Source organism: Heptranchias perlo, chromosome 14, assembly GCF_035084215.1.
Source record: "Heptranchias perlo isolate sHepPer1 chromosome 14, sHepPer1.hap1, whole genome shotgun sequence".
NCBI lineage: Eukaryota > Metazoa > Chordata > Chondrichthyes > Hexanchiformes > Hexanchidae > Heptranchias > Heptranchias perlo.
In genome coordinates, this window is record NC_090338.1 from 64,309,687 (window position 1) to 64,370,634 (window position 60,948).

The 60,948-nt window shown below is 45.3% G+C and overlaps 1 protein-coding gene across 1 annotated transcript; it reads right to left on the bottom strand.

Annotated features, from left to right (window-relative positions):
• Positions 1 to 17,114: 17,114 nt before the first annotated feature.
• LOC137332227 (B-cell receptor CD22-like) lies at positions 17,115 to 45,469 on the bottom strand. Its single transcript, XM_067995920.1, has 7 exons — positions 45,413 to 45,469; positions 44,846 to 44,912; positions 42,560 to 42,922; positions 39,680 to 39,988; positions 22,815 to 23,093; positions 18,885 to 19,139; positions 17,115 to 17,317 (listed from the first exon to the last, which is right to left on the bottom strand). Exons 1-7 carry the CDS (start codon positions 45,467 to 45,469, stop codon positions 17,115 to 17,117), a joined length of 1,533 nt encoding a protein of 510 aa, XP_067852021.1.
• Positions 45,470 to 60,948: the final 15,479 nt, after the last annotated feature.

A 60,948-nucleotide genomic window follows, 5' to 3' on the forward strand; every position in this document is an offset into this window, starting at 1 on the left:
GTATTGTAATCATTAAAATTATTGGTGCCACTGTATTGGTTATCTTGTTGAGCTGAACTACACAACCTTCTTTTCCAGAAGCCATGTTGGGTGTCCCTGATAAGGCTTTCTCTATCTAAGTGGTCACACAGGGCATCCTTCATGATTCCCTCAAGCATCTTACTTATTACTGAAATCAAGCTAATGGCCTATAGCTACCCGGTTCTGCCTAATCCCCCTTTTTAAAAATTGGAACTACATTAGTCTCCTTCCAGTCTGAGGGGACACTTCTTGACTCTAGTGAGCTATTAAAAATCTGGGCGAGGGATTTGCAGAGCACTTGTCCCATTTCTCTAAAGGACCCCCCGGTGAACATTATCTGGGGTGGCATCCTGATTTATTTTAAGGTTCCTTATTCTATCCAAGGTGATGTCCTCATCTATTTTAATATTGGCAAGTTTACTGTTAACAGCACCACTCAATATTGCCAGTTGAGCATTGTGTTCAAGAGTAAAGACCGATGCAAAGTACTCATTTAGTATCTCTGAGTCCTTTCTAACCTGACCAATTCCCAGTGTCTCCTGTGGAAAAGTGTGCTTGCGTGAATATTAGGTGAGCAGAGATTTGATCTCCATCCATAGGCAAAATATTCTAATCTCCACACGTTGGGGCTGTCTGGAGCGGGGCTCAAACCCTTCGCATTCTGACTCTGAGGCGGGAAATTCCACCACTGAGCCAGTGGTCACTCCATCCAGATGAAAGTACCCCACTGGATGTCAACCCAATATTTAGAGACCATATTCTGGCCTCCACTCACCAGTTGGCTGATCCGTTAGGAAATTACATTTTCAGAATGTATTGCGGAGACAATTGCAACCTAAAGTGGCCTAACCTAACAGAGGGGTCGAGCCCAGACAACTTAGAGCCACGTCATCGCATTAGATTCATTTTATTTATTTTTGTGTATGTATGCGTGTGAATACTGGACTCATTAAGGCTATTCGATGGAACATTTTCCATTCTGGAAACCCAGTGTCAGCTTGAAGTATGCCCAGCTCGGGTACAGTGCCGATAGATGATGAGTGTCCTGACAATCTCCTCCGCCTCAACATCACACGAGTGCCCCGACTCCGCCAGTGAGATACTCTCCATCTCCCACACAGGTCGTCCTGTGTGAGTAAGACTTTAGAATCATAGAATCATAGAAGTTACAACATGGAAACAGGCCCTTCGGCCCAACATGTCCATGTCGCCCAGTTTATACCACTAAGCTAGTCCCAATTGCCTGCACTTGGCCCATATCCCTCTATACCCATCTTACCCATGTAACTGTCCAAATGCTTTTTAAAAGACAAAATTGTACCCGCCTCTACTACTGCCTCTGGCAGCTCGTTCCAGACACTCACCACCCTTTGAGTGAAAAAATTGCCCCTCTGGACCCTTTTGTATCTCTCCCCTCTCACCTTAAATCTATGTCCCCTCGTTATAGACTCCCCTACCTTTGGGAAAAGATTTTGACTATCGATAGACTTTCTTTAATGTTGAGAAGCCAGTGTGAAGAACCAAGGCCCATAGCCCTGGACTTTATGTAGGAGACTCGATCTTCTCAGTTTAGTGGTGCAAACTCCACTCGATGCCACGTCAGATAGTCCAAGAAATTCAAACCCTTCTTAGGCACTGATGGGAAGTTCTGCTGAAAATGCTTTTCTTCTCATCTGGTCACTTACAATGCACCCAGCTACATGCATACACCCACACAGGTACACACCCACACAGGTACACACCCAGACCCACACAGGTACACACCCACACAGGTACACACCCAGACCCACACAGGTACACACCTACACAGGTACACACCCAGACCCACACAGGTACACACCCACACAGGTACACACCCACACAGTTACACACCCACACCCACACAGGTATACACCCACACAGGTACACACCCACACAGTTACACACCCAGACCCACACAGGTACACACCCACACAGGTACACACCCAGACCCACACAGGTACACACCTACACAGGTACACACCCAGACCCACACAGGTATACACCCACACAGGTATACACCCACACAGGTACACACCCACACAGTTACACACCCAGACCCACACAGGTATACACCCAGACAGGTACACACCCACACCAGTACCCACACAGATGCACACCCACACCGGTACCCACACAGGTGCATACCCAGACCCACACCGGTACCCACACAGGTGCATACCCAGACCCACACCGGTACCCACACAGGTACACACCCACACCGGTACCCACACAGGTACCCACACAGGTGCAGACCCACACCCACACAGGTGCAGACCCACACCCACACCGGTACCCACACAGGTGCATACCCAGACCCACACCGGTACCCACACAGGTACACACCCACACCGGTACCCACACAGGTGCATACCCAGACCCACACCGGTACCCACACAGGTACACACCCACACCGGTACCCACACAGGTGCATACCCAGACCCACACCGGTACCCACACAGGTACACACCCACACCGGTACCCACACAGGTGCAGACCCACACCCACACCGGTACCCACACAGGTACACACCCACACCGGTACCCACACAGGTGCAGACCCACACCCACACCGGTACCCACACAGGTACACACCCACACCGGTACCCACACAGGTGCAGACCCACACCCACACAGGTGCAGACCCACACCCACACAGGTACCCACACAGGTGCAGACCCACACCCACACAGGTACCCACACAGGTGCAGACCCACACCCACACAGGTACCCACACAGGTGCACACCCACACCCACACAGGTACTCACACAGGTGCACATGCACACATACACACACGTGTGCACGTATGTGTATGTGCACACCTTCACATGCATACATCCATACACACAGATACACTCGCACACACCCATTCATGTGTGTGCGCGTGCGTGAGCACAGTCTGTGCCAACGTAGGCCGGGAAATTCCTTGGTGCTGCTCCGGTTGCACTGGAAGTGCAGCGGAAATACTGTTTACTCTGAGGAATTTCCCGGCCCTAGATTATTTTTCATTGGTTTCCCACTCGTCCTGCGTTCTTGCTGGAATAAGTTCAGTTTAGGCTTGATGCCAGATCCCTACGTGCCCACACATGATCCAGCAGGGATCAATGGATAACCATCAGGAGTTGACTGTTGGATGACAGCTGTGGCTCAGTTGGTAGTACTCTCACCTCTGAATCAGAAGGTTGTGGGTCCAAGTCCCACTTCAGAGACTTGAGCATGCAAACTAGGCTGATAGTCCCAGTGCAGTGCTGAGGGAGTGCTGCACTGTCAGAGGTTCGGTCTTTCAGATGAGACGTAAAACTGAGGCCTTGTCAGCCCACTCAAAGAGCAGAGGAGTGTCCTGGCCAATATTTATCTCTCAACCAACATCACTAAAAACAGAAACTGCTGGAAACACCTTTCATCGATGAAGGCATGTTCTGATGAAAGGTCATCAACCTAAAACGTTAACTCTGTTTCTCTCTCTACGGATGCTGAGTGTTTCCAGCACTTCCTGGTTTTATTTCAGATTTCCGGCATCCACAGTTTTGCTTTTGTACCACGAGAAAAACAGATTATCTGGTCATTTATCTCGTTGCTGTTTGTGGGACAAATTGGCTGCTGCGTTTCCCTACATTACAGCAATGTACTTCAAAACTTCAAAAAAGTACTCCCTTGGCTGTAAAACGCTTGGGGACATGCTGTGAAAGACACTATATAAATGCAAGCTTCTGACTGATCTTCCCCCCCCGATCTAATCTTAGGAGCCTAGCGTATTGCCCCAGTGCTGCTGCAGGAAATCAAACCTGGAACCAAACGGTCCATGTAGTTCAGCTCCTCACGAGCTTCAGCTGGCGAACCCTCAGGGAGCCTGAGCTCCAACACTTTTTATTGACTCATGAACAGTCACGCCAAGCGGCAACACAACCTGTCATTTTGAACAGACCACATTTTGAACTCAGCAACTCCTAATAATCCATTTGTTTTATTTATTTCTCAGGGCGGAATATTCTGGTTAGTAGTTAATCCACAATTACTCGATTTGCACATTTTTTACAACATTTTGATGAACACGATGAAATTGATAGACAAAGCCCACAGTCATAAACGTGTTTTCACGAAATATATATATTAAAAAAAAGACACTGTAACATACCATACATCCCCAGCTCCCTATCAATCAATGGCAGGTCGTGCAAGGAACAAAGGGGGATCATTGCAACTTTGAGCGATGGTGATATTGGCCGTCCATTATACGCCCTGTCTGATTGTCTCTTCCATTGACTTCAATGGAAAGGAGGATCGGGCGGAGTGTATAACAGGCAGCCAATTCGATATCTCCCATTTTATACCATCGTCCAACTTTAAAATTACCCCCAAGAGTTGCACTTTATATTCTATAGCTTGACACTGCCACAGAGCCACAGCTGTCCTGTATTTCATTGTATTACACTCTAGCCAGGCACAGTTGGAGGGAAGTACTGCTTCCTTTCTGCAGATCGGTTAATGATTATAATCATTGTATCATTATTCAAATTCAGAATATTAAAACAATGTTTTGTGAAATGCAAATCTCTTTTCCACAGAAGTGGTGGTATGTTTCATTCCTGAGATTCAGTGCCTGGAGACTCTGAACACTTCTAATAACTGAAATCAGCTTTTGTACCTAGACAATAGCAAAAAATAATTTAAGACGATTAATATTGATTTGATAAAATTCTTACTAATTATTGAAACATTATTTGCTAATTTAGGTTCCTATATTTTCGACGTTAGTTTTTTTTTAAATTCTAGATTTCTCACTACATTTTTATTGGCAGGTCTTATTTTAATTGAAATTATTCGAATGGATACTGAGTTTAGTTTTATATGAGTTCTACTATGGAATGTTACATTAACCTCTTAATAAATGTTAATGAGAACATAGAAAATCAGAGAGAGTAAGAGCGAGAGAGAGATATATATAGATAGAGAAATAGCAAAAGACAAATACAGAGAGAGAGACTGAGGTAGAGAGATAGATAGGGAGAAAGGTAGATAGAAATAGAAACAAACGGATATATACATAAAATACGGAGATTGTGAGAGATAGGAGAAAGCAAGAGTAACAGAGGGCTAGACAGTGAGAAAGATAGATGTGAGGAAGAGATAAAGTGAGAAATAGAGGTAGAGATAGAGATAGAGATAGACAGAGACATGCACAAGGATATAACGATAAATAGATATATAGAGAGAGCGAGAGTGAAGCAGAGATAGATAAAGAGATACAGAGATATAGATAAAGAGATAGAGATACAGAAATAGAGATACAGAGGTAGAGAAAGCGATAGATAGAGACACAGACAGACATAAATATGGATATAGATAGACCAACACGCTAGCGTTGCCAACCCTCCCGGATTGTCCTGCAGTCTCCAGGAATTAAATATTAATTTCCTGGACACTGCTGCGAGCAACCCAGGGGAAAAATCACAGGGCCATAAAAACAAATACTGGAGAATGGAAAAAAGGCTGTTTGACTGACAGTCAAGAACCATCCGATCAGGTAAAGAAGAGTCTGTTACTTTGAAATCAGTGTGAGAAGGCGGTGCCAAGCAAGGATGGACGTATCGGGTGACGAATGGTGGAAGCATGGGGCCGGTTGGAGGTCATGTGATAAAACCTCCCAGAGTGCGTCCAACCAGAGCTGGCAACCCGACGACACACACACATCAGTCGACTGAGTTGGAGAGAGACAGTGGAAGGGGAAAAGCACAATAGTAAATGCCAGAAAAGAAAACGTCAGATTGAGTGGAGTGACAGACAGGAGAACCTTACAACTGTCTGTCTGACAATGTTCGCATGTGCACATGATAAAGAGAGGCACCTCTGAGAAGGGCAAGTCCCAGGCCATTGAGTCCCTGCCTAATATACGAGGGTGTTACATTTGGGAGAAACATTGACCGCTCATAGCTTCACAAGTGCGTGAAGCTGTGTATGTGAGTTGTAAATAGCAAAAGAAATTGTAGGCAAAAACCCCTTCTGTGAACTCTTCGTGTATGTAAGTAATGAGGCAGATGGCATATAATTCATCTGCCCTGTACCAGCCACTTTCAGATGTAAAGGCTTGTTATGCTTCTCTTTAAACCTGCTTTTGATCATTAAATGACGTTTACATGTGTTTTTCACCATTCATTTGTTAATTTTGTGCTCGTTAAAGTCGAGGGAAGTTATCGCTGGGCAGGGAAGACTTCAAGCGCCAAAGAGTTGATTTTTCTGAACAAATCTTGCAGATCGGAGAGGCGCCCGCTGGGAGCAGGTATCGAGGAATCGCAGGCCCGCTCCCCTTACTTTTCTGCCCGTACACCCATTGATTTCCTGCTGCGTGTTCCTGGTGGGTGGGCATTTCTGGAACATCAGCCCTCAAGTGTCGGCATCAAGTACTCACGGGTCAGATATAACATGGTTAGACACAGAGTAAAGCTCCCTCTACTCAGCCCCAAACTCAGAAGACTCTCGACTGCACCCCGTCCCACACCAAGCAACTCAGCCTCTTTGAGCGAAACCGCCAATTAGTGCAAATTAGTGTCGGTATTGTGCTGCGGGCCCACAGTAAACAGAAACTGGAATAAGACTGTCCAAACTCACTTCACATTGTACCTTTACAGTCAGCAGACAGAGGAGATTTCTATCCCATCAGGTATGGGCTGGATTTCTGCTCAGAATCCTGGAGGTGAAAGGTCAATGCCTCACCCACTGCACTATCCAGTCCCGTATCTTTTATACATATTCAATTCTTTTTTTTTAATGATCATTTACAAAAGCAGGGTAGACCCAGCTTACATTTAAACGTACAATTGGTTTATAAGAATTTACAGTGTTCTGGCTTACAATAAGATTTATTCATCCTTTCATGGAATATCAGCTGATCTCCTGTGGTGTTGCTCACAGTGAGTCGGAGCAGACATTGCTTTAAAACAATAGGGTTGAAAACAACAAAGCCTGACGAGGAGAGTGTGACGAGGAGAGTGTGACGAGGAGAGTGTGACGAGGACAACGTGACGAGGAGAGTGTGACGAGGAGAGTGTGACGAGGAGAGTGTGACGAGGACAACGTGACGAGGAGAGTGTGACGAGGAGAGTGTGACGAGGAAAGTGTGACGAGGAGAGTGTGACGAGGAAAGTGTGACGAGGAGAGTGTGACGAGGAAAGTGTGACGAGAAGAGTGTGACGAGGAGAGTGTGATGAGGAGAGTGTGACGAGGAGAGAGTGACGAGGAGAGTGTGATGAGGAAAGTGTGACGAGGAGACTGTGACGAGGAGAGAGTGACGAGGAAAGCGTGACGAGGAGAGCGTGACGAGGAGAGCGTGACGAGGAGGGTGTGACGAGGAGGGTGTGACGAGGAGGGTGTGACGAGGAGACTGTGACGAGGAGAGTGTGACGAGGAAAGTGTGATGGACAAAGTATGATGATCAATGTGTGACAGAGAAAGTGTGATGGGAAAAAGTGATGGTAAAAGTATGACAGAGAAAGTGTGACAGGAAGTAAATGACAGCAGTGCACACTGTGCAAGGGGAAACGTCTGATGGGGAACTACATGACAGGAAAAAGTGGGACAAGAAAAATGTGATGGGAAAATCTGAGTGACAGAGAAAGTGTGAGGGAAAGTATGGCAGGAAGTAAATTACAGGAGTGCACACTATGTGCAAGGGTTTTGATATATTATACGTATAACGAACGGCCTGTAACTAATTTACTTCCATTGCACAAGAAAATGGTCAGGGTTCATTTCCAAATTAGTTTACCCGTAAATTATCACACAGAAATTCGATCGGTGTCATTTACAGTTTTGCCGCTTTTCTGTCATCATCCGTATTATTGAACTGATTGCAGGCATTAATTCCACGTTCTTTCACACAGTCCCTAAGAACTCCACTCTGTCACTCTGGCCCTTTGCCTGCTGTTGGCCGTGTGATTCGTGCTGCAAGTTGGCGTAGGCAAACTCATTTTCTCGTCTGCCGCTGGCCTCAGATGGAGTTGCCTGGGTCTGCCGAGAGAAGAACAGTTCGAGATGCAACATGTGTAAAATTAAATGATGAAAGGCTCGGATCCTAACTCGCACCAAGTCCTGTTCACCCATCACCCCTGTGCTTGCTGACCTACACTGGCTCCCAGTCTGGGAGCATCTCGATTTTAAAATTCTCATCTTTGTTTTCAAATCCCTCCATGACCTCGTCCCTCCCTATCACTGTAACCTCCTCCAGCCTTACAACCCTCTAATTTTGGCCTCTTGGGCATCCCCGATTTTTATTGCTCCTCCATTAGCGGCCGTGCCTTCAGCTGCCTAAGCCCTAATCTCTGGAATTTTCTCCCGAAACCTTTTTGCCTCTTTACCTCTCTCTCATCCTGTAAGACGCTCCTTCAAAACTACCTCTTTGACCTCACCTCTCCTAACATCTCCTTATATGGCTCGTTTTCAATTTTTGTTTGCTAACATTCCTGTGAAGTGTCTCGGAATGTTTTACTACGTTAAAGGCGCTATATAAATGCAAGTCATTGTTGTTGTAAGTGTACACTTGTGAGTTCAGGATCCCGGTATTAGAGAATCATGGTCGACCAGAGTGCAGATCTGGGTGTGAAGGTCATTAAAATGAATTACCTCAACCCTTGATTCTCTACTCCCGTTGACTGAGACTCAGCACTGTGATCCTAGCCTTGCAAAATTTGCCCTATATTGTTCTCATTGAATTCCAAAAGTTGTTGACAGCTCAAAAATCCTATTCCTGCCTCAGTTTCGGAACTGTAAATTTATTATTAAATTGATAAGAAGTTACTACTAAATTGCTCGTGACATTGCCCACATTCAGTTGACGAAAATCAGTTGTTTTTTTATACACAGAGTCGGGAGACTTCAGAAATTCATTCCACAGAGCCACCTAGTGACCAGAGTCTGCAACTGCATCATGACAGTTGACATTGCAAAATTGAATGGAAAACATTGACATTGCAAGTTACAAATGTTGACAAAAAAATGTCACCAAAAGTCGTGACAGTGGGTTTTTGGGCAGTAAGTGATTGACCTATACAGGATTTTTAATAATGTATAGAGTGATAAAATTGACTATTTTTCCCTGCACTGTTGGAGGTACTATTTTCCGGATGTTAAACCAAGGCCCCATCTGCCCTCTCAGGTGGATGTAAAAGATTCCATGGCACATAAGAACACAATAATAACATAAGAAATAGGAGCAGGAGTAGGCTATTTGGCCCCTCGAGCCTGCTCCGCCAATCAATAAGATCATGGCTGATCTTCGACCTCAACTCCACTTTCCCACCTGATCCCCATATCCCTTGATTCCCTCAAGTCCAAAAATCTATCGATCTCAGCCTTAAATATACTCAACGACTGAGCATCCACAGCCATCTGGGGTAGAGAAATCCAATGATTCACAACCCTCTGAGTGAAGAAATTTCTTCTCTTCTCAGTCCGATCCCTTCTCCTGAGGCAATGCCCCCAAGTTCTGAACTCTCTAGCTAGAGGAAGCAGCCTTTCTGCATCTACCATGTCAAGCAAGTATATCCTTCCTTAGATAAGGAGACCAAAACTGTACACAGTACTGCAAGTGTGGACTCACCAAGGCCCTGTACAATTGCAGCAAGACTCCCTTACTTTTTACTCCAACCCCCTTGCAATAAAGGCCAACATACCATTTGCCTTCCTAATTGCTTGCTGTACCTGCATGTTAACTTTCTGTGTTTTGTGTACAAGGCACTGTTTGAAGAAGTACAGGGGAGTTCTCCCCCGTGTCCCGGCCAAAATTTATCCCTCAGGCAACATCATCAAAAAGAAACAGATTATCTGGTCATTTATCCATTGCTGTCCATTTGCTCATGTGGAAGAGAGGCAGGAGCACAGACTGGTTGGATTCAATGGCCTGTTTCCGTGTGGTAATTTCTATGTCTATTCTACTTGGGAGCTTGCTGTGCATAATTTAGGCTGCTGTGTTTGTCTACAAAGTAATTCATTGGCTGTAAAACGCTTTGAGATATCCTGAGGATGTGAGAGGCACTGTAGAAATGCAAGTTCTCTCTCCCTTAAAGCAGCGAATGGGATGATGAACTTGAGAAAACAACTATGGCGGCTAATGGTGGTTCACATTGCCGACAGGGAATCTTGGCTGCAGTATCAGAAAATGATGGGTGTCAGCAGTGGCTCAGTTGGTAGAGCTCTCGCCTCTGAGTCTTTGAAGGTTGTGGGTTTAAACTCCACTCCAGAGACTTGAGCACAAAATCTATGCAGACACTTCAATGAGAGAGTGCTGCATTGTTGGAGGTGCCGCCATCTTTTGGATGAGACATTAAACAAAGGTCCTGTCAGCCCTCTCATGTGGATGTAAAAGATCCTATGGTCCTATTTCGAAGAAGAGCAGGGGAGTTCTCCCCGGTGTCCTGGCCAATATTTATCCCTCAACCAAAATCATTTAAAAAAACCCAGATTATCTGGTCATTATCTCATTGCTGTTTGTGGGATCTTGCTGTGCGCAAATTGGCTGCTGCGTTTACAACAGTGACTACTCTTCAAATGTGCTTCATTGGCTGTAAAGTGCTTTGGGACGTCCTGAGGCCGTGAAAGACGTGTTATAAATGCAAGTCTTTCTTTCTTTCTTCAGGTTCTCCACTTGGCAGCGTGTTCAACTTCATCGCATTCCCTGCTTTTTCACATCTACTGCCAGCGGCTAAACTACAAACGGCATCTTGGAGACGAGAGTGTAGGGAGATGCAGGCCCCGTGACAAGGTTTCGCCTTGTGACTACCCAGAATGGTGATCTATAATCAGCCAGCAGGAGTAATAGTGGATTATCTTTTCTCTGAAATAAGCACAATTGATCCAGACACGAGCTGGTCAAACAATTGTGGCCTGTTGAGGTAGTTTCAGGACAGGACTTTGTGAGCATCTGTTACGAAGAACCCCCTGGTTTTGTAATGAAGGCCCTGGTATGAAATCCACCCATATAAGTTATTGACTTGCAAATATCCCTATGGCTCAGTGGAGTAAATGCCCTGCATGTTGTGGTGCTGATCCAGGAAGTTCCCAGGTTTAATCCTTCATGTCATCCTTGTTTACAAATCCCTTCATAGCCTCGTCCTATCTTGCCTCTGCAATTTCCTTGGACCCCTATGTCCCAACTCCCTATCTCCCAGGGATGAGGAACTTTGGTTACATGGAGAGAATAGAGAAGCTGAGATTGTTCTCCTTAGAGTACAGACGGTTAAGGGGAAATTTAATAGAGGTGTTCAAAATCATGAGGAGTTTTGATAGAGTAAATAAGGAGAAATTGTTTCCACTGGCAGAAGGGTTGCTAATCAGAAGACACAGATTTAAGATGATCGGCAAAAGAACCAGTGGGGAGATGAGGAGAATTTTTTTACGCAGCAAGTTGTTATGATCTGGAATGTGCTGCCTGAAAGGGTGGTGGAAGCAGATTCAATCGTGGCTTTCAAAGGGGAATTGGATAAATACTTGAAAAGGAAAAATTTGCAGGGCTGTGGAGGAAGAGCAGGTGAGTGGGACTTATTGGATAGCTCTTTCTAAGAGCTGGCACAGGTATGATGGGCCGAATGGTCTCCTTCTGTTCAGTATGATTCTGTGAACTCATGCCCTCCAGTCCTCTGACTCCAGCCTTCTATGCATCCCATGCTGCTACACCATTGTTAGCGGAACCTCCAGCCCCTTACGTTACTCTCTGGAACTCCCTCCCTAGCCCATTCTGCCCACCTTTAAATACCTCCCCAAAACAAATATTCTAGACAATGCTTTCCGTCATCTCCCCTAACTCTGCTGACCATCCATTTTTGTCCTCCGTGAAGCGCCTTGGAATGGTTACTATGTTTAAGACTCTAAACCAAAGCAAGTTGTTGTTGATGTCGTTGAGTTTGGCTGATTGTGCTCACAAGGCAGCAGTTCATGTGGGTGATGGGAGGGAGGGCGGAGGGAGTTAGAATTGCCCTCAATGTCACTGGGCTAGGGAGTGAAAAAAAACAAGGCCAGTGTCCCTGCTCCTGGTCATCATCCAGTTGCAACTGGTGGAAAGTTCAAGCAGTAGGATATAAGGACAGCACTGCATCGTGCTTAGCTGTGATATCTTCTATGTTTGTGGTTGTACAGGTTGGGGTGAGTGGAATGGGATTAATGGTGAGTAAACTGCACAATGTGGGATAGGATAGTTGTTTAAAAAAGGAGAAAGAGATAGACCAAGTAATTATAGACCACCTCGGTGGTGGGCAACTTATTGGAATCAATTTTGATGGACAGCGTAAATCGTCATTTAGAAAGGCATGGGTTAATCAAGAACAGTCAGCATGGATTTGTTAAGGGAAGGTTGTGTTTGACTAACTTGATTGAATTTTTTGAGGAGGTAACAAGGAGGGTCGATGAGGGTAACATGTTTGATGCAGTGTACATGGATTTTAGCAAGGCTTTTGACAAGGTCCCACATGGCAGACAGGTCAAATAAGTAAAAGCCCATGGGATCCAAGAGAAAGTGGCTAGTTGGATCCAAAATTAGCTCAGTGGCAGGAAGGAAAGGGTAATGGTTGACGGGTGCTTTTGCAACTGGAAGGCTGATTTCAGTGAGGTTCCGCAGGGCTCAGTACTAGGTCCCTTGCTTTTTGTGGTATATATTAATGATTTGGACTTGAATGTGGGGGGGCTTGATCAAGAAGTTTGCAGATGATACAAAAATTGGTGCGATTGATAGTGAGGAGGAAAGCTGTAGACTGCAGGAAGATATCAATGGACTGGTCAGGTGGGTAGAAAAGTGGCAAATGGAATTCAATCCGAAGAAGTGTGAGGTAATGCATTTGGGGAGAGCAAACAAGGCAAGGGAATACTCAATAAATGGGAGGGTACTGAGAGGTGTAGAGGAAGTGAGGGACCTTGGAGTGCATGTCCACAGATCCCTGAAGGTAGCAGGACAGGTAGATAAGGTGGTTAAAAAGGTATACGGGATACTTTCCTTTATTAGCCGAGGCGTAGAATATAACAGCAGGGAGGTTTTGCTAGAACTGTATAAAACATTGGTTAGGCCACAGCTTGAGTACTGCGTACAGTTCTGGTCACCACATTACAGGAACAATGTGATTGCACTAGAAAGGGTACAAAGGAGATTTATGAGGATGTTGCCAGGGCTGGAAAATTTTAGCTATGAGAAAAGCTCCAACAACACTCAAGAAGCTCGACACCATCCAGGACAAAGCAGCCCGCTTGATTGGCACTCCATCCACCGCCCTAAACATTCACTCCCTTCGCCACCGGTGCACAGTGGCTGCAGTGTGTATCATCCACAGGATGCACTGCAGCAACTCGCCAAGGCTTCTTCGACAGCAGCTCCCAAACCACCCAGAAGGACAAGGACAGCAGGTACATGGGAACGACACCACCTGCACGTTCCCCTCCAAGTCACACACCATCCCGACTTGGAAATATATCGCCGTTCCTTCATTGTCGCTGGGTCAAAATCCTAGAACTTCCTTCCTAACAGCACTGTGGGAAAACCTTCACCACACGGACTGCAGCGGTTCAAGAAGGTGGCTCACCACCACCGTCTCAAGGGCAATTAGGGATGGGCAATAAATGCTGGCCTCGCCAACGAAGCCCACATCCCATGAACGAATAAAAAAAAAAGATTGGATAGGCTGGGGTTGTTTTCTTTGGAACAAAGTAGGCTGAGGGGAAATTTAATTGGGGAATTGAGATTGAAATCCAGACTCAAGAATGGAGTGAGGGGAACTCACTGCCTGAAAGAGTGGGGAGTAGAGGCAGAAACCCTCAACTCATTTAAAAAGTACTTGGATGTGCACTTGAAGTGCCGTAACCTACAGGGCTACGGACCAAGTGCTGGAAAGTGGGATTAAGCTGGATAGCTCTTTTTTCAGCTGGCACGGACACGATGGGCCGAATGGCCTCCTTCTGTGCCGTAATTTTCTATGATTCTATGATGGACCAGCTGGTCTTTTCCTGACTTTTTGTATGCATGATTGTCTACACTGCAGAAGGGAGGGGCAAATCAGGTGCTATTCAAGCCAAGCTCTTGAGGCCAGCTCTGTTGGTCAACTGCTTGCTCAGTGAGTCTGGGCATGGTGGATAGTGCTGGGGGCGCTGGGAAGATGGAAGAAAATAAAAAGTAACAATGAGATTAATATGTAGGCTGTGTGACACCTAGCTCCATCTCTTCAAGTCCCCACGACCACCTCTGTGCTGTCAGACTGTATCAAGTCATAGACAAAACAAAACTTCCTCCAACTGACGACTGGCAAGACTGAAGCCTTCATCTTCAGTCTGCACCACAAACTCTGCGCTCGATTTCTCCACTGTCCTCCTTGTTGGCCTCCCATAAACTCCAATTTGTCCAAATTCAGCTGCCTGTATCCTGTTCACATTAAGTTCCACTCGCACATCACCTCCATCCACATTGACCTACATTGGCTCTCTGATCCCCAATTAGATTGATTTCTTTCAGAAAATAATAGAATGGGAATAGAGTGTATGAATAATTTGAGTGTAGCATGCTTGGGAGGAACAGGTGATTTTACGATTCTCCACCACTGGAGAATTTTCCTCGCCTCATGTCTGGGTCTGTTGTAGACTCATTGATAGAGATTGATTGCTATAATTAATCAACAACTCCATTATGGTTGTATCCTTTGACTACCATGGTTATAGAAGGTAAACTAGATGGACCTTGGTCTTTTTTCGTCTAGCAATTCCTATGCTCCTACGTAATAAATTTAAAATGCTTGTCCTGGTCTGCAGATGCCTCCACACCCTCGCTGCACCCTACCCCTGGAACTCTTCCATCTCAACAACCCCACCCACACCTTTCAGTCTTCTGACTCTAGACCTTTGTGTCTCGCCCCCTCCCATTGCCCCACCATCAGCTCCACCATCTGGAACACTCTCCCTAAACCCTTCAACATCTCCACTTCACTCTCCACCTTTTAAGAGCCTCTTTAAAACCGTTCTTTTTGACTAAATTATCGATCATCTCTCCAAATTTCTTGCCCACATTCCTTATACCTATTTTTGTCTGCCCTCTCTGTGAAGTGCCTTAGGATGGTTTTCTACATCAAAGGTGCTATATAAATGCAAAAAAAAAAACAAGCTGACTTAAATGGAAGCACATTTACAAACCTTTTTTGGTGCCTGCACTTCAGTGTAGATCACTGGTTGAGAATCACTCTCCAACTCTTGCCCTGAAACAATCCAATAGCAACCGATTAATAAGTAAAGATAAAAAAGTTAACTCCCATGCCCCTGCGCTCCCAGCGAGAACCCACACTTGAAGGGAACGCATATTGGAGTTAGAACTACAACCTTCTAGCCCCAATTCTCTGACCTGTGCTTGTTACGAGCTTGGCTTTTGGCTGGGAGTGTGGAAACTACTGGTAAATACAGCGCAGATCTTAAAGAGAGATTAATATTTGGCTGTTCTGATGAAGGGCCCAGCCAGGAATGTTAACCTTTCTTTTCTCTTTTGGTTGGACACTGACTTTCTGCTCATCTCCAGCACTTTCTGTTCTTAATTCAATCAATTTTAGTTCAAAATGGGTCACTCACTATGTATAAAGGCTCAGAAATTTAAAAGAACTTTCATGCAAGAATAACCCAGCTTGTTAAAGTCAAACTAACAGTATGAGCATAGAATTACATAGAACTGACAGCACGGAAACTGGCCATTTGGCCCATCTGGTCTATGCCGGTGTTTATGCTCCACACGAGCCTCCTCCCACCCTAACTGCATATCCTTCTAACCCTATCAGCATTTCCTTCTGTTCCTTTCTTCCTCATGTACTTATCTAGCTTCCCCTTAAATGCATCTACACATCTATACTATTCACCTCAACTACTCCTCGTGGTAGAAAGTTCCACATTCTCACCACTCTCTGGATAAAGAAGTTTCTCCTGAATTCCTTATTGAATTTACTAGTGACTATCTTATATTTATGGCCCCTAGTTTTGGACTCCCCCACAAGTGGAAGCACCTACCATTAAACCCTTTCATTATCTTAAAGACCTCTATTAGGTCACCCCTCAGCCTTCTCTTTGTTGCGCAACAATCGCCAAACAGGAGGGTTCCCTCCCAGTCGGGGAACACTTCAGCAGTCATGGACATTCATCCACCGACCTTCGGGTAAGCGTACTCCAAGGCGGCCTTCGAGACACACGACAACGCAAAATCGTCGAGCAGAAATTGATAGCCAAGTTCCGCACCCATGAGGACGGCCTCAACCGGGATCTTGGGTTCATGTCACGCTACACGTTACCCCACCAGCGAACAAATGTTATCTGTTTTTAATATAATGGGTCATTTGCTGGCTCTCTCTGCCTTCCGGATGTTTCTGCCTCTCTCTGTGTTTTTTTTTCTCTGTTTTTTTTCCCTGTTTGTTTTTTTGTTGAATGTGTATTCGGAGGTTCTGCAGGTATCACCTCTCTGTCTGAACACGGTGATTGCCTTGGCAACGGGCAGTTGCAGGGGCAGTCTGTAAACACCATGTATTATTGTTCAATATGTATAAATGCGTAGGCTTCAAGGAGATCTTGAAACATTTGCCTGAGGAAGGAGAAAATCTCCGAAAGCTTGTGAATTTAAAATAAAATTGCTGGACTATAACTTGGTGTTGTAAAATTGTTTACAAAAGTTTCATAAGCAACAGGACTTTTGGATGAAATAGTCTTTCATTCACCTTCCTAATGCAATGTTGCGTCTCATGAATTTCCAGTACACCCACAGAGTTCAGATCTGCAGTCAGGCCTATAGTCTATTGGAGCCTTCCCCAGACTTAAACAATTCAATCATCACTGAGTCAAAACGCGATGAAAGGGGATATTGCTCATTACTAATAAGCAGATACTCATGCATCATACATATTTCAAATACCTGCTTTGACCGTAGGATTTAATTAACACCAAGAACAAACTCCCTTTGCTGAGATGACGCACCCGAACGCCTGGTGTGAGGCTTGAACCCTCAAACTGGTGACCCAGAGGTGCCACAACTATCACTGGCCAAAAGTTCTCCTTCCTCCATGTTGGGTAAGGTATGGGGCCCTTGGCATATGCTAATGAAGGAGGCCAATGGCCTGCTGGAGTCCCCCTCTCCGAGCTGGTGACCCAGAGGGTGAGGCTGGCACCAGCATCATGACGAGCTTACCTTCAATCACTTGCTTCTTTCGCTTCCACGCAACAATTACGAAAATGATGATGACAACCGCTCCGCTGGCAATGATCCCAACAATCAGCAGCAATAACTTTGTAAATGAGCCTATCAATCAAAACGGCAAAGGTAGAGTTAGGCAAGAGGTGCTCAAGCTGAGCACTGTAAACATGGAAGTAACGATCGCAGGAGTGGAACAGAATCCATCCCGTCGATAATTAGACTGCAAAAGTTGGCATGAGTACAAGATGGGGATCCATACTTGTGCTGGCCTTTCTGCCTAAATTATCAAAAGAAGGAAGTTCCTCTCCTCCCCTCCCCTCCCCCCTGTGCCCCCCACTTCCCCCCCCCCCCACCCATATTCCCTGGTAATATAGCAATGGATTTGAAAAGTCACTCCATTCTTGAGTCTGGATTTCAATCTCAATGCTAAAAAAAGGGACACTGAAGGCAACCAATGAGGCAATATGTGGGATACAGCCCATCTTCATTGAAGAATCTTTGGTTGGTGAGCTTCCACAGCCAAAAGTAGCAGCTATATTTCAATAAACAGGACAATTCTGATGCAGGTAACTATAGGCCCGTTACTCTAACATCAATAGGGGTACAATAATGGAACCCATTCTAACCGGTTGGCCAGAGGAGTGCCTGTACAGCAATAGCTTAATTAAAAACAGCCAGCGTGGCTATAGAAGGGGAAGATCTTGTCTGACAAACGTCTCTGACGTATAGAATCATAGAAGGTTACAGCATGGAAGGAGGCCATTCGGCCCATCGAGTCCACGCCGGCTCTATGCAAGAGCATTCCAGCTAGTCTCACTGCCCCGCCCTATCCCCGTAGCCCTGCACATTTTTTCGTTTCAACTACTTATCCAGTTCCCTTTTGAAGACCATGATTGAATCTGCCTCCACCACCCCCTCAAGCAGTGCATTCCAGATCCTAACCACTCGCTGAGTAAAAAAGTTTTTCCTCATGTCACCTTTGGTTCTTTTGCCAATCACCTTAAATCTATGCCCTCTGGTTTCTTGACCCTTCCACCAATGGGGACAGTTTCTCTCTATCTTCTCTGTCTAGACCCTTCATGATTTTGAATACCTCTATCAAATCTTCTCTCAACTTTCTCTGTTCCAAGAAGAACAACCCCAGCTTCTCCAGTCTATCCACGTAATTAAAGTCCCTCATCCCTGGAATCATTCTAGTAAATCTCTTCTGCACCCTCTCTAAGGCCTTCACATCCTTCCTAAAGTGCAGTGCCCAGAACTGGACACAATGCTCCAGTTGTGGCCGAACCAGTGTTTTATAAAGGTTCATCATGACTTTCTTGCTTTTGTACTATATGCCTCTATTTATAAAGCCCAGGACCCCGTATGCTTTTTTAACTGCTTTCTCAACCTGCCCTGCCACCTTCAATGATTTGTGTACATATACCCCCAGATCCCTCTGTTCCTCCACCCCTTTTACAATTGTGCCCTCCAGTTTATATTGCCTCTCCTCATTTTTCCTACTGAAGTGCATCACCTCGCATTTTTCTGCTTTAAACTTCATCTGCCACAAAAAGCCAGCCCAGGAAGACTGAAATTTCCCTGGAGTGGCTGACAGTCTAAGGATTAATTAAAATGAATTAATCAAAGGTACTTACTCTTTGTTAACCTAGGGAACTTCTTTTACACTTACCAGGTGGGCACCTCTCCGTCACCGACACTCCGTGCTTATTCTGAGCTAGGCACGAAACACAAAAGCTTGCTGTTGTTTCCAGTGTCAGTGTACTAACTGAATGAGTGCCATTGAATTCTGACATTATACTGACCCTGGGATCAGTGAGATCTATACTGTCGTCACTGATCTTCCATGTGATGACTGCAGGAGGACTGGCCTCAGCAATGCACTTGTACAGAACTTCTTGGCTGATTGTGACCTTGTCAGGTTTGTCTGCAAGAGAAAATGAAACTGGTTTGAGATCTCGCTTAGTGAGAATAAACCGCTGGCTCAGTTGGTTAATACAGGGCCCAAAGTTGGCACTGGACCATGCAGACCAAAGAGGTCTCGGGTTTGATCCTTACGACTGAATTGACGTAGCTAATCTCAGCCAAAGCAACGGTAGCAGTTCAACTACTGGCCTCAAAGCCTGTGGGTTGAGAAGGAAAACAAAACACAGCCAGGATTTCCATTTCTGATCACGTGTGTGTGCGTGTATGTGCGCATGCGTATATATATATATATGTGTGTGTGTGCGTGTGAGAAAGAATTTCAGAATAGGAACAGGAATGGACATAGCTGATACTGTATTTCAGCACAAGTCGCCTTATTCAAGAGAGGAGGGGTGAAAATTGGGAAGGTGGATTGGGGGAGAGAAAATAAAAATTATAAAAAAATATGAATTAGAAAATTAAAATACTTAATAGGAAATTATAAGGTACTAGCAGACCTCCTGTGGTGTTACTCACAATCAGTTGGAGGATATACAATTGGAAGGGAGGATTCAAATTTTAAAGGAATTGGACAGATTTGTAAGAGACAGTGAAATAAGTGTTTCTCAGTTGGCTTCTGGAAATAAAAATAGTATTTTTATTACCCTCTTAAGGCAGATTAATAAAGAAATACATTTGCTCCACTTAGGCCCCACAGTTTCATAAATAAATAAATCTGTGAATGTAACATGCTATCATCACGTAAATAATGTTTCCTATAAAAGTTACCTCAGATAAAGTTCAAAAGTCCAGCCTTATGTTGTTTTGATGTTTGCATATATAAAAAAACAAATTCACAATCAGTTTTCATGCTCATATAATAGCTTTGTGTTCATAGAATGATACAGCACAGAAGGAGGCTTTTTGGCCCATCCCGTCTGTGCCTGCTCTTCAAAAGAGCTATCCAATTAGTCCTACTCTCCTGCTCTTTCCCCATAGCCTGGCAAAATTTTCCCTGCAAAGTATTGTCAGTCCATCACTGGATGGGAGAGGGGTTTACAATCAGCAAGTCTTGGCATGCTCCGTGAATTGTCAGTCTCGCTGTCAATTTTAAAAAACAATCTAATGTGTTAAATGCCTTTCCGGCTCCAAAATTATTGTTTATAAGACCCAAAAGGGAAGCTGCTTTAACTATATCCTGCGGCCAAAATGAAGAGGGGAGATGTTGGAGGGGTTTGCCATGATTGATGTGGACAGCAGCCAAATGGGACGAAGCAAGGTATCAGCAGAGAGGGAAAAAATGAGTATGAAAATCCAATTCGATAATGGAAGCTCCCAGTCAGTATTGCAAGTTGCACCCTGGGCTCCCAACACAAGAATAGGCCACAACTCTGTGAGCAAGAACAAATATTTTATGCTGAACTGTTTAATGTTTTGTGGGCTGCTGGTCTTATAAAGGTTACTTATACTGGTAAACTTTAAGAGAGCTGAAAATTTAAGATGATCCTGAAACCAAGTTCACAAAATTAATCAAGTTATTTGATTGTTCAGTTTCTGCTATTTACCAGTTCAACATTGGAAAAAGGAAATGAGCGATTTTCTTGCTCAGATTTCAGCTGCTAACTCATTGCTTCCCAACTAATTCAAACTGCTTTTGATTCATTCACATTTAACCTAATCAGAGATTTGATCGGTAAATTAACAGATTGGTCTCCATTTCAGTCCATCACTTAATTTTTGCTCTATGGATCTTTCAAATGTGACACCCTGGATTGTGACAAAAAAAGATATGACTTCTCTGCAATCAGACCTTCAGGTGTGACACTTTTGACAGCCATGATACGCATGACATGGCTAGACTCAAGAATTTAAATTATATCGATGTGGAAACAATTGACCAATGACATTACAAAGGTACCTTGCGACATCTTAGCCAATCCAGCAATGGTGATCACTCCAAGAGCTCAGAGGGTAAGTGCACTGTAAGGAGGAAGGAAGGAAAGATCTTGCATTTATGTAGCGCCTTTCACAACCTCAGGATGTCCTTAAGCTCTTTACAGCCAATGAAGTACTTTTGAAATGTAGTCACTGTTGTAATGTAGGAAAGGCGGCAGCCAATTTGCCCACAGTAAAGTCCCACAAACAGCAATGTGATAATGACCAGATAATCTATTATTAGTGATGTTGGTTGGTTGAGGGATAAATATTGGCCAGGACACCAGGGAGAACTCCCCTGCTCTTCTTCATAATAATGCAATGGGATCTTTTATTTCTACCTGAGAGGGCAGACACAGCCTCAGTTCAATGTCTCATCCAAAGGACAGCATGCTTTGACAGTGTATCACTCCCTCAGTACTACACTGAAGTGTCAGGCTGAATTATGTGCTCAAAGTCTCCAGATTGGGACTCTGAACTTTCAACCTTCTGAATCAGAGGCAAGAGTCCTACCCAAGAGCCACGGCCAATCTTACTCTGCAGCAAGTGCTGTCCATTGAGAGTTGTGTTGTTTGTTCTACTCAAACAACAAGTATTTAAATATTTCCTTTGTCAGTCTTTTATTTTCTGCCCCAGTGCTGAGTTGAAAACCTAGAAGTATTTGTGATTACAAAACCAAATGGGAACAAATCAATTTGCAGCAGAATTCCCATTATTATTCCTGGGTGCTGCACTGAGAAGAAATTTGGATTTTTAGTCTGAGGCGTAGACGCGTGACATATTGGCGTCATGGACTGGTTGGATGCGAGATGACACAATTGATTCTCCGTGGGATGAATTGCCCATTTTAGCCGTGCCATCAGGGAGAAAGTGACATTTGGTCCCTCCCCACCCAAACAAAGCCGCTGTCCCCACCTCCTCACTGCCACTAAATAAGGTGCTTCTTACACTTGAGCAGATTCTTGGTCTTATCGTGGGAGGTACTCCGTATGACGCTCTGCACTCTTTTGCTCTTCGTATCAGGAGCTGGTCTCTGTGGCGACGTGGAGCTCCGCGGTATAAGATTGCGTCCCGCAGGATAAGTCCATTAGACGAACGCTCAGCATTTACTCAAGCTGCGGCCTCAACCTGACGGGTGGCATTTTGGTGGACCTGTTGCTGCCTGCTCATAGAGTGATACTGACAGAGGCTCACGAGCCGTTCTCAATATAACAACAACAACTTGCATTTATATAGCGCCTTTGACAAGGCACTTCACAGGGGTGATTATCAAACAAAATCTGATACCGAGCCACATAAGGAGATATTAGGACAGGTGACCAAAAGTTTGGTCAAAGAGGTAGGTTTTATGGAGTGTCTTGGAGGAGAGGAGTGAGGTAAAGAGGCAGAGAGGTAAAGGGAGGGAATTCCAGAGCTTCCCCCATGATAGCACGGCTAAAATGGGCAATTTTAGAATCAGTTGTGTAAACCTGCATCCAACTAATTCATGACTCCAATAACAGCAATTTGCTTTCAAAAGGCCTCAAGATGAAGGACAAGGACTCAGCCAGTTGGGTTTTTAATATCCACCCAGCATGTTTAATGGTCACTTGCTGCTGGTGCCAACTCGAACATTACCAGCTGTATTGCATTACAACTTGCACATGATGGGACTTGAACTCACAATCGCTGGGATACTAGTCCAGTACCAGTAACTACCACACTACCGTTCCCTCCAAATACTTCCCTTAAACACTGGGAATACAAAAAAACAAATACTCACATTGCACATTCATTTCCACTTCTGAAGACACACTGCTTCCCAGATAATTTGTGGCCATGCAGTTGTAGAATCCAGAATTCCTCCTTGATATTTTTTGGAATAATATATTGCTGCTTGCACTATTCAGAACCTCTGTCCTGTTTGTGGAGCGATCTTTCTTGTACCAGGTGTAGTTAGCTTCAGGGAAACTGTTACCAACACACACCAGGGTAACGCAGTCACCTTCTTTTATTTCTTCCTGTGAACCGTTCACGAGAAGGATTGTGTTTTTTGGAGGGTCTAGAGGTACAAAAAATGATCACTGGTCAGTAGCATGTCAAGCAGAAGAAATACTGCATTATAGCTACTGGGTGACGATAGAATGGAGAAAAGGAGGAGCCTGTTGTGGCTAGCAGTATCAGTCAACATAATGGCTGCGTCGGTATAACTGCAGATACGTGTTGGCTTTATTAAACTTAAAATTTAGATCCTTGTGAAGCTCTAAATCCAGATTACACCACTTCAATAACAGAGATACCACTGTATGTTTATACACAATACACCACCTGTAGGTACCAGAGATACCACTGTATGTTTATACACAATACACCATCGGTAGTTACCAGAGATACCACTGAATGTTTATACACAATACACCATCGGTAGTTACCAGAGATACCACTGAATGTTTATACACAATACACCATCGGTAGTTACCAGAGATACCACTGCACGTTTATACACAATACAGCACCTGTAGGTACCAGAGATACCACTGCATGTTTATACACAATATACCACCTGTTGGTACCAGAGATACCACAGGATATTTATATACAACACACTCCCCGTACATACCAGACATACCAAAGGATGCTTATACACAATAAACCACTTGTAGGTACCAGAGATACCACTGCATGTTTATTCACAGTATACCACCTGTAGGTACCTGGGATAACACTGCATGTTTACACAAAACACACCACCTATAGCTTCCAGAGATACCACCGCATGTTTACATACAACATACCACGTCTAGGTACCAGACATACCTCTGCATGTTCATAGACAACACACCACAGGAAGGTATCGCGTATACTATTGCCTGTTTATAAACAACACCAGCTGTAGGAACCAGGTATATCACTGCATGTTTGTACACAACAGAACTCCTGCAGGTATTAGAGATACACAGCATGTTTATACACAACACACAATTTGTAGGTACCAGAGATACCACTGCATATTAGTGCACAACACACGACCTGTAGGCTACAGAGATGTCACTGCATCTTTTTAAACAATACACCACCTGTACATACCAGAGATACCACTGTATGTTTATACACAACGCACCACCTGTAGGTACCAGAGATATCACTGCATATTTATACGCAACAGATCACCTGTAGAAACCAGGAAACCACTGCCTGTTCATGCACAACATGCCATCTGTAGGTACTTGAGATACCACTGCATTATTGTCCACAACACACCACTTGTACGTACCAGAGATGCTATTGCATGTTTATACAAAAACAGCATCTTTGGTCCAGAGATACCACTGCATGTTTATGCATATCACTCCACTTGTAGGAACCAGGTATACCCTGCATATAGATACAAAACACACCACCTGTAGGTACCTGGGATATCACTGTATATTTATACAAAAAACACCACCTTTGTACCAAAGATACCACTGAATATTTACTCAAAACACACCACCTGTAGGTACAAGGTATACCACTACATGTTGATGTACAACACACCACCTGTAGTTACCAGAGAGACCATTGAATGTTAGTACGCAATGCGCCACCTGCAGGTGCCAGAGAAATCATTGCGTGTTTATACACAGCACACCAGTTGTATGTTACGGAGATACCACTGTGTGTTTATGCAAAACACAACACCTGTAATTACCAAATATACGATTGCATGTTTGTACAAAAAACATTACTTGTAGGTTCCAGGTATACAACAACATGATTATACACAGTACCCCACCTGTAAGTAGAAAAGGTACCACCACATGTTTGTATACAACACACCACATGTAGCTAGCAGGTATACCACTGCATGTTGATACACAACTCACTACTGCAGATACCATTGCATGTTTACACAAAACGTACCACCTGTAGGTACCAGAGATACCACTGCATTTTTATACACAACATGTCACCTGTAGAAATCAGGTATACCACTGCATGTTTATACACAACATGCCAACTGTAGGTACCAGAGATACCACTGCATTATTGTACACAACACACCACTTGTATGTACCAGAGATACTATTGCATATTTATACACAATACACTATCTGTAGCTTCCAGGAATACAAATGAATGTTTATACAAATCACTGTACCTGTAGCGACTAGGTATACCACTGCATATTGATGCAAAACATACCACCTGTAGGTATATGGGATAGTACTGCATTTTTATATAAAATACGCCAGCTTTGGTATCAGAGATACCACTGCCTGTTTATACACAACACACCACCTGCAGGTACTGCAGATACCATTGCATGTTTATACAAAACACACCACCTGTAGGTACTGCAGATACCTTTGCATGTTTATACAAAACACACCACCTGTAGGTACTGCAGATACCACTGCATGTTTATACAAAACACACCACCTGTAAGTACTGCAGATACCTTTGCATGTTGATGTACAACACACCACCTGTAGGTACTGCAGATACCATTGCATGTTTATACAAAACACACCACCTGTAGGTACTGTAGATACCACTGCATGTTGATACAAAACACACCACCTGTAGGTACTGCAGATACCACTGCATGTTTATACAAAACACACCACCTGTAAGTACTGTAGATACCATTGCATGTTTATACAAAACACACCACCTGTAAGTACTGTAGATACCATTGCATGTTTATACAAAACACACCACCTGTAGGTACTGCAGATACCATTGCATGTTTATACAAAACACACCACCTGTAAGTACTGCAGATACCATTGCATGTTTATACAAAACACACCACCTGTAAGTACTGCAGATACCTTTGCATGTTTATACAAAACACACCACCTGTAGGTACTGCAGATACCATTGCATGTTTATACAAAACACACCACCTGTAGATACTGCAGATACCACTGCATGTTTATACAAAACACACCACCTGTAGGTACTGCAGATACCATTGCATGTTTATACAAAACACACCACCTGTAGATACTGCAGATACCACTGCATGTTTATACAAAACACACCACCTGTAGGTACTGCAGATACCATTGCATGTTTATACAAAACACACCACCTGTAGGTACTGCAGATACCATTGCATGTTTATACAAAACACACCACCTGTAGATACTGCAGATACCACTGCATGTTTATACAAAACACACCACCTGTAGGTACTGCAGATACCATTGCATGTTTATACAAAACACACCACCTGTAGGTACTGCAGATACCATTGCATGTTTATACAAAACACACCACCTGTAGGTACGGCAGATACCATTGCATGTTTATACAAAACACACCACCTGTAGGTATATGGGATAGTACTGCATTTTTATATAAAATACGCCAGCTTTGGTATCAGAGATACCACTGCCTGTTTATACACAACACACCACCTGCAGGTACTGCAGATACCATTGCATGTTTATACAAAACACACCACCTGTAGGTACTGCAGATACCACTGCATGTTTATACAAAACACACCACCTGTAGGTACTGCAGATACCATTGCATGTTTATACAAAACATACCACCTGTAGGTATATGGGATAGTACTGCATTTTTATATAAAATACGCCAGCTTTGGTATCAGAGATACCACTGCCTGTTTATACACAACACACCACCTGCAGGTACTGCAGATACCATTGCATGTTTATACAAAACACACCACCTGTAGGTACTGCAGATACCACTGCATGTTTATACAAAACACACCACCTGTAGGTACTGCAGATACCATTGCATGTTTATACAAAACATACCACCTGTAGGTATATGGGATAGTACTGCATTTTTATATAAAATACGCCAGCTTTGGTATCAGAGATACCACTGCCTGTTTATACACAACACACCACCTGCAGGTACTGCAGATACCATTGCATGTTTATACAAAACACACCACCTGTAGGTACTGCAGATACCATTGCATGTTTATACAAAACACACCACCTGTAGGTACTGCAGATACCATTGCATGTTTATACAAAACATACCACCTGTAGGTATATGGGATAGTACTGCATTTTTATATAAAATACGCCAGCTTTGGTATCAGAGATACCACTGCCTGTTTATACACAACACACCACCTGCAGGTACTGCAGATACCATTGCATGTTTATACAAAACACACCACCTGTAGGTACTGCAGATACCATTGCATGTTTATACAAAACATACCACCTGTAGGTATATGGGATAGTACTGCATTTTTATATAAAATACGCCAGCTTTGGTATCAGAGATACCACTGCCTGTTTATACACAACACACCACCTGTAAGTACTGCAGATACCATTGCATGTTTATACAAAACACACCACCTGAAGGCACCAGAAATACCATTGCATGTTTATACAAAACACACCACCTGAAGGCACCAGAAATACCATTGCATGTTTATACAAAACACGCTGCCTGTAGGTTCCAAGAATACAAATTAATGTTTATACACATCACTCCAACTGTGGGGACCAGGCGTACCACTGCATATTGATACAAAACACACCACCTCTAGGTACCTGGGATACTACTGCATGTTGATACAAAATATACCAGCTGTAGATATCGATGATACCATTTTATGTTTATGCAAAAAACACCAGCTTTGGTACCAGAGATACCACTGAATATTTATACAAAACACACCACCTATAGGTAACAGAGATATCACTGCATGTTTATACTAAACACCTACCTGTAGGTACCTGGGATACTACAGCATGTTTACACAAAACACACAACCTGTAGGTCCCTGGGACACCTGTAGTTGGCAGTGATACCACTGCACGTTTATACACAACACACCACCTGTAGGCACCAGAGATACCACTTCATGTTGATACAGACACATCAACCGTAGTTACATGGGATACCACTGCATGTTTATAGACAATGCACCACATGTAGGTTACAATGAAACCATTGCATGTTTAGACAAAACGCAACACCTGTAGGTACCAGTGATACCACTGCATGTTTATACAAAACACACAACCTGTAGGTTCCTGGGACACCTGTAGTTACCAGAGATACCACTATATGTTTGTACACAACACACCACGTGTAGTTCCAAAAGATACCACTGCATGTTTGTGCACAACACATTTCCTGTCGGTACCAGGCGTGCCACTCCTTAGAGTAGAGAAGGTTAAGAGGAGATTTGATAGAAGTGTTCAAAATCATGAAATTAGTAAATAAAGCAAATAAAGAGAAACTATTCCCACTGGCGGAACGGTCGAAAACCAAAGGACATCGATTTAAGGTGATTGGCAAAAGAACCAACGGCGACATGAGGAAAAACTTTTTTCTACAACGAGTAGTTATGATCTGGAATGCACTGCCTGAGGGGGTGGTGGAAGCAGATTCAATCATGGCTTTCAAAAAGGGATTGGATAAATACTTGAAAAAAAAATTTGCAGGGCTACAGGAAAAGAGCGGGGGAATGGGACTAATTGAATTGCTCTTACAAAGAGCCAGCATGGGCTTGATGGGCCAAATGGCCTCCTTCTTTGCTGTAACCATTCTGTGATTCTATGATTCTATTTATACAGAACACACTACCTGTGGGCTCCAGGTATACAATTGAATGTTTGTACACATCACCCCACCAGCAGGTACAAGGTACACCACTGTATGTTGATACAAAAAACACCACCTGCAGGTACCTGTGATACTATAGCATGTTTATACACAACATACCACCTGTAGGTAGTGGAGATACCACTGCATGTTTATACAAAATACACTGCCTGTAGGTACCAGAGATTGCCCTACCTGTTTATACTATACATATTACATGTAGGTACAAGAGATACCATTGCATGTTTATACAATTTACACAGCCTGTAGGTACCAGAGATACAACTGCAAGTTTCTATAAAACAAACCACCTGTAGGCACAAGGTGCAAGTTTATATACAGCACACTACCTGTACGTACCAGATATATCACTGCATGTTTTTACACAATACAGTACCTGTAGGTACCAGAGATACCAGTGCATATTTATATATGACACATCACCTGTAGTTTACAGAGATACCACTGCATGTTTATACACAACACATTACCTGTATATACCAGAAATGCCACTGCATGTTTATGAAAATAACACCACCTGTGGGTACGAGAGATACCACTGCATGTTTGTACACAACACACCGCCTGTAGGTACCAGAGACACCATTGCATGTTTATACACAACACATTACCTGTATGTACCAGAGACACCATTGCATGTTCATATACAACACACAACTTGTAGGTACCAGAGATACCACTGCACATTTATTCACAAAACACATCATCAGTAGGCACCAGGTATACTGCATGTTTATACAAAACACACCACCTTAAGGTACCATGTACAAAACTGCAAGTTTTTACACTACACACCAGCTGAATGTAGCAGAGATACCATTGAATGTGTATACACAACACACCACCTGTAGGTACAAAGTAGAGCACTGCATATTTATGCAAAGCACACCACCTGTGGGTACGAGGAATTCAACTCCATGTGTATACAAAACACTCTACCTGTAGGTGCCAACTATAAAACTGTACGTTTATACACAATTCACCACCTATAAGAACATAAGAACATAAGAAATAGGAGCAGGAGTAGGCCATATGGCCTCTCGAGCCTGCTCCGCCATTCAATCAGATTATGGCTGATCTTCAACCTCAACTCCACTTTCCCGCCCGATCCCCATATCCCTTGATTCCCCTGGAGTCCAAAAATCGATCCATCTCAGCCTTGAATACATCCACAGACCTCTGGGGTAGAGAATTCCAAAGATTCACAATCCTCTGCATGAAGAAATTCCTCCTCATCTCAGTCTTGAATGGCCGACCCCTTATCCTGCGACTATGCCCCCCATTTCCAGACTCTCCAGCCAAGGGAAACAATCTCTCAGCATCTACCCTGTCAAGCCCCCTAATAATCTTATATGTTTCAATAAGATCATCTCTCATTCTTCTAAACTCCAGAGAGAATAGGCCCACTCTACTCAACCTCTCCTCATAGGACAACCCTCTCATCCCAGGAATTAATCTAGTGAACCGTCATTGTACCGCTTGCAAGGCAAGTATATCCTTCATTAGATAAGGAAACCAAAACTGTGTGCAGTACTCCAGTTGAGGTCTCACTAAAGCCCTGTACAGGTGTAGTAAGACTTCCTCACCCTTGTGGTCCAACCCCCTTGCAATAAAGGCCAACATGCCATTTGCTTTCCTAATTACTTGCTATACCTGCATACTAACTTTTTGTGTTTCTTGTACAAGGATACCCAAGTCTCTCTGAACATCAACATTTAATAGTTTCCCACCATTTAAAAAATATTCTGTTTTTCTATTCTTCCTACCAAAGTGAATAACCTCACATTTCTCCACATTATACTCCATCTGTCACCTTCTTGCCCACTCATTTAACCTGTTGATATCCCTTTGCAGCCTCTTTGTGTCCTCCTCACAGCTTACTTTCCCACCTAGCTTTGTATCGTCAGCGAACTTGGATACATTACACTCAGTCCCTTCATCTAAGTCATTAATATAGATTGTAAACAGCTGAGGCCCAAGCACTGATCCTTGCGGCACCCCACTGGTTACAGCCTGCCAACCTATAGGCACAAAGGTATTCCATTGCATATTCATATAAAACACACTGGGGCTAAAATTGGGCCCTTTGGCGCCCGTTTTTTATGCGCTATGTGGCCGACTAAGCTTCGAAAATGGGGTCCGAGATACGAGTGCGCAGTCCCGACGGGAAGTGCGCAGGGCGCCATCTTGGTAAAGGGATTTGCACGAGCACTTACCGACTGCCGACAGCATGCATGGAATCATAGAATCATAGCAAATTTATGGCACAGAAGGAGACCGTTCAGCCCATCGTGTCCATGCTGGCCGAAAATAAGCCACCCAGCCTAATCCCACTTTCCAGCACTTGGTCCATAGCCTTGTAGGTCACGGCACTTCATGTGCACATCCAGGTACTTTTCAAATGAGTTGAGGGTTTCTGCCTCTACCACCCTTTCAGGCAGTGAGTTCCAGGCACCTATCACCCTCCGGGTGAAAACATTTTCCTCAGCTCCCCTCTAATCCTTCTACCAATCACTTTAAACCTATGCCCCCTGGTTATTGACCTCTCTACTAGAGGAAATAGGTCCTTCCTATCCACTCTATCTAGGCCCCTCATAATTTTGTACGCTTCAATTAAATCACCCCTCAGCCTCCTCGGTTCCAAACAAAACAACCCCAGCCTATCCAATCTTTCTTCACAGCTAAAATTCTCCAGTTCTGGCAGCATCCTTGTAAATCTCCTCTGTACCCTCTCTAGTGCAATTACATCCTTCCTGTAATGTGGTGACCAGAACTGTGTGCAGTACTCAAGCTGTGGCCTAACCAATGTTTTATATAGTTCCAGCATAACCTCCCTGCTCTTATATTCTATGCCTTGGCTAATAGAGGAAAGCATTCCATATGTCTTCTTAACCATCTTATCTACCTGTCCTGCTACCTTCAGGGATCTGTGGACATGCACTCCAAGGTCCTTTGTTCCTCTACACCTCTCAGTATCCTCCCATTTATTGAGTATTCCCTTGCCTTGTTTGCCCTCCCCAAATGCATTACCTCACACATCTCTGGATTGAATTCCATTTGCCACTTTTCTGTCCACCTGACCAGTCCATTGATATCTTCCTGCAGTCTACAGCTTTCCTCCTCACTATCAACCACACGGCCAATTTTTGTATCATCTGCAAACTTCTTAATCATGCCCCCTACATTTAAGTCCAAATCATTAACATATATCACAAAAAGCAGAGACCTAATACTGCGCTCTGCTGAAACAGCCTTCTGGTCACAAAAACACCATTCGCCCATTACACTTTGCTTCCTACCACTGAGCCAATTTTGGATCCAACTTGCCACTTTCCCTTGGATCCCATGAGCTTTTACTTTTTTGACCAGTCTGCCATGTGGGACCTTGTCAAAAGCCTTGCTGAAATCCATGTAGACTGCATCAAATACACTACCTTCATCGACCCTCCTTGTTACCTCCTCAAAAAATTCAATCAAGTTAGTCAGACATGACCTTCCTTTAACAAATCCATGCTGACTGTCCTTGATTAATCCGTGCCTTTCTATGTGACAGTTTATCCTGTCCCTCAGAATTGATTCCAATAATTTGCCCACCACCGAGGTTAGACTGACTGGCCTGTAATTACTCGGTCTATCCTTTGCTCCCTTTTTAAACAATGGTACAATGTTAGCAGTCCTCCAATCCTCTGGCACCACGCCTGTATCCAGTGAGGATTGGAAAATGATTGTTAAAGCCTCCGTTATGTCCTCCCTGGCTTCTTTTAACAGCCTGGGATACATTTCACCTGGATCTGATGATTTATCCACTTTCAAAGATGCTAATCCCCTTAATACTTCCTCTCTCACTATATTTATCCCATCCAATATTTCATACTCCTCCTCCTTAACTACAATCTCTGCATCATCACTCTCCTTTGTGAAGACAGATGCAAAGTATTCGTTAAGAACCATACCAACATCTTCCACCTCCACACATAGTTTACCTTTTTGGTTTCTAATAGGCCCTACTCTTTCCTTAATTATCCTCTTGCTCTTTATGTATTTATAAAACATCTTTGGGTTTTCCAGAGAAGGGAGATTGTAACGGAATCAGTGTGCAACGCTGATTTAAAGGGACCTCTGCTTTATTGGAACTCCGCACTCCAACCAATGCACTGTCTTAATCTCACACAGCTGAACATGACTTAAAGGTTGTGAAGGACCCCCCACCAGTGGTATTTAAAGGGATCATGCAGGAGTTACAGGTTAGTTGCTGGATTATTTCTTCTGGATGCTGCTGCATTCGTACATATTTTTGGAGGTTTCCTGTACTTGGATAAAGTTTCAATATTCTACAGGGAGAGGGCTGGCAGAGTGGCAGGGGTGGGAGCAGGAATGCTGTCATCATGAGAGAGGACAGCAGGTTTGTGTTCCAGAGAGCCACTGCCACTTGCTGCCTCCTGTTATGCACCACCTTCTCCTGTAAGAAAGAAGGAAGTGTGTCAGTGAGTGTCCTGCAAGATGGTTGAATAGTTACCAGTGTGTGCGAACTGTGAGTTGTGGGTGTGCGGCTTGCAACAGTGCTAAGTGTGTGAGGGTGAGATAAAGCATATGATTTGAATGGTTGAGTACTGACTGAATGAGATTGTGGGTAGGTGGGTGATGGGAGTGTAGTGAATTGAGCAGTGGATGAGGCTCGAGGTGCAGTTGGGAGGATATGTCAATTAAAGCTTGAACTCACTCACCTTGACCACTCGTGTTAAATCATTGAACTTTTTCCTGCAATGCATCCATGTTCTTGGTGCTATGCTCCTGGCATTGACCTTGTCAGCTACTTCCTCCCACTGGCATTTCAGCATATGTCTGGAGGGCCTCTTGCCCCGCATATCAAAACAGGATGCCCCTGCTTCTATCCACCTCTTGCACCAAGGCCTCCAGTGCATCATCAGAGAACCTTGGTGCACGCTCTCTCCCAGGCACAGCCATTCTTCAAAGTATCACCGCACAGATTCAGTTTTGAAATGACTCCCACCATTTCTTGCAGCCACAACGCACCTCCCCTTTAAAAGGTGCAGGCTGCCTTTAAGAAGCGCGAGCCATTCGCAAAATCAGGGCCGCTTGCTGATGCGTGCAGACAGTGCAGTCAGCGCTAGCTGCACGCAGCAATCATTTAAAACATCAGGCAGCACAAATGTAACATGCTGCCTGCATTGCAACCAACTGGTGTGGGTTAATCATGTACCGCACTCCCCACGCCCATTTTCAGAGGTTATCCAATTTAACCCCCCTACCTGTATACCACTGCATGTTGGTACACTATATGCCACCTGTAGGTACCAGATATACCACTGCATGTTGATACACTATACGCCACCTGTAGGTACCAGATATACCACTGAATGTTTATGCACAACATACCACCTGTAGGTATCAGAGATACCGTAACATGTTAATATACAGCACACCACCTGTACATACCTTTGATACCACTGCATGTTTATACACAACATGTTTCAGCACAGAGCTGGGTGAATCGCGAAATGGAGTGAGTTGCTAAATGAGTTAACTTCGAAATTTGATGAGAGTGGGAAGGATGGGCTAAGTAATTTAAACTGAGGGACAACAGTAAATATATATAAGTAAGTATAAATAAGTAAATATATTAATACATAATCAGTAATTAATTAGATTTAAGTGGGTAAAATTTAAATTAACTAAGTAGAGGATACCAATATTAAAGGGATCAGATTGCATTCGATAAAAATCTGCTATACTTAAACAGTAAATAAATAATAAATAGGAGTTAAGCTGATATATATATATATATCGATAGATGGATAACATAAGTATACAGACTTTTAAGTAAAATGATGGGATAACTGAGACCTGTTGCCTGCAATTCCTGTGCCATGTGGGAACTCCAGAATGCTTCACGTGTCCTGGATAACCATATGTGCAGGAAGTGTCTCCACCTGCTCGAACTCAAGCTCAATGTTTCTGAGTTTGAGGAATGGCGGGAGTCACTGTAGTGCATTTGGGAGGCTGAGAATTTCCTGGGGTGCACATTCCAGGAGGTGGTCACCCCGCAGCCACAGAGAGTTCAGGAGGATATTATGTGGGTGGCCATCCAGCAGGGCAGGAAGAGGCAGGAAGTGCAGAAATCCTCCGGGAGTGTGGCACTGTCAAATTTGGTTTTCAGTGCTGAATACCGGTGAGGATGACCATACCTCGGGGGAGTGCAATCTGGAGCACATCCATGGCACCATGGGGCAAATGACTGCACGGGGGCAGACTGAAGTGTGGAAATTCATTGTCAAAGTGAATTCAATAGTCATGGAGATAGACAGACGTTTCTGCAACTGCCGACGTAAGTCCCGCATGGTGTGTTGCCTCCCTGGTGCCAGGGTAAAGAATGTCACTGAGAGGGTGCAGAACATTTTGTGGGGGGAAGGGGAACAGCCAGAAGTCAAGGTTCATGTTGGAATCAATGACATAAGTAGGAAAAGGGTTGAGGTCCTACAGATAGAGTTTTTGGAGCTAGGGAGGAAGTTAAAGAGCAGGACCTCAAAGGTAGTAATCTCTGGATTACTCCCAGTGCCACCTGCTAGTGAGTATAGGAGCAGTAAGATAAGACAGGTTAACGCGTGACTGGAGACATGGTGCAGGGGGGAGGGCTTCAGATTCCTGGGGCATTGAGACCAGTTCTGGGGCAGGAGGGACCTGTACAAGATGGATGAGTTGCACCTCAACAGGGCTGGGACCAATATCCTCACAGGGAGGTTAACTACTGCTATGGGGGAAGTTTTAAATAAATTTGGCAGTGGGATGGGCACCAGGATGAAGCATTAAAGAGAAGATAAAAGGTGCACAGAGGACTGGGAGAGACAAACAGCATTAGAATAAAGAACAGTTCAGAATTAGGAGGGATCAGACAGGTGGGAAAGGCGAGGGTTTGGAGTGCACGTACGTAAATGCACAATGCGTGGTAAATAAGGTTGGTGAGCTGCAGGCACAAGTGACCACATGGGATTGTGAAATAGTGGCAATAACAGAGATCTGGCTCAAACAAGGGGAGGAATGGGCACTTAATATTCCTGGCTACAATGTATTCAGGAAAGATAGGGAAGGGAAAAAAGGAGAGGGGAATGATAGTATCGATCAAAGATACTATTACAGCACTGGAAAGGGATGATGTAGTTAAGGGTTCAAAGACAGATTCTATTTGGTTAGAATTAAAGGACAATGGAGGAGCTATTTTGCTGCTGGGTGTATTCTATAGGACACCAAATAGTGGGAAGGAGATAGAGGAGTGAATTTGCAGGCAAATTGCAGAAAGATGCAAGAACTTTAGTGTATTGATAATGGGGGACTTCAATTATCCTAATATAGACTGGGAAAATAACTGTGTAAAAGGCAAAGAGGGGGAGGAATTCCTGAAATGTGTACAAGAGAACGCTCTTGATCAGTATGTTTCCAGCCCAATGAGGAAGGAAGCAGAGCTGGATCTAGTTCTGGGGAATAAAGTGGGGTAAGTAGAGCATGTTTCGGTGGGGGAGCATTTGGGAAACAGTGATCACAACATCATTAGGTTTAGATTAATTATGGAAATGGACAAGGAAAAATCAAATGTGAAAATACTCACTTGGGGAAGGCTAATTTCAGTGAGTTGAAAAGGGATTTGACCCAAGTAGATTGGAATCTAAGATTGGGTAAAACAGTAAACGAGCACTGGGAGGCCTTCAAAGAGGGCACAGTTTGGGTACAGACTGAACACATTCACATGAGAGGGAAAGGAAGGGCATCCAAAGCCAGAGCACCCTGGGTGATTAAAGATATAGAGATTAAAATAAAACAGAAAAAGGAGGCTTATGATAAATGTTGGGTTCATAATGAAGCTGCTGAAGTCTTGTGCTCCAGAATTAGCTGCGCCTCTAGCCAAGCTGTTCCAGTACAGCGACAACACTGGCATCCACCCGACAATGTGGAAAATTGTCCAGGTATGTACTGTCCACAAATAGCAGGACAAATCCAATCCGGCCAATTACCGCCCCATCAGTCTACTCTCAATCATCAGCAAAGTGATGGAAGGTGTCGTCGACAGTGCTATCAAGCGACACTTACTCACCAATAACCTGCTCACTGATACTCAGTTTGGGTTCCGCCAGGACCAATCAGCTCCAGACCTCATTACAGCCTTGGTCCAAACATGGACAAAAGAGCTGAATTCCAGAGGTGAGGTGAGAGTGACTGCCCTTGACATCAAGGCAGCATTTGACCGAGTGTGGCACCAAGGAGCCCCAGTAAAATTGAAGTCAGTGGGAATCAGGGGGAAAACTCTCCAGTAGCTGGAGTCAAACCTAACACAAAGGAAGATGGTAGTGGTTGTTGGAGGCCAATCATCTCAGCCTCAGGACATTGCTGCAGGAGTTCCTCAGGGCAGTGTCCTAGACCCAACCATCTTCAGCTGCTTCATCAATGACCTTCCCTCCATCATAAGATCAGAAGTGGGGATGTTCGCTGATGATTGCACAGTGTTCAGTTCCATTTGCAACCCCTCAGATAATGAAGCAGTCCGTGCTCGCATGCAGCAAGACCGGGACAACATCCAGGCTTGGGCTGATAAGTGGCAAGTAACATTCATGCCAAACAAGTGCCAGGCAATGACCATCTCCAAAAAGAGAGAATCTAACCACCTCCCCTTGACATTCAACAGCATTGCCATCGCCAAATCCCCCACCATCAACATCCTGGGGGTCACCATTGACCAGAAACTTAACTGGACCAGCCACAAAAATACTGTGGCTACAAGAGCAGGTCAGAGGCTGGGTATTCTGCGGCAAGTGACTCACCTCCTGACTCCCCAAAGTCTTTCCACCATCTACAAGGCACAAGTCAGGAATGTGATGGAATACTCTCCACTTGCCTGGATGAGTGCAGCTCCAACAACACTCAAGCATCTCGACACCATCCAGGACAAAGCAGCCCGCTTGATTGGCACCCCATCCACCACCCTAAACATTCACTCCCTTCATCACCGGCGCACTGTGGCTGCAGTGTGTACCATCTACAGGATGCACTGCAGCAACTCGCCAAGGCTTCTTCGACAGCACCTCCCAAACCCGCAACCTCTACCACCTAGAAGGACAAGAGCAGCAGGTACATGGGAACAACACCACCTGCACGTTCCCCTCCAAGTCACACACCATCCCGACTTGGAAATATATCACCGTCACTTCATTGTTGCTGGGTCAAAATCCTGGAACTCCCTACGGAACAGCACTGTGGGAGAACCTTCACCACACGGACTGCAGCGGTTCAAGAAGGCGGCTCACCACCACCTTCTCAAGGGCAATTGGAGATGGGCAGCAATGCCACTTCCCAGGAACAAATAATAAAAAAATAGACAGACTGGTAAAATGGGCAGACACATGGCACATGAAATTTAACGCAGAGAAGTGTAAAGTGATTCATTTTGATGGGAAGAATGAGGAGAGGCTATATCAACTAAATGGTACAATTTTAAAGGCGGTGCAGGAACAGAGAGACCTGAGGTCAATGTATACACGTCTTTGTAGCTGGCAGGACAAGTTGAGAAGACTGTTATAAAAGCATACGGGATCTTTGGCTTTATAAATAGAATCATAGAGTACAAAAGCAAGGAATTTATGATAAACCTTTATAAAACACTGGATAGGCCCCAGCTGGAGTATTGTGGCTAGATCTGGGCACCACTCTTTAGGAAGGATGCAGAGGAGATTTACTGGAATGGTACCAGGGATGAGGGACTTCAGTTATGTGGAGAGACTGGAGAAGATGGGATTGTTCTCCTTAGAGCAGAGAAGTTTAAGGGGAGATTTGCTAGAGATGTTCAAAATCATGAAGGGTTTTGATAGAGTAAATAAGGAAAAACTGTTTCCAGTGGCAGAAGGGTCGGGAACCAGAGAACACAGATTCAAGGTGATTGGCAAATGAACCAGCAGTGACATGAGGAAACATTTTTTTACACGGTGAGTTGTTATGATCTGGAATGCACTGCCTGAAATGGTGGTGGAAGCAGATTCAATAATAACTTTCGAAAGGGTATTGGATATATACTTGAAGGGGAAAAATGTGCAGGGCTATGGGGAAAGAGCTGTGGGGTGGCGGGGGGGTGGTGGGGAGTGGGACTAATTGGAGAACTCTTACAAAAAGCCAGCACAAGCACTATGGGTCAAATGGCCGCCTTCTGTGCTGTATCATTCTATGATTCTATAATTCTACACCAGCTGTAAGTACCAGAAATACCACTGCATCATTATACAAAACACACGACCTGTGGGTACCAAAGATACCCCTGCATATTAATACACAACACACCCCCTGTAGGTGCCAGAAATACCACTGCATGTTTATACACAACACCCCCTGTAGGTGCCAGAAATACCACTGCATGTTTATACACAACACCCCCTGTAGGTGCCAGAAATACCACTGTATATTTATACACAACACACCCCTTGTAGGTACTAGGTATATCACTGTATATTTATACAAAACACATCACCTGTAGGTACTAGGGATATATATTCCTCCTTCCCTGCTCCCTCCACCCTTTCTCCCTCCCTGGCATCCTCACTTCCACCCTTCTTTTCCTCCACCCTTCATACCCGCCTGCTTCCTTCCTTACTTCCTCCTTCCCTATTTCCTTCTTCCCTTGATCCCTGCCTGCTTCCTGTCCTATTTCCTTTTTCCTCCTTCCTTCCCTCCATCCCCATAACTAACCCCTGTCTTTTTAGCCATAATAAAGAGGGGAACCTCCCCAGCACTCAAGATCAATGTACAATGTGATTAATCAGGCTTCAATAGCCCCAGAGGTTAAAGAATACCTTCGCCCTTTTGCAGTACGTTGATCAATTATAGATTTACAAGATCAATCCCTTTCATGATCTTTCTCTTGTTTAACCAAGCCATTAATAGTCTTGGCTGAAGACCTTGCAACTAGTAGCATCAATGTGCACCAAGGCTCTGTTTGTAATTGAGAGTCATTTGAAAGTCACCTGAACTTACATCTTATTTGCAACGTTAAGTAGGTTTCATCTGAGTACGGGTATGGTATGTAATTGACCATACATTTGACGAGCTTGTTGTGATGCTGGTATGATGGGATGAATGCAATATTACTCGTGAGTGACCAGGAGTATCCAGCCCACTGTTCTTCGGTCCTGGGGACCCATTCCGTCAGATCAGAGGTACCATCCCAGCTCAGAGTGGCTCTCCCCCTTTGGTCAATGTTGGTGGAGGAACAGGTCAAAGTCACCAGCTCGTCACCTTCAAGCACTTCTTCCGGGACGGAGATATATGGCTTCGTAGGACGACCTGTGCAGTGGGAAAATGAAACAAGCTTACAGAACAAATTGAAACTTTGAAGTCAGAGAAAGAAGGAAGAATTGTGCAATATCATCCCCGGTCACTAACAGGCAATGGGTGCACAACAGGTGTCTCTACACTGGATATGGTAGTGTCACAGTTTGATATCAGACGAGTATCCCAGCAGTTATCTCCATAACATTGCCAGTCTCCACCCCTGCCTCAGCCTATTTGCAGCTGAAACCCTCATCCATGCCTTTGTTACTTCCAGACTCGATAATGTGGACCATAATGCCCGCTGAAGTGGCCCAGCAGGCCATTACTGACGACAATAAATGAGTCACCCACATCCCAAGAATCAATGACAAAACATTCAGCGCTAACTTAGACTGAAGCCCAGAAATAAGAATTGAAATGGTGAACAGTGGAATCTCAAATGAATGAGTTCGGCATTCAACACACCAATACCTTAAACAGTGACTCACATTGGCTGATGCACTCTAAATGGTCACAGGTTGGCTGGTGTGGGAGGTGAAGCAATGGCACGCAGGCACAGGATCAGGGGCATGCTTCTGAGTACAAAAGAGTTAAAGGGAGCTCTACCCTACCCTGTACCGATGTAAATCAGGCAGCTCATATCGGAGTTCTGATCAGCTGTAAACCCCACCCAACCCATTTTCCACTGCCATTTCCAAATGGTCAGTGGGAACAAGCTCACAACAGGCCGGAGCCTCATTTGAATATCAATATGGCGGCAGGGACGTCCTGCAGGCCATTTCTCAATGTTTCGGTGTGCAAGACGATGATTCTTTATTAATTCTATGTGAATTAGTTATCCAAGGATGCTGCATATATGCAAGGTTATCCAAAAAACAGTTATGTTAAAGTAAGTGTATTTCTGCCCTGTTTCTCTTTTCTAGTTTTTCACAAGTTCCCCACCATTTTTTCTAATTTATTCCCCCCCCCACACTATTACTCTCGCCCACGTGACTCCCCCCCCCCCCCCCCCCATCTGGGAGAAGACCAGGACCAATAGAGCCACGTCAAGGCAGGTCAGACTGCTCGAGAACTGCTCTGCACCCACCCACCAGTGCCCCAACACGTACAAGAAGAGGGAAACAGACTTTGCTTTGGCGGGCAATTAGTGTGGGTGTGGGCTCCTATTCCCAGAAGAAGCTGACTCAAAGCCACCTCTAATATACACGCATGCCTGACCAGCCTCAATGTTGGATGGATACTTCATTGAAAGCACAGTGCACCGTGGCACTGAATGAAAACAGGCATGCTAGGGTGGCCAACAACCCAATGTACCTTGATTGGTCGCACCTGCCAAGATTCCACCAACCACATCTGCAGACATTGTTGGACATACTTGGTGATGACTGTGGCGAACTACCTTCACAGGGCATGGATCAGCAGTGGCCCTGATACAGGGCTGTGCCACCTAGTACTAGGACACCTGTAGCTACCAATGACAGTGCCAATTAGCTGCAGAACCTAATCCGTCTCAATCTCCTGGCAGGCATGTTGAAATGCTGACCCAGGCAAATGGTGCCATGGGATGGCAAAGAGGTCCACCCGCATGCCACCTCATGCAGCACTGCCCCCACTTCAACAGCTGCCAAACAGAGCGTTGGATGCTGGGCTGCACTGTCATTTGATGCGGATTCAGGTTAGGTACCTTGGGTTTCCTCCTCCCCCGCACTTGCCTGTTGCTTCTTAAGCCTTGGCTGATGGGTTGAGATGCTATTTTGAGCCTTTCCAGAATTTTTGTCACACCATTGTGCCACTTTCTTTTAATTGCCCCCATCCCTTTAAAATTGACCCTTGTAAAATTTCCTGCACCTGTCACTACTGTACTTCCTGTGCCTGCCCACATATGAAATCTAGAGCCATGCCAATGAGCTGATCGAGGAAAATGGGGTGTAAACAGTACACTCCCAGTCTGCTTCTAACCATTCGGGTCTTAACTGCACCCACATTGGAAGATCCAAGCTTGCATCCAACCACTCTGGGAGGGCTTGACACTGCCTCTGTGTGCCTGAAATGGATGTTTAATTCCCTAGCACCAACATCCTAGGCCTTGATGTTTGAACATTAAGGATGTTAGGCTGGCTCACTGGGTAGCACTCTCACCTCTGAGTCACAAAAGTTGTGGGTTCAAGTCCCACTCCAGAGACTTGAGCACAATGTCAAGGCTGACAGTGAGGGAGTCCTGTGCTGTCTTTTGGATGAAACGTAAAACCGAGGCCCCGTCTGTCCTCTTAGGTGGACGTAAAAGATCCCATGGTTCTATTTTGGAGACGAGGATGGGGGTTCTCCCCGGTGTCCTGGCCAATATTTATCCCTCAACCAACATCACTAAAAACAGGTTATCTGGTCATTATCCCATTGCTGTTTGTGGGATATTGCAGTGTGAAAATTGGCTGCCACGTTTCCTACATTACAATAGTGACTACACTTCAACAATATTTCATTGGTTGTAAAGCGCTTTGGGCTGTCCTGAGGTCCTGAAAGGTGCTCTATAAGTGCAAGCTTTTCTTTACAAAGTTCACACACAATATAAAAGATCCAGGTTACCATATACATGGACATTGACCCCATCTTCTCCCGACCAGTTGTTGCCCTGACCCAGTTCAAATCTGAAGTAGTAAATCCCGGTATCCGCTTTGTGGATGTTGTCAATCTGGAGTGAGCAGTTTCTCTCATTCAGATCTCCGATCAGCTGCACATCGGGTGACACTCGCTCCAAGTTCCCGCTGTTATATATTTCAGCGGCCTGGTTGTTATTTGGAAAGGGAGAGTTCTTCAGCCACCTGGCAGTTACAGTGGAGGGGTCTCGGAGTGGGTCAGGGTACTGAAAGGAACAGTTCAAAACCACGGACTCTCCTTCCCAAACGAAAACAGAATTATCGACCCAGACGGACCACTGGCAGACTGACCCTGCAGGGATGGAACATAGGAACATCATGACTTGTCCTCAATTGGCTGTGATCCAGTCTGAATCTATCTGTTGTCCTGTAATGGGGCAATATCCAGTTATATGGGCACAGATCAGTGTCGGTGCTATCAGGATGGATTTAAAGACCCCCAAAGACCCAGCAACGTTGCTTTTCTCCAATCATTTTCTGCCCGGCCCTCCCGAAGGAGCTGACTCCAGCTTGGTATGATTCCATTGCCCTTCTGGTACCTCAGCCCAATGGCCATCCTTCGTACATGAGCCCAGGACAGTGAGCGTCAGTAGGCTGATTGACCATGGAGGGGCATCCCACCTCATCTGCACCCAGCATCCACGCAAATGGCTTTGGGGTGACCTGAGGTCGCGAAAGGAGTTATATAAATGCAAGTTCTTTCTTTCTTTCTTAACCCTGCGGTTTGGGACTGAATCAGGGGCGGTTTGCGTCCATGCCCACTAGGAATTGGATTGAGGCCGCTCAAAAGTATCTCACACTGCGTCCTTACAACCAGGAGACAGAGGACACTGTCATCAATCAAGCTCAGAATCCAGATCCCAAATCAACAACCAATCTCCCGACCCACTGCACCACCCAGATTAGCTGGCTATAATTGGTCCCGTCCATAAGGCAGAAAACATAAACATGGATCGATAATTAAAAAGTCACTGTCCGACTGCTGGTGTTTGGATGTCAGACCAGGATCAGCTGTGACGCCCTCTGTGGTAGGATAGCCTGCCGACACTCAAGGAGGATTTTCCTCTTCTCTGCACCTAAGGAGCGCTCAGTTCCGAGGTGGAGTGAATAGGGGAAAAGACCACCGTCCCCCTCACCCACTACGCTGCCCCAGGATTTCCATGGCATTCCCTTTGTCGGGGGGACTGGGGCCTACACTTGCAGTAGGTGGGGTGCAGATGAGGTGGGAGGGGCGGTTCGGGCCCTTTGACCTCACTTTCCTTCGTGCGTGTCTGCGGGGGACACCCAAAAGGCCGGCGGTGGCGGGGTGGGGGTGTGGGAACTCTCCTCTGACCAGCAGATGTTTGGAAGCAACTTAGATGTTTGACCGCACGGCACAACCTTCAGGTCTCAAGGCCTTCGGGCACCTGATCACCAGCAGCAGCAACCAGAAGGCCTCAGTGCCAATGGCTAAGAAAGACCTCGCAGGACCTGCAGCTACGGTCCTGTTTCCACTTCCCAGATCCCACTGCAATTGGCTCGGACAGTGCCCAGGCCATGCAAATGGCCCAGGCTGTGAATTTTGGACGGACTCCTCCCTCCACATGAGCCCAGTCTGGCCTAGCTTGTGGAGAATGGCCAAGTGGGCAAGGGATGACCATCGTTCATGGGGTCGTAGCCCAGTAACAATCAGGGGAGGAGGGAAAGAAAAAGACTGGCAACAAAGGAAAAGAAATAAGCTTACGTGGAGAGACTAGAGAAGCTGGGATTGTTCTCCTTAGAGCAGAGAAGGTTATGGGGAGATTTAATAGAGGTGTTCAAAATTATGAAGGGTTTTGAAAGAGTATCCTATAATAGAATTCCATATTGTAACAGAGTAGATAGGGAGAAACTGTTTCCGTTGGCAGGAGGGTCAGTAACCAGAGGATACTGCTTTAAGATAATTGGCATAAGAACCAGGGGAGGGGTGAGATAATTTTTTTAATTTAGCAAATTGTGCACTGCCTGAAAGGGTGGTGGAAGCAGGTTCAATGGTAACTTTCAAAAGGGAATTGATTATATACTTGGAAAGGAAAAATTTGCAGTGCTATGGGGAAAGAGCAGGGTGGAGTGGGACTAATTGGATAGCTCTTTCAAAGAGCTGGCACAGGCACGATGGGGCGAATGGCCTCCCGTGCTGTATCATTCTATGATCTCCAAAGCTTAGACATGGTGATTGGTGTAATTGGACACTTACCCTTGATGAGACACACGGCTATAAGTGCCAGGGTGCAGTGTGATGTTCTCATTGTGTCGATCTCAGCCTCAATGGGACATGTACACACAGCAGCTGAGGACAATCAGACACATTGATACCTGCACAATAGACAATGGACCACAGTCAACAAAGAGATGATTTAAATCTTATTTAGCAATGGATGTTACGCGAACTCCCACATCTGTCAGACCAAGCACTGAACTCTCATTGTACTCTCGGCCTCTCACTCCTCTCCTCCACCCCTTTTCAGGACGAGCAGTCGTGGAACTGCAGGGCCGAAATAATCATAATTTTTGGAAAAAGAAATCTTACAAATTCGGATTTCCTGAAACAAAAACCACTCTGTGTGTTTTTACCATTACGTGCGGTTGAAATTCTCCACTCTCCCCCAGTTTTTGCTGCTACTCACCCCGACTGGCCACTCTTGGGCCCCGATATTACCAGGGAGGTGGGATGGCAGCAGGGGGGTGACTGAGCGCCTGGGTAACCCGCCCAGTAAAATCTGACCGTTCCCCATACGATCGCTGGTAAACTGAAGCCACTTACCGTGGCTTTGGGTTTGCCGTCGGAAACCTGCGCAGCGGGCGGATTGCACACCCGCATCAAAGGCTGTCAGCTGGAGGAGCCCTATTTAAAGGGGCAGTCCTCCAATGGCTGCTCCTGCAACAAACAACCAAAATTATCGAATGGAGCAGCCTGGGGAAAAGGCTTCTCCCAGATTTACTGATGTCTCACTCCAGGTCCTACTGGATGAGACGAGGAGGAGGAGGGATATTTTTTCTACCCGACGGACGGGAGGAAGTGGCCTGTCCCTGCCACCAAGAAGGCCTGGCTCGAGGTGGCAGAGGAGGTCACCAGCAGCAGCAACGTCTGCCGCACATGGATCCAATGCAGGAAGCGCTTCAATGACCTAACTAGGTCAGCCAAAGTAAGTACACTTACTCATTCTCCGACACTCCGTCTTCCACATCACCGCCCCCACCCCACAACTCCTTCTGCATTGCCAACACTACTCTATCACATCACTCCTCACACCCACTCAAACCTCATCCTCAACTTACCTGCACTTCTTCACCTCCCCAGTACTCATCCCACCACTACCACTCAACCCAATCCTCATACAATGTCATGGCTCTGTCTCACACTCACCCTCTGATGCATCTCTTTCACGGTCAGCCTCACCCAAACCAATGCATTCATCGGTTGGCCACGTCACCATCCCTCACTCATGCCTCTCTACTTTCTCCCCTTATAGGAGAAGAGAGCCCAGAATGCACAGGAGAAGGCGAAGACCTGAGGGGGGCCACAACATCTGGTCGTCCTCACAGAAGTGGAGTAGGAGGCTCTGGAACTAAGCCGCACCCTCGAGTGCCTGTCCGTCGGGGACGCCGAGACTGCCACCCGGCAAACGGCTGGTGACAGAACTTTAACATTCAGCACTCACAATAGCAATTGCCATCTTCAGCTTCAGCACCTCAACATCTGTCATCATGCTTAATATTGCCTTCTGTTCTCTTACAGGGCCTTCAGCGACTGTTGTGATGGCGGAGGGCGATTCCTCAGAAGACCAGCCGGCCTCTGAGGGGGCACCATCACATCTGAGCGAGCCATCCACCAGCGCAGATACACACACCTCGGTGGGTCCCCGTCCTCACTTAGTTGGGGTCGCACATGGTGAGTCACCACATGTGAGCACGAGCAGACACTGGTGGCAGAGGCAGCTGCGGAGAGTCTGCGTCGGTGGGAGCACTCTTCTCCAGGCTCTGCTCAGCTGGACACAGATGCTGAACCCTGGGGGCCATCCATGAAAAGGAGAATGATCGAGGGGCAGCAGCACATTTGCGAGGTGCTGGAACAAGTGCCACGCGCACTCTCCACAATCACGCAAAGGATGGAGGAGTCCAACTCCTGCATGAGTGTAATGGTTGCAGAGGTACAGGAGATACTGTTACAGGGACGTGAGGGCATCTCTGTCGCGAGTAAGTGCGGGAATGTCTGTGATGGAGGGAAGGCTAGCCTCCATCGAGCTTCAAGCACGGCTCACCAATGAGTCCATTGAGGCCCTGACAACGGCCCTTCGGACTCAGGGTGAGCAACATTTTGCCGCCTTAAACAGGCAGGCAGATACTCTGGCACTGGCCTCACAAGGCTTCACACATGTCCTCCAAACTGTCGTCCAGCAGGGTGATAGGAGTAATGTGGGCCTGGCCCAGGAGAGGGATGATGGCGAAAGGGGACATGGAAGTGGGGACGCCACTCAAAACGCCCCCACGTCTCACCCCTTGCCCCCCCTCAACCAGTACCCGCAATGCTGCCTCCTCTCTAGGTGGCCGAGTCTGCCCCTGCACAATTGCAGGTGGAGCAGTCTTTAGAGGGGCCCTCACGGGCACCGAAACCCAGAGGGCGTCGGCCCAAAGCATCTAATCGGTCAGGGCATGAAAAAGAGCAACCTGCCACTACCTCTGCTGCAGCCACAGAGGAAGTACCACGTAGAAGTAGTCGTAAGTGTAAGGCGAAGGTTTTGTGAGCTCCAAGGGTGTTTGACGGTTTGTCATGTTTTTTATTTATATTTGATTTTTGTTAATGGCACATTAAATATTATTATTGTCACCACTACTGCCACATCTTGGCCATTCTTGACAGGCTTGTGTAATAAGTCCCTTTCATGAGGTTCACCATGAACACCCACACTTGATGCCACCCATTGGGTCACCCTACAGTGGGTGTATGTGTAGTTGCACGACTATTTTGTGCAGGTGCCTGTGGTGCAGCACTGTGTTGTGGAGCTCCACGTGGCGGAGGTGGACGCCGTGCCTGGTGAGGCTGGTGATGTTGCTCGTCCTCGGATGAAGTGATGAATGCAGCTATGGCGCCCCCCATCCTGACGGTGTGAGTTTGAGGGGGTCCGCAAAGTAGGTAAATGTGTTTGCACAGCAGAGTTTAGGGTATAAATTAAGAATTTTGAGTGGAAAGACAAAGGTGATGCAGCTAAAACTTTGTCTGAAGTGACAGAGTGCCCTGCTGCAATAAATGAGGTTTTCTCCCCACCTGTCAAATAATCATTTGCATCTCCCACTGGCTGCTGGCTGAAACACGTCTGTTGCAACAGGGAATGTTTCCCGCAGGGTGGAAAACACACTGAGGATCCGTCAAAATTGCACCCCTGCCAAAATCTCCAGTCAATGAGGTCTGTCAAGTACCTCAAGTATCTGACTAACTATCTAAAGCAGCTTCCCGCCGGTTTTAATAGCCGGTGGGAGTCCCGCATGCGGGAGCTGCGCGCGCACCCAAACGCGTCACTGGGGAACCCAGAAGTCAGCGGGTTGGAGCCGGGCTCCGAACCCGCTCCGAGATTCCGCCGTTTTAGGAGCCCCACCCCCACCCCCAACGCACCCGCTCGGCCATCCGAAAGTCGGCCCCTTGATGTGCAACAGGCAATTCGACCGTGGAGGCCATAGCAGCTAAGCCCGATCCCGCTCTCGCCTAATGCCAGCACATAAGCACTTTCCAGTCGGGAGTAACTGGATAGCGATTTGTGGCAGCGGCCCCAGTTCAAGGGTGCGTGAGACCAATTATAGTGCCCGAGCTGAGACCAGCCACTTCAGCACAAACTGGGGATGAGGAAATGTGGGTCTCAGTACATTCCGGTCGATGCGTTTACCCAATGAGGCACAGATGAATTAGCAGTTAATTATTCACAGGAGATCTTCAGGTCTGTCAACCTTAGGGAACCTTTAGATCAGGTTGGTAACCCGTTTAAAAACAAGGGTCAAAATCAGGCTATTGACAGTGAGCATGTTAACGATTAAACCAGTTCTGATAAAGGGTCATCGACCTGAAACGTTAACTCTGTTTCTCTCTCGCAGTTGCTGCCTGGCCTGTTGAGTGTTTCCATCTTTTTCTGTTTTTATGATCAGATTTCCAGCATCCACAGTGTTTACTTTTGTTTTAACGTTTAAAATACATAGACCAATGCCTTAGTTAAAATAATGGATAAAGGTGTTCCATACGAGCACACTAGCCCATTTGAACATAGAAATATAGAAAATAGGAGCAGGAGTAGGCCATTCAAGCCCGCTCCGCCATTCAGTATGATCCTCGCTGATCCTTTATCTCAATACTATATTCCTGCTCTCTCCCCATACCCCTTGATGCCTTTTGTGTCCAGAAATTTATCCAGCTCCTTCTTAAATATATTCAGTGACTTGGCCTCCACAGCCTTCTGTGGTAGAGAATTCCACAGGTTCACCACCCTCTGAGTGAAGAAATTTCTCCTCATCTCAGTCCTAAATGTCCTACCCCATATCCTGAGACTGTGATCCCTCGTTCTGGACCCCCCAGCCAGGGGAAACATCCTCCCTGCATCCAGTCTGTCTAGCCCTGTCACGAATTTTATATGTTTCAATGAGATCCCCTCTCATTCTTCTAAACTCGAGTGAATACAGGCCGAGTCGACCCAATCTCTCCTCATACGACAGTCCTGCCATCCCAGGAATCAGTCTGGTGAACCTTCGCTGCACTCCCTCTATGACAAGTACATCCTTTCTTAGGTAAGGAGACCAAAACTGCACACAATACTCCAGGTGTGGTCTCACCAAGGCCCTGTATAACTGCAGTAAGACATCCTTGCTCCTGTACTCAAATCCTCTTGCAATGAAGGCCAACATACCATTTGCCTTCCTAACTGCTTGCTGCATCTGCATGTTTGCTTTCAGTGACTGGTGTACAAGGACACCCAGGTCCCTTTGTACATCAACATTTCCCAATCTATCACCATTTAAATATTACTCTGCCTTTCTGTTTTTCCTTCTTAAGTGGATAACTCTACATTTATCCACATTATACTGCATCTGCCATCTATTTGCCCATTCACTCCACTTGTCTAAATTGCCTTGAAGCCTCTTTGCATCCTCCTCACAACTTACATTCCCACCTAGCTTTGTGTCATCAGCAAACTTGGAAATATTACATTTGGTTCCCTCATCCAAATCATTGATATCTTTGTGAATAGCTGGGGCCCAAGCACTGATCCCTGCGGTACCCACCAGTCACCGCCTGCCACCCCGAAAAAGACCCATTTATTCCTATTCTCTGTTTCCTGTCTTTTAACCAATTTTCAATCCATGCCAGTATATTACCACCAATCCCATGTGCTTTAATTTTGCACACTAACCTTTTATGTGGGGCTTTATCAAAGGCCTTCTGAAAATCCAAATACATCACATCCACTGGTTCTCCCTTATCTATTCTATTAGTTACATCCTCAAAAAACTCCAGTAGGTTTGTCAAACATAATTTCCCTTTCATAAATCCATGTTGACTTTGTCTAATCCCATTGATATTTTCTAAGTGTCCTGTTATCACATCCTTTATAATAGACTCTCAGACTGGTATTTTCCCTACTACTGATGTTAGGCTAACCGGTCTGTAGTTCCCTATTTTCTCTTTCCCTCCTTTTTTAAATAGTGGGGTTACATTTGCCACCCTCCAATCTGCAGGAACCATTCCAGAATCTATCGAATTTTGGAAGATGACAATCAATGCATCCATTATTTCCATGGCTACCTCTTTTAGTACTCTGGGATGCAGATTATCAGGCCCTGGGGATTTATCAGCTTTCAGTCCCATTAATTTCTCCAGCCCTATTTTTTTACTAATACTAATTTCCTTTAATTCCTCCTTCTCACTAGTCCCTTGGTTCCCTAGCATTTCTGGGAAGTTATTTGTGACCATTCCCGTGAAGACAGAACCAAAGTATTTGTTTAATTGCTCTGCCATTTCCTTGTTCCCCATTATAAATTCTCCTGTTTCTGACTATAAGGGACCTACATTTGTCTTCACTAATCTTTTCCTTTTTACATACTTGTAGAAGCTTTTACAGTCCACTTTTATGTTCCTTGCAAGTTTACTCTCCTACTTTATTTTTCCTCTCTTAATCAATCTCTTGGTCCTTTTTTGCTGAATTCTAAACTGCTCCCAATCCTCAGGCTTGCTGCTTTTTCTGGCAACTTTATATGACTCCTCTTTGGATCTAATATTATCTTTAATTTGTTTTGTTAGCCATGGTTGGGCCACTTTTCCTTTTGTGTTTTTGCGCCAAAAAGGAATGTATAATTGTTGCAATTCATGCCATTGCCTATCTATTGTCATGCCTTTTAATGAAGCTTCTCAATTCCCAAAGGAACACTATTCCTTTACTCCTACTTTCATCTGTTAATGTAATTGTTACTGATATCACACAGCTTGACTTCAACCCACTGAAGCTGTGCATGTTATTAAAGGCTGTACCTGAAAACCTGATCACCTTTTTCACCAAGTTAAGTTAATGTGACTCCTAATGAGTCCTACCCACTAGCTCTGCATTCTTTCACATAACACATTAAAGCACCTCTTGACTTTGAAAATTGCAAAGCAAATTCTGTCATGTGTGAATGTAAAGGAACTATCCCAGGTGTTAATTATCACATTGCTGTTTGTGGGAGCTTGCTGTACGCAAATTGGTTGCCGGGTTTCCTACATTACAACAGTGACTGCACTTCAAAAAGTAATTAATTGCCTGTAAAGCACTTTGGGACGTCCTGAGGTTGTGAAAGGTGCTATATAAATGCATATGTGACCGTTCTTTAAATAGGTCGCAGACTTCCTATAAATCAATACAAATTCACAGTTATGTTTTTTGGGTGCAAAGCGGGCACAGAGTGTACCAATACAGCAGTGGGACAGCCTGTGCCCAATCTGCGTTGGTGTTGGTCCCACTGTTAAACTCACGGGGGCGTAGTTTTAGGCATCCTGGACGGATGCCTGAATCAGGCGTTCGGCCCCTTAAATATGTAAATTAGGGGCCTAACTCCTGGCCAAAGACCCCATCCAGAAATGAGTTGGCGATGAGTGGGCAGGTGTCGCTCCTGGCCCGCTCAGGATTCTTCAGCGTTCCCAGGTAAGTTTAAAAATGATTCTTTTGAAAAGCAGGAGTGCTCCCTGCGACTCCATGGGAGTTGCGTTCACCTCCTCCCCCAACATGCCGCTCCAGTCTCTCTCCCCGCCCCTCCCCCAGGACTTACCTGAGGGCCCCTGCCGGCGAGGCAGGGAGCCTGATATTGATCTCTTTGCTCACCCGAATGTGCCGACGAGGCCCGAGGAACGATTTCCATCGATTATCGGGCCCCTCGGTTCGGGAACGCGCTGGTCGCTCAACAACGAGTCTGGGCGCGACCAAAATCAACCCCATTCTTAGTGGAGCTGCAGTCAGGCCTGTTTTTGCCCTCCCGTAGTTTCCTCCACTACTCTGACTCTTACTGGCTTCCAGAGGTGCCGACATCCCTCTGGTACCTGGCTCAAGTGACCATTCTTCATGTGCCAGCCAAGGCTGATGCCATCCTCACCCAATGTGCTTCCAACAGGAGTTGATAGTGAGCAGGAACCTTGCCTGGTTTTGTCCCCTCCTTATCCCGGGAGTGCTGAGGATATTTGTAGCGCTCCAACTGCTCAGCTAACTCAAACCAAGGGTCCTACTTGGGGCTTTCTTGGTCTGCATGGCTCGGTACCTTGGCTGGCAATGGAGATGTCAGCCGTGGCTCAGTGGGTAGCACTCTCGCCTGTGTCAGAAAGTTGTGGGTTCAAACTCCGCTCCAGAGACTTGAGCACATAATCCAGGCTGACACTCTAGTACAATACTGAGGGAGCTGCACTGTTGGAGGTGCCGTCTTTCGGTTCAGAAGTTCAGCCGAGGCCTGTCTACCCTCTAAGATGGATGTAAACGATCATGGCACTATTTTGAAGAAGAGCAGGGGAGTTCTCCCCAGTGTCCTGACCAATATTTATCCCTCAACCAACATCACTAAAACAGATTACCTGGTCATTTTCTCATTGCTGTTTGTGGGACTTTGCTGTGCACAGATTGGCAGCCACGTTTCCTACATTACAACTGTGACTACAGTATTTAATTGGCTGTAAAACACCTTGGAATGTCCTGAGGACGAGAAAGGCGCAATATAAATGCAAGTCTTTCTTTCTTTTGCACACTGACAACCTCAACAAGACAACACACTGCTGCGACCATGCAGCATCTTTTGATGATTGAGAGGAAACGCACCTCGAAGTATAAAACTGGATTGCAAAAAAAAAACAAACGGACTCCAAGTTTTCTTGTAGCAAGAAGCTGTCTTACCCACAGGAAGCACAATTGCTAACATTAACGTTACATAAAAGACACCGAAAAAAAAGACTCGCACTTATAAAACCCAAGCTATACTTACAGTTAAATTCTCGCTCCTTCAAAATGGAGCAAGAGAGGGGAGCACACAGTGAGTAAAAACAAGGCAGTAATGGAGAGAAGTGCAGAGAGCAAAGGGAGAAACTGTCATCTCCAGGCACAAGCATGAGGGGCCGAGTGGCCTCCTTCCGTGCTGTATGATCTGTTTGTCTATTGAACAACTGATTATAACCTTAAAGGTCACAAAAGCTGAGTAATTCCTTTCAAATATGTAAAAAAATCAATGCAAAACAGCATAAAAATGGTCATTTTCCAAAAGTCTTATAAATGGTAATTCTGCGCAGCAAGTTGACATTTTGTAATGTTAAACGAACAAGGCAACAACAGACTTGTTGACGCCTTCCCTTGTTCAATCACTGAATTTTGTTTTTTTCCATTGAGTGCTACGATTTAAAGGAATCATTAATTTATTCTTACTTTTTCATCATTAAGACATGCTCGATCGAATTTCTGTCCCAGTTAACCAGACAATAACGGACATCATTAACCCTTCCGACACCAATCACATGCTCCATTGTTGCCTAAAAGGCTGTCACTCATTCTATTCACGCATTTCGAATTCCATTTTTTTTAAAGTTAAGATCTTTTCTCAACTAACACAATGCAAAAAACAAACTGATGAGAATTCCCAACCTGCAGAGGATGCTTTGGAGACTGTCCACTTCTGTGGTGTAGATTGCCGAGCACCATAAGGGATTATTAGAGTTTTTGGGTGTGCATGGTACAGTGCAGACAGAGTATCACACCACTGGCTCCGCACCACTCACAAAGGAAGGCTTCTGAAGTGCGAGAAAAAGCCACAATAGAGGCACAGTTTGCGTGATGGGCACACTCCAGCATGCAAGGGAGAGCGTGTACAAGAGTGGGCCACTCTCAATCAACTGTTTGTACTGCCCATTGCAGACGCAGCCACTGTAAGTTCAGCACAATGCAGCCCCTGGTCTGAGCCAATCCTTCCCCCAGCTCCCTCACATCGCCTGCTCTGCTGAAGTCAGCCCTGTGGTTTGAAAACGGACCACTTTTTGCTGCGTGCTCTGTCTGTTGGGTTTTTCATCGGGCTCCCTCTTTGCTGTCGGATACCCCGGGGTAAATCTTGACCTTGAGCGATAGTGTAAAGCGGGTGGTCGTGAATCGGCAGCCCGTTTTACATCTCTCCCCATTTTTATTTCCACTGAAGTCAATGGGAAAGATGTAGAACGGGCTGCCGACTCGCTGTCTCTCATTTTACGCTTTCGTACAAAGTCCAAATTAAGCCCACTGAGTCAGCCTCTGGCAATAAAACGACAACTTTTTAAAAGATAGATCCACTCTTCATGGCTATTAGAGAAGTGTTTAAAATTATGAAGGGATGGGAGGTGAATAGAAGCACAGTGTTCCCAGTATTTGTGGGGTCAAGAGCGAGGGGCCATAGATACAAGATTAAATGTCAGATATTTGGAACGGAGGGCAGGAGAAACTTCTTCACACAGAGAGTTGTGAGGCTGTGGGATTCACTTCCAGGGTTAGTGGTTGAGGTAAAAACTATGTCAACAATCAAGATTAGATTGGAGAGGTGGATGAAGGAAATGGGGTTGAAGGGATAAGGGGACAGGGTGGGTAAATGTGATTAGGACTGTTTGCTCGTGTGGAGGGTAAACGCTGACTGGTTGGGCTGAATGGCCTGTTTTCGTATTGTAACTTCTATGTACTTCCATGTAGGCACATGCTGATGGATCACAACTAGAAGGAAAAGGGCAGCAGGTGCATGGGAACACCATCACCTCCAAATTCCCCTCCAAGCCACACACCGTCCTGACTTCAGGGAGGCAGGAATGTGTAGCTACAGCGTACCGCATGCCTGGCATCATTTCAAGATGGTACGCTTGGCAAGGGAGCAAGGCACTTTTCTCTTCACATGTTTGTTTTGGCAAAAGGCCAAGGTTCAACCGAAGGTCAATCAATCCACCCATCAATAGATAAATAGGTAGCCTCAGTGTACCGTGGCTGCAGTGTGTACTATCTACAGGAAGCACTGTAGCAACTCACCAAGGCTTCTTCGACAACACCTCCCAAGCCCGCGACCTCCACCACCTAAAAGGACAAGGACAGCTGGTGCATGGCAACAGCATCACCTCCAGGTTCCTCTCCAAGTCGCACACCATCCTGACTTGGACATACATACCCATTTGTTCAACATCGCTGAGTCTTAATCCTGGAGCTCCATACCTAACAGTACTGTGGGAGAACCTTCACCACACGGACTGCAGCGGTTCAAGAAGAAGGCTCACCACCACCTTCTCAAGGGCAACTAGGGATGGGCAATAAATGTTGGCCTTGGCAGCGACGTCCACATCCCAAGAGTGAATTGGAATAAAAACACTCTCCCTAAGGTGAAGTAATAACGGCTCTTCTGTTAGCTGATTTAAAACACAGAACTTTGGAGGTTTTTATTTAAATTTTCTCTCCTCGTCTCCTGAAGGCACTGACATTTACTGGGCTATGGGTCCATAAGCTTCAACTGGCGTCTAGTCCCTCACCCCAAGTGCCTGTTCCTCATGTGTGAGCCTGGACGACAAACACTGCAGGCTATTTGGCCACAGGAGGCTTCACTATCAAGTTCAATCCCGTCCTTACTTTGCCATCCATGAGCACGCATTTTCCATCGAGGGTCACTGTATATTGATCAGGAGCGGGGTCCTGTCAATGCCCAGGGGGTGCTGAGGCCAGTTATGGTAGTCCAACTACCAGCTGAAGGTGTTTTATTTTTTAATTGTTCTGGGATACTTTCCAACCAAATATTTCTGGGAGTTTTTTAATTTCATGATTTTAAGGATACTGGCCTCTCAATGCCATTGTAAAAAAACATGTAAAATCCCACACAAGTAGTGGGTTTTTCAATAGAGCACAGTCTAGGTTACAGTGGAGTACAAGTTTAGTTCTGTTTTTCTTTGGCAAGTCCCTTCCCCCAAGCCCGTATCTACTCAACAAAGCTTTATCTTACCGGGGATGAAGGACTTCAGTTATGTGGAGAGACGTGAGAAGCTGAGATTGTTCTCCTTAAAGCAGAGAAGGTTAAGGGGAGATTTAATATAGGTGTTCAAAATGATAAAGGTTTTTGATGGAGTAAATAAGGAGAAACTGTTTCCACTGGCAGGAGAGTCGGTAACCAGGGGACACAGATTTAAACTAATTGGCAAAAGAACCAGAGGGGGAGATGAGGTGAATTTTTTTTTATGCAGCGAGTTGTTATGATCTGGAATTCACTGCCTGGAAGGGTGGTGGAAGCAGATTCAATAATAACTTTCAAAAGGGAATTGGATAAATACTTGAAAAGGAAAAATTTGCAGAGCTATGGGGAAAGAGCAGGGCAGTGGGACCAGCCCTTTTAAAGAGCCGGCACAGACACGATGGGCCGAATAACATCCTTCTGTGGTGTATGATTGTATGATCGCTCCCCTCTACTTTTATTAAAATTTAGCAACATAATCCACATTCATGTCTCACCCATGCTATCTGCTGATATTTGTAAAGAAGTATCGTTTCACGGCATTGCTCGTGAACCTTTAAAGATCTATATGCACTAGAATGCTCAGAGCTCTTTCTTTCTCCACCTGCATTTAATATTTCTGCCATACTCCGCAAGTCCTTCAGCAACCTTCAATGGCCTAATAAAGTCTTTGAAACTTCTCTGACTCTTCATATAACTGAAAAAGCTTTTCCCATTTCTTCCACAATTGTCTACAATCCTCTTTTCCATTATCCTTTTAGCTGATCTAATAGCGGCCTTAGTTTTTCTTTCTCTTTAGTTTTCTTTCTGGTACCTAACTCTGTTTAGTTGTGTGTTAGATGCCTTTAAATTGTAGAAAAATTTATGTTCACATAATCGAGTACTCAGTACTCCAGTTCAGTACAGAGGGAGTGCTGCACTGTCGGAGGTGCTGCCTTTCGGACAAGACATTAAACCGAGGCCCCGCCTACCCTCTCAGGTGGATGTAAAAGATCCCATGACACTATTCCAAGAAGAGCAGGGGAGTTCTCTCCGGTGTCCTGGCCAATATTTATTCCTCAATCAACTTCATTAGAACAGATTATCTGGTCATTATCTTATTGCTGTTTGTGGGATCTTGCTGTGCGCAAATTGGCTGCCGCGTTTGCCTACATTACAAGAGTGACTACACATCAAAAGTATTTCAAAGGCTGTGAAGTGCTTTGGGATGTCGTGGAATGCGCTACATAAATGCAAGTTTTTTCTTTCACTGGAGGACGTGGTAGGGTAGATTTTCAACTTGCCACCCAGGTGTGAAACTGTCTTGGGGATCGGCCTGAGAATATAGAAACTGCATGATATCCATTTCCATGGAAATCAATAGAAAGGAAAGAAAAAGTGGTTTCCATAATGGGTGGGCGATCTGTAATGTCACTTGTACATCACTTGAATCTGCCTCCACCATCCTTTCAGGCAGTGCATTCCAGATCATAAACACTCGCTGCGTAAAAAAGATATTCCTCATTTGGTTCTTTTGCCAATCACCTTAAATCTATGCCCTCTGGTTCTCGACCCTTCTGCCAATGGGAACAGTTTCTCTTTATCTACTCTGTCTAGACCCTTCATGATTTTGAATACCTCTATCAAATCTCCTCGCAACCTTCTCTGTTCCAAGGAAAACAACCCCAGCTTCTCCAGTCTATCCAAGTAACTGAAGTCCCTCATCCCTGGAATCATTCTAGTAAATCTTTTCTGCACCCTCTCTACGGCCTTCACATCCTTCCTAAAGTGCGGTGCCCAGAACTGGACACAATACTCCAGTTGTGGCCGAACCAGTGTTTTATAAAGGTTCATCATAACCTTCTCGTTTTTGTAATCCATGCCTCTATTTATAAAGCCCAGAATCCCGTATGCTTTTTTAACCGCTTTCGTAACCTGCCCTGCCACCTTCAACAACCTGTGCACATATACCCCCAGAGGGTGGTGAACCTGTGGAATTTCACTCCGAGGGTGGTGAACCTGTGGAATTTCACTCCGAGGGTGGTGAACCTGTGGAATTTCACTCAGAGGGTGGTGAACCTGTGGAATTTCACTCCGAGGGTGGTGAACCTGTGGAATTTCACTCAGAGGGTGGTGAACCTGTGGAATTTCACTCCGAGGGTGGTGAACCTGTGGAATTTCACTCCGAGGGTGGTGAACCTGTGGAATTTCACTCAGAGGGTGGTGAACCTGTGGAATTTCACTCCGAGGGTGGTGAACCTGTGGAATTTCACTCAGAGGGTGGCGAACCTGTGGAATTTTTTATCACAGAAGGCTGTGGAGGCCAAGTCATCAGATGTATTCAAGAAGGAGAAAGATATATTTTTTAATGCTAAAGGGATCAAGGGATATGGGGAAGAAGCGTGAACAGGGTACTAAGTTAGAAAATCAGCCATGATCATTTTGAATGGCGGAGCAGGCCCGAAGGGCCGAATGGCCTACTCTTGCTCCTATTTTCCATGTTTCTATGAAACATAAAATTCTGACAGGGCTAGATGGACTGGGTCCAGGGAGGATGTTTCCCCTGGCTGGGGGGTCCACAACGACAGGTCACAGTCTCAGGATATGGGGTAGGACATTTAGAACCGAGATGAGGAGAAATGTCTTCACTCAGAGGGTGGTGAACCTGTGGAATTCTCTACCACAGAAGGCTGTGGAGGCCAAGTCACTGAATATATTTAAGAAGGAGCTAGATAGATTTTTAGACACAAAAGGCATCAAGGGGTATGGGAAGAGAGCGGGAATATGGTTTTGAGATAGATGATCAGCCATGATCATATTGAATGGCGGAGCAGGCTCGAAGGGCCGAATGGCCTACTCCTGCTCCTATTTTCGATGTTTCTATGTTTCTATGTCTCTCTGTTCCTGCACCCCCTTTAGAATTGTACAGTTTAGTTTATATTGCCTCTCCTTGTTCTTCCTAACAAAATGTATCATTTCACACTTCTCTGCGTCTATTAATACAACCCAATATCCTGTTAGCTTTAGCTACAGTTTCTTTATATTAATCATGAACATTAAGTGATCTGTGCACAATAACACCTAAATCTTTTTCACTCTCAACCTCATTTAGTATTGTTCCCTGCAAATAATATGTGTATTCTGTGTTGGCCCTACCAACATACATGAGACAACATTTGTTTAAATTAAATACCATTTGCCATTGTGTGGCCTACTCCCCTAACACATCTAGGGTTGTGAATCTTTGGAATTCTCTACCCCAGAGGGCTGAGGATTCTCAGTCATTGAGTATATTCAAGATAGAGATCGGTAGATTTTTGGACACTAAGGGAATCAAGGGATGTGGTGATTGGGCAGGAAAGTGGAGTTAAGGTTGAAGATCAGCCATGATCCTATTAAATGGCAGAGCAGGCTCCAGGGGCCGTATGGCCTACTCCTGCTCCTATTTCTTATATTCTTATTGCACTGTACTGAATTAACCCTTGCACAGATTTTGGTGTCATCTGCAAACGTACTGACCATACTAACAACACCACTGTCTAGGTCATTAATAAAGACCGTGAAGAGAAATGGGTGCAGAACCGATCCCTGGGGGAAACCGCGGGCGCTAAATTGGGCCGTGTAGCGCCCGTTGTTTCGGCGCTATGCGGCCTCTCCAACATCCAAGATGATGCCTTGGATGCGCACGCACGTTTCCAGCATGACGTGTGCCGGACGCCATCTTGTTATAGGAGTTAGCATATGCGCAAATACCGAATGCTGCTAAAGTAAGGAGAAAATGGATACAATTGGTGTGTAAAGTGATACACACTATTTTGGGACTTAACACTCAACTCAACGCACAGTCTTAACCCCGACCATTTGAACGTGCTTGAGAGTGCCTGGAGGACCCCCCACCAGTGCTATTTAAAAGGACCATGCTGGATTTACAGGTTAGTGGTTGGATTATTGCTTCTGGCTACCGAGACATTTGTAACTGTTTTTGGAGGTCTCCTATACTTGAATACTAGGACGCAGGGAAATAGCCTAACATTTAGAGCCAGGAGGTGCAGGAGTGATGGTAGGAAATGCTTCTATACACAAAGGGTGGGAGAAGTTTGGAAGCTCTGCAGAAATTGTGAATTCTAAATCTGAGATTGATAGATTTCTGTGAACCAAGGGATATGGGCCGAAGGTCACAGGTCCACCATGTTCTCATTGAGTGGCGGGAAAGGCTTGAGGGGCTAAATGCCACTGCCACTTGCTGCCTCCTGATATTTTTTTTATTCGTTCATGGGATGTTGGCGTCGCTGGCGAGGCCGGCATTTATTGCCCATCCCTAATTGCCCTTGAGAAGGTGGTGGTGAGCCGCCTTCTTGAACCGCTGCAGTCCATGTGGTGAAGGTTCTCCTACAGTGCTGTTAGGAAGGGAGTTCCAGGATTTTGACCCAGCGACGATGAAGGAACGGCGATATATTTCCAAGTCGGGATGGTGTGTGACTTGGAGGGGAACGTGCAGGTGATGTTGTTCCCATGTACCTGCTGCTCTTGTCCTTCTAGGTGATAGAGGTTGCGGGTTTGGGAGGTGCTGTCGAAGAAGCCTTGGCGAGTTGCCGCAGTGCATCCTGTGGATGGTACACACTGCAGCCACTGTGCGCCGGTGGTGAAGGGAGTGAATGTTTAGGGTGGTGGATGGGGTGCCAATCAAGCGGGCTGCTTTGTCCTGGATGGTGTCGAGCTTCTTGAGTGTTGTTGGAGCTGCACTCATCCAAGCAAGTGGAGAATATTCCATCACACTCCTGACTTGTGCCTTGTAGATGGTGGAAAGGCTTTGGGGAGTCAGGAGGTGAGTCACTCGCCGCAGAA

Bases quoted from the DNA above. Each gene is read 5' to 3' on its own strand.
- LOC137332227 (XM_067995920.1), bottom strand. From the start codon at position 45,469: ATGCGGGTGTGCAATCCGCCCGCTGCGCAGGTTTCCGACGGCAAACCC. The intron at 42,923-44,845 runs GTAAGTGTCCAA...CCATCCCTGCAG, and splicing joins AGCCGTGTGTCTCATCAAGG to GGTCAGTCTGCCAGTGGTCC. The intron at 39,989-42,559 runs GTAACCTGGATC...CCCACTGCACAG, and splicing joins GGTCAATGTCCATGTATATG to GTCGTCCTACGAAGCCATAT.